A 72089-nucleotide genomic window follows, 5' to 3' on the forward strand; every position below is an offset into this window, starting at 1 on the left:
CACCATCTTGGAAGGGCCTGACTCCGCCTCCACCAACCCATAAAAGGATAAAGAGGTGGAGCGTTGGCATGACTGTGTGAGATTTCATTGATGAACTCATCCTGTCTGCTGTTAATCAGTGAAATCACCTGGTGGAGTTGGTGGTTACAAAGTGACCTGCACCGTCTTTGCCCTTTCTAGAATCAGATTGACACCTATGTCTGGATTAAGCCAATAAGATTCCTCCAACTGTTGGAGTTGAACTAACTTATCAGGCTTTGCAGTGATATTTCCATGTGTACTGTCAGTGTGGAACCTACCTGTTCTTCTGGGACTAGATGTCCGTACATGGACGGAATGGGTTGTCCCATCATGTCCTCCGTGGTCAACATGTGGTTAAACATGTGGATGTCAGAGGGGAAATGGGTGTCAATCTGCAGGTTATCAGAAAAAACATGGATCTGTAAATATGGTTTGTTTTTCTCCAAAAAGTTGCCTGGTTTCATTTGACACATAAGAAACACATTATTGTTATCAGCATTTGTTCTTTACTCTTTACAATAATGACTATCATCAGGTGACTTTGTGTCTTACGAAAGCAGCTGGACCCAACGTCGTACTATATCAACTCACCCACCACCTTCAGTAGCCCTGCATCATTCTTGGGGGCTCTGATGTGCAACATTGATCTCAACAGATCCAACTGTGAGAGCCAACCTCACTGTTGGCTCTCACAGCGGTATTGTATCACTTCCTGTTCCGGAGCACAGCGGTGTTTTTCTGTATCTGTTAGCTGTTTAATCTGCGCAGTTAGATTGATCTAGTTATCTAGATGACGATTTGTTTCCCAGTGTAATCTTTACGTGCCTTAACTAAAGCACTCCTTCTGCTGAATCACCTCTAAATTATTTACACATTATTCACTTTGCGTGTTTTTAGGAATCCGCTAGCTTAGCGTAGCTACTAGCTCTTAGCCGATTTAGCATGGCGGCTTCTCCTGTCTCTCCCGCACTTTTCTGCTCTGGGTGTGAAATGTTTAGTTATTCCTCGGCCTCCTTTAGCAGTAACGGTACTTGTAATAAGTGTAGCTTATTCGTAGCTTTGGAGGCCAGGCTGGGCGAATTGGAGACTCGGCTCCGCACCGTGGAAAATTCTACAGCTAGCCAGGCCCCTGTAGTCGGTGCGGACCAAGGTAGCTTAGCCACCGTTAGTTACCCCCTGGCAGATCCCGAGCAGCCGGGAAAGCAGGCTGACTGGGTGACTGTGAGGAGGAAGCGTAGCCCTAAACAGAAGCCCCGTGTACACCGCCAACCCGTTCACATCTCTAACCGTTTTTCCCCACTCGACGACACACCCGCCGAGGATCAAACACTGGTTATTGGCGACTCTGTTTTGCGAAATGTGAAGTTAGCGACACCAGCAACCATAGTCAATTGTCTTCCGGGGGCCAGAGCAGGCGACATTGAAGGAAATTTGAAACTGCTGGCTAAGGCTAAGCGTAAATTTGGTAAGATTGTAATTCACGTCGGCAGTAATGACACCCGGTTACGCCAATCTGAGGTCACTAAAATTAACATTAAATCGGTGTGTAACTTTGCAAAAACAATGTCGGACTCTGTAGTTTTCTCTGGGCCCCTCCCCAATCAGACCGGGAGTGACATGTTTAGCCGCATGTTCTCCTTGAATTGCTGGCTGTCTGAGTGGTGTCCAAAAAATGAGGTGGGCTTCATAGATAATTGGCAAAGCTTCTGGGGAAAGCCTGGTCTTGTTAGGAGAGACGGCATCCATCCCACTTTGGATGGAGCAGCTCTCATTTCTAGAAATCTGGCCAATTTTCTTAAATCCTCCAAACCGTGACTATCCAGGGTTGGGACCAGGAAGCAGAGTTGTAGTCTTACACACCTCTCTGCAGCTTCTCTCCCCCTGCCATCCCCTCATTACCCCATCCCCGTAGAGACGGTGCCTGCTCCCAAACCACCAATAACCAGCAAAAATCTATTTAAGCATAAAAATTCAAAAAGAAAAAATAATATAGCACCTTCAACTGCACCACAGACTAAAACAGTTAAATGTGGTCTATTAAACATTAGGTCTCTCTCTTCTAAGTCCCTGTTGGTAAATGATATAATAATTGATCAACATATTGATTTATTCTGCCTTACAGAAACCTGGTTACAGCAGGATGAATATGTTAGTTTAAATGAGTCAACACCCCCGAGTCACACTAACTGTCAGAATGCTCGTAGCACGGGCCGGGGCGGAGGATTAGCAGCAATCTTCCATTCCAGCTTATTAATTAATCAAAAACCCAGACAGAGCTTTAATTCATTTGAAAGCTTGACTCTTAGTCTTGTCCATCCAAATTGGAAGTCCCCAAAACCAGTTTTATTTGTTATTATCTATCGTCCACCTGGTCGTTACTGTGAGTTTCTCTGTGAATTTTCAGACCTTTTGTCTGACTTAGTGCTTAGCTCAGATAAGATAATTATAGTGGGCGATTTTAACATCCACACAGATGCTGAGAATGACAGCCTCAACACTGCATTTAATCTATTATTAGACTCTATTGGCTTTGCTCAAAAAGTAAATGAGTCCACCCACCACTTTAATCATATCTTAGATCTTGTTCTGACTTATGGTATGGAAATAGAAGACTTAACAGTATTCCCTGAAAACTCCCTTCTGTCTGATCATTTCTTAATAACATTTACATTTACTCTGATGGACTACCCAGCAGTGGGGAATAAGTTTCATTACACTAGAAGTCTTTCAGAAAGCGCTGTAACTAGGTTTAAGGATATGATTCCTTCTTTATGTTCTCTAATGCCATATACCAACACAGTGCAGAGTAGCTACCTAAACTCTGTAAGTGAGATAGAGTATCTCGTCAATAGTTTTACATCCTCATTGAAGACAACTTTGGATGCTGTAGCTCCTCTAAAAAAGAGAGCTTTAAATCAGAAGTGCCTGACTCCGTGGTATAACTCACAAACTCGTAGCTTAAAGCAGATAACCCGCAAGTTGGAGAGGAAATGGCGTCTCACTAATTTAGAAGATCTTCACTTAGCCTGGAAAAAGAGTCTGTTGCTCTATAAAAAAGCCCTCCGTAAAGCTAGGACATCTTTCTACTCATCACTAATTGAAGAAAATAAGAACAACCCCAGGTTTCTTTTCAGCACTGTAGCCAGGCTGACAAAGAGTCAGAGCTCTATTGAGCTGAGTATTCCATTAACTTTAACTAGTAATGACTTCATGACTTTCTTTGCTAACAAAATTTTAACTGTTAGAGAAAAAATTACTCATAACCATCCCAAAGACGTATCGTTATCTTTGGCTGCTTTCAGTGATGCCGGTATTTGGTTAGACTCTTTCTTTCCGATTGTTCTGTCTGAGTTATTTTCATTAGTTACTTCATCCAAACCATCAACATGTTTATTAGACCCCATTCCTACCAGGCTGCTCAAGGAAGCCCTACCATTATTTAATGCTTCGATCTTAAATATGATCAATCTATCTTTGTTAGTTGGCTATGTACCACAGGCTTTTAAGGTGGCAGTAATTAAACCATTACTTAAAAAGCCATCACTTGACCCAGCTATCTTAGCTAATTATAGGCCAATCTCCAACCTTCCTTTTCTCTCAAAAATTCTTGAAAGGGTAGTTGTAAAACAGCTAACTGATCATCTGCAGAGGAATGGTCTATTTGAAGAGTTTCAGTCAGGTTTTAGAATTCATCATAGTACAGAAACAGCATTAGTGAAGGTTACAAATGATCTTCTTATGGCCTCGGACAGTGGACTCATCTCTGTGCTTGTTCTGTTAGACCTCAGTGCTGCTTTTGATACTGTTGACCATAAAATTTTATTACAGAGATTAGAGCATGCCATAGGTATTAAAGGCACTGCGCTGCGGTGGTTTGAATCATATTTGTCTAATAGATTACAATTTGTTCATGTAAATGGGGAATCTTCTTCACAGACTAAAGTTAATTATGGAGTTCCACAAGGTTCTGTGCTAGGACCAATTTTATTCACTTTATACATGCTTCCCTTAGGCAGTATTATTAGACGGTATTGCTTAAATTTTCATTGTTACGCAGATGATACCCAGCTTTATCTATCCATGAAGCCAGAGGACACACACCAATTAGCTAAACTGCAGGATTGTCTTACAGACATAAAGACATGGATGACCTCTAATTTCCTGCTTTTAAACTCAGATAAAACTGAAGTTATTGTACTTGGCCCCACAAATCTTAGAAACATGGTGTCTAACCAGATCCTTACTGTGGATGGCATTACCCTGACCTCTAGTAATACTGTGAGAAATCTTGGAGTCATTTTTGATCAGGATATGTCATTCAAAGCGCATATTAAACAAATATGTAGGACTGCTTTTTTGCATTTACGCAATATCTCTAAAATCAGAAAGGTCTTGTCTCAGAGTGATGCTGAAAAACTAATTCATGCATTTATTTCCTCTAGGCTGGCCTATTGTAATTCATTATTATCAGGTTGTCCTAAAAGTTCCCTAAAAAGCCTTCAGTTAATTCAAAATGCTGCAGCTAGAGTACTGACGGGGACTAGAAGGAGAGAGCATATCTCACCCATATTGGCCTCTCTTCATTGGCTTCCTGTTAATTCTAGAATAGAATTTAAAATTCTTCTTCTTACTTATAAGGTTTTGAATAATCAGGTCCCATCTTATCTTAGGGACCTCGTAGTACCATATCACCCCAATAGAGCGCTTCGCTCTCAGACTGCAGGCTTACTTGTAGTTCCTAGGGTTTGTAAGAGTAGAATGGGAGGCAGAGCCTTCAGCTTTCAGGCTCCTCTCCTGTGGAACCAGCTCCCAATTCAGATCAGGGAGACAGACACCCTCTCTACTTTTAAGATTAGGCTTAAAACTTTCCTTTTTGCTAAAGCTTATAGTTAGGGCTGGATCAGGTGACCCTGAACCATCCCTTAGTTATGCTGCTATAGACGTAGACTGCTGGGGGGTTCCCATGATGCACTGTTTCTTTCTCTTTTTGCTCTGTATGCACCACTCTGCATTTAATCATTAGTGATCGATCTCTGCTCCCCTCCACAGCATGTCTTTTTCCTGGTTCTCTCCCTCAGCCCCAACCAGTCCCAGCAGAAGACTGCCCCTCCCTGAGCCTGGTTCTGCTGGAGGTTTCTTCCTGTTAAAAGGGAGTTTTTCCTTCCCACTGTAGCCAAGTGCTTGCTCACAGGGGGTCGTTTTGACCGTTGGGGTTTTACATAATTATTGTATGGCCTTGCCTTACAATATAAAGCGCCTTGGGGCAACTGTTTGCTGTGATTTGGCGCTATATAAAAAAAAAATTGATTGATTGATTGATTGAAAATTAATTTATATATGACATTATTTTTCATGTTTGTTTCTTTAATGTTTTATAAAAATCGGCCCAGTGTGTGTCATTACACTGCTGATGGTATTGTTTCCATACTGTGGTGCATTATCACACCGGGGATGACTGTGACGCCGGTGTACCACCCACCCCGAGTTTCAGCCAGTAAGTTTCCTCTGACTGAACTAACTTCCCAGGTTTTGCAGTGATATTTCCTTGTGTCGTGTCAGTGTGGAACCTACTTGTTGTTCTGGGACAAGATGTCCATACATGGAGGGGTATGGACGGGGGGACTGGGCCATCATGTTCTGCAGCATCAACATGCGGTCCAACATGTCCTGGAGGTCAGAGGGCAACTGGTTCATGGTGTCGATCTGCAGATCATCAGAAAAAAACATGGATGTGTAAATAATTCGTTGTGTTTCTCCAAAAAAAAAAAAAAAAAGGTTTCATTTGACACGCAAGAAACACGTTATTGCAAGAAATATATACGAGGTCTATTAGATAATAAACCGACCCTTTTATTTTTTTTTTTAACTATATGGATTTGAATGACGTGCGGTTGCACCAATCATGCTTGAACCCTCGTGCGCATGTGTGAGTTTTTTCACGCGTGTCGGTGACGTCATTTCCCTGTGGGCAGGCCTTGAGTGAGATGTGGTCCTGCCCTCTCGGCTGAATTCCTTTGTTTCACACGCTGCTCGAGACGGCGCGCGTTGCTTTATCAAAATTTTTTCTGGACCTGTGAGGAATATCTGGGTGGACACTATTCGAGAAATTAAGCTGGTTTTCGGTAAAAAGTTTAACGGCTGATGAGAGATTATGGGGTGTTTCTGTTGGTGTAAGGACTTCCCACAGAGCAGGACGTCGTGCAGCGCTTCCAGGTGCCATTGTCGGCCTGTTTCGACCTGAAAACATCCTAATTTAAGGCTTAATTCACCCAGGATGTCGTGAGAGAACAGAGAAGATTCAGAAGAGGCCGGCATGAGGACTTTATGTGGACATTCCACTGTTTAAGGACATTTTGTAATGAAAGACATGCGCGCAAATTCGCCGAGTCATCACGGCGAATCTGTGTGCGCTGCAACAGGAAAAACACCTCCGTGTTAGAAACCATTTGTAAAATTCAGGCGGCTTTTGATGGCTTTCAACAAGTGAGTAACTGAGAAATTGTTTAACAGCTTGGGCATGTTCCAACTTGCCCGTTAAGGTTTCCAACGGAGGTGTTTTTCCTGTCGCGACCCCCCGCGGTCGGGTCCGGCCTGACATGCGACTCTGCCCGCACGTTCTTTCATTACAAAATGTCCGTTAACAATGGAATGTCCGAATAAACTCCTCATGCCGACTTCTTCTGAAAGTTCTCTGTTCTCTGATGACATCCTGGGTCAACAGAGCCTGAAATGTGGAAGTTTTCAACTTGAAACGGCGAGACGCTGCCGCCTCGAAGCACAGATCGCCGTCAGGCGCCGTGGGCCGTCCTTACGGCGACACTACCAGACCAAAATCTCTCATCAGCCGTTAAAATTTTTACCGAAAACCAGCTGAATTTATCGAATGGTGTCCACTCAGTTGTGCCTTACAGTTTTGAAAAAATTTTGATCAAACAAAGCAGCAGTCTCTGAGCCATTCCTAAACAATGAAAAAATCGACGAGAGGGTGGGCGACTCCTCACTTAAAGACTGCCCACAGGCGAATGACATAACCGACAGGTGTGAAAAAACTCTTGCATGCCCACGAGGGTTCAAGCATGTCTGATGTAATCACACGTGACTCAAATCCATATGGTTTTTGAAAAAAATAATAAGGATACTTTTCTAATAGACCTCGTATATATATATATATATATATATATATATATATATATATATATATATATATACTCTTTACAAACAGGACTATCATCAGGTGACTTGGTGTCTTGTTTAAGAGTTTTAATGAAAGCACTTGGACCCAGAGGCATACAACAGCTGCAGAAACGTGCGTACGCCAGCCAGGATTTTTGTGTGACGCACCGCACATTTCCACGGTCATTTCAGTTTTGACACATCTGAATGTTGGCTTTGAGACGGACGTTTTTGTGCGTACGCCGTGTACATGAGGCCCCTGGTGTCTTTCAGTGTCAACAAAAGGTTTCCAGAGCCTCCAGAATTTGTCCAGTTTATGACTGAGTGAACCCAGATCAGGTTCCCAAACCGGTTTTAAACGGAGATTAAAATCAAACCAGGATTTTTTTTTTAACAGTTCTTATTCTTTTACAACAGAGAACAAGCTAAAAAACAAAACAAAAACCTTAGATGTTCAAACACATTAATTTATTGTAAGAAAACAGCTATATTAAAACTGTTAAACAGTTTGTCACAGAAAGTTAGCATGTTGTTCGACAATAAAATGCTTTAAAATTGTTTATTAGTTCAGCAAAGCCACAATTTGGACCAAATTAAACATTTTTTGTTTGTGTTTCCTGAATTGTAAAAACTAACTGATAAGTGATGTTAGCTTAAAAAAAATTAGCTGCAAAAATGTACTTACCAGACTGGTTTACAGAGATAAATTTGTCTATTTCTTGGAGAAAAACAATTTCAGTCTGACTTCAAGCTTCTCTTCACTTCAACTAAGGTCTCCTGCAGCTTGTTGGTCCAAATATAAGCGTTGCTGTTGCTACGATACGACGCGATGACGTTGGAGGGACGCACGTTATTTTCGGAGGGGGAGTTGTGTTTTTTTTTTTTTTTTTTTTTTTTTTTTTAGAGCGACGCAGGAAAGGGAGGGTGTGGCAGAAGGAGCAGGGCCGTGCTGTGACGTCACACTGTTCTGTACTGTTCTGTTTAAACGCCATACACAAGTGCGCACACATATGTATGCACAAATGCTGTCGTTCCGCACACGCGCATCACGTACTGCGCTAGGGCACCAAGTTCCAGGGGGCACCCAAAAAAAAAAAAAAAAAAAAAAACAAGCTCGTGAAAAAGGCTTGTCTGGAAGCATATTTGTTCAGCGCTATGATTTCCGAGGTGCGCTTGAACGCCCCATCCCGTGAACTGCGCTGCTCCGTTGTTTCTGTTCGGAGCTGATGAAAGCAAACATGGAGTCGGACAACATTTATTTACAGTTTTCTATGCATTTTATGAACACCAAGTAAGTTTAATGCTTCTGTTGCACGTTTATAGTGCTTTGTCATGAGGATAATTTGTCGGTTGATGTGTGCTAACTTGAGCTAGTGACTTGACATTGAGCCACGTGACTAATTAGTCCGATGCTGTAGATAATGTGGAGTCAGACCCTATTTCTGTTTCATATCTGTTCATAGATTCCTGTGCATCCATGCTGTGCATTTATTCTGTTCATGAGGTTCTTAACTCCACTGATTATCACACTGTTTTCCTGCTCACGCAGACACACAGCAGGTATTATGTTCAGAGTTTATGTTCTCTGCTGTTGGAATCGTGAAAATAGGCAGAGTAGTTTATGTTTATTACTTTATTTGCTTGTTGTTTATTCACTATCATACTAATTGTATTCTTCATTTCTGTCTTTCTGTTTAGATGACAGACACACACACACACACCTGCATATTGATGACCTGCTGTTTGGAATAAAGCTGATAAAAGGATTATCTCCCTTACCAAAAATAGTATATAAAAAGTAAACTAGAAGTATACTTGTAACATACTTGCATATACTACTTTTTGGTAAGGGCTGGCTGGAATCTATCTGTAGTGTTCCCATCCTAAGACGAACCACTATTCCATACTTTAGAAGGCTTCTAGTAACGATGTGTCTAAAATTTGTGTGAAGCGTGTTAACAGGTATAAACAATACAAAAGTAATATAGATCAGTTGGTTGAGAAAAAGATGAATCTCCTCTGTGTTTCTCCCCCTGGTGCCCCCCCCACCTCCCAGTGGTCTGTGCAATTACGCCTCAATCTCAAGTTTGGTGAACACCTGTGTTTGGACGTGGCCTCGAAAAGACATCAAGAGTCAGGAGCAGAAAAGAGAAAGAAGATGAGACAGTGGGATGATGCTCGTGTGTCACTTGCAGGTAAGATAATGTTTTAAATAAAACATGTTAATTTTGTGTGCATGTCTATGTCTCAGTTATGCCAGAATCCCTGAATATTTTGTATTTCTGAATGCAGGGTCAGTGCTGAGATACGTACAAGGAGGAACTCAAGGCCAAGAGGAAGATTTAGATGATCAACCATCCACCAGCAGTTCAAGCCCACAACATCAACCACTAACCAGCTGGTCTGTAGATTCTGCAACAGCACTCAGCTGACCAACAACCATTTCAGGTACAGATACAACTCGGCACACAACCACCGCTTCTGAAGGCAGAGGGAGTCCTGTCACTGAGAGGCCTTCAGCACATGACACTGTAGAGACATATGTGCCCCCTCCAACTGTTCCAGCTCTATGGCCAGCTCACATTTTAGATGCTGATTGTGTGGAAATTGTGCAGAGAGGTCCTTATAAAGTCAGCTTTAAATGGTAAATGGACTGCATTTACACACCGCTTTTCCATCTGCATCAGACGCTCAAAGCACTTTACAATAATGCCTCACATTCACCCCAATGTGAGGCTGCTGCCATACAAGGTACTCACTACACACGGGGAGAAACCAGGGGATTAAGGACCTTGCCAAAGGGCCCTTAGTGATTTTCTGCTCAGGCTGGGATTTGAACCGAAGATCCTCTGGTCTCGAGCCCAACGCTTAACCACTAGACCATCACCTCCCCTCTGAGTTCATCTCTGCATGACAGTCAATCAATCAATTCAATCAATTTTTTTTTTATATAGCGCCAAATCACAACAAACAGTTGCCCCAAGGCGCTTTATATTGTAAGGCAAGGCCATACAATAATGATGTAAAACCCCAACGGTCAAAACGACCCCCTGTGAGCAAGCACTTGGCTACAGTGGGAAGGAAAAACTCCCTTTTAACAGGAAGAAACCTCCAGCAGAACCAGGCTCAGGGAGGGGCAGTCTTCTGCTGGGACTGGTTGGGGCTGAGGGAGAGAACCAGGAAAAAGACATGCTGTGGAGGGGAGCAGAGATCGATCACTAATGATTAAATGCAGAGTGGTGCATACAGAGCAAAAGAGAAAGAAACAGTGCATCATGGGAACCCCCCAGCAGTCTACGTCTATAGCAGCATAACTAAGGGATGGTTCAGGGTCACCTGATCCAGCCCTAACTATAAGCTTTAGCAAAAAGGAAAGTTTTAAGCCTAATCTTAAAAGTAGAGAGGGTGTCTGTCTCCCTGATCTGAATTGGGAGCTGGTTCCACAGGAGAGGAGCCTGAAAGCTGAAGGCTCTGCCTCCCATTCTACTCTTACAAACCCTAGGAACTACAAGTAAGCCTGCAGTCTGAGAGCGAAGCGCTCTATTGGGGTGATATGGTACTATGAGGTCCCTAAGATAAGATGGGACCTGATTATTCAAAACCTTATAAGTAAGAAGAAGAATTTTAAATTCTATTCTAGAATTAACAGGAAGCCAATGAAGAGAGGCCAATATGGGTGAGATATGCTCTCTCCTTCTAGTCCCCGTCAGCACTCTAGCTGCAGCATTTTGAATTAACTGAAGGCTTTTTAGGGAACTTTTAGGACAACCTGATAATAATGAATTACAATAGTCCAGCCTAGAGGAAATAAATGCATGAATTAGTTTTTCAGCATCACTCTGAGACAAGACCTTTCTGATTTTAGAGATATTGCGTAAATGCAAAAAAGCAGTCCTACATATTTGTTTAATATGCGCTTTGAATGACATATCCTGATCAAAAATCAGTCAGCTTCAAGAGGTATATCCCAATCTGTGGTTTGCTCTTCATATTGCACTTAAAGCCCCTTTCACACTGGGCCCACTTCGAGTTGCATCGTGTGGCGTCATGACGACGTGGATGCAACCTAGTGCAGAGATGATGTAGCTTAACGCCAGAACACTGTGACGGACAACAAAGCACGAAGCAAATCGAACGCCAAAAATGAAACCTATATAATTTTTTCTGCGTCGAGCACAGGACGCAGAACAGAAGTGGTTTCAACACAAGTCAGGGCAAAGCAACGGTACTCAACATGTCTGGAAGCCACACCCTCACAATACAACGTTACCCAATGCCAATTTATGATTCCTACTGTGCTCCATTGTTCTTGAAGTATAAATCATGCAGGATTGTTTTTATACCATGTACACAATGCAGTAAAAACTACACGCTCAAAGAGCACAGAAAACAATGCTGCTTGCAGCCTGACTGCTGCTGCAGTTCCTTGCTCTTCCCTCAAATTCTCTCATAATTGAGTTAAATAAAGGACAAAAAAGGACATAAGTCCTGCTCACAGACTGATTGCCAGAGACGGGACATGTCCACATCAAGTATAACTCCAGACATCTCCACATTTACTCACGGACGGTTAATTCAAGGACATGCGCACAGCTCGTGGTCAAAGAAAGATAAACTATAACAGAAATCAGAGTGCAGACCTGCAGCCCTGCACAAGAACAAATATAAACTAGAAGAGAAATCAGAGTGCACAGTTTGCCTCCTCTGTGTTCTCACCTCCTCTCTGCCCCCTGCTGTGTGCACCTGACGCAGACATTCCTGCATCGTCATGACGCCACATGAAGCAACTCGAAGCAGACTATTGTACTTGGCCCCACAAATCTTAGAAACATGGTGTCTAACCAGATCCTTACTCTGGATGGCATTACCCTGACCTCTAGTAATACTGTGAGAAATCTTGGAGTCATTTTTGATCAGGATATGTCATTCAAAGCGCATATTAAACAAATATGTAGGACTGCTTTTTTGCATTTACGCAATATCTCTAAAATCAGAAAGGTCTTGTCTCAGAGTGATGCTGAAAAACTAATTCATGCATTTATTTCCTCTAGGCTGGACTATTGTAATTCATTATTATCAGGTTGTCCTAAAAGTTCCCTAAAAAGCCTTCAGTTAATTCAAAATGCTGCAGCTAGAGTACTGACAGGGACTAGAAGGAGAGAGCATATCTCACCCATATTGGCCTCTCTTCATTGGCTTCCTGTTAATTCTAGAATAGAATTTAAAATTCTTCTTCTTACTTATAAGGTTTTGAATAATCAGGTCCCATCTTATCTTAGGGACCTCGTAGTACCATATCACCCAAATAGAGCGCTTCGCTCTCAGACTGCAGGCTTACTTGTAGTTCCTAGGGTTTGTAAGAGTAGAATGGGAGGCAGAGCCTTCAGCTTTCAGGCTCCTCTCCTCTGGAACCAGCTCCCAATTCAGATCAGGGAGACAGACACCCTCTCTACTTTTAAGATTAGGCTTAAAACTTTCCTTTTTGCTAAAGCTTATAGTTAGGGCTGGATCAGGTGACCCTGAACCATCCCTTAGTTATGCTGCTATAGACGTAGACTGCTGGGGGGTTCCCATGATGCACTGTTTCTTTCTCTTTTTGCTCTGTATGCACCACTCTGCATTTAATCATTAGTGATTGATCTCTGCTCCCCTCCACAGCATGTCTTTTTCCTGGTTCTCTCCCTCAGCCCCAACCAGTCCCAGCAGAAGACTGCCCCTCCCTGAGCCTGGTTCTGCTGGAGGTTTCTTCCTGTTAAAAGGGAGTTTTTCCTTCCCACTGTAGCCAAGTGCTTGCTCACAGGGGGTCGTTTTGACCGTTGGGGTTTTACATAATTATTGTATGGCCTTGCCTTACAATATAAAGCGCCTTGGGGCAACTGTTTGTTGTGATTTGGCGCGATATAAAAAAATTGATTGATTGATTGATTGATGTGAAAGGGGCTCAAGGCCCCCTGACAATTCACGCAGAAGCACGCACGTTGTCAATCACACCCGCTGCGTTCCCAGCTGTATGCTGTTTTTTTTTTTTGTTCTACCGCCTGCCACGCACTCTGCACTAGACGCTGTGTAGATAAAATAATTATTTTGCGTCAGATTAATTATTTTCTCTGCAAATTGGCCGTTGAAAATGGCTGTAATCACTTCCTGAATCACAGGACCGCTCCAGCTTCAGCCGTTTGCACACGTGTGCGCCTGACAAGCTGCGGAAAGCATTTTGAGCCGTCTAAAAAGGTAATTATTTGTCTTGTTTATGTTATCATGGCTTGGTAAAACAGATGTGTGTCCTTTCCTTCTTGTGTGCAGCTGTTAAAATATGTTTATAACAGATTTAACTTCTTGTTATAATCGTTCAGACGAGCTGCGCTCTGATCTGATCTGCTGACGTCACCACTCGCTCTGTTCACTTCTTTACTCCACTTGACGAGCTGCACATCGTGTTGACGATTAGATCGCACCATGTAGCATGACATTTATGTGTGAAAGATGTTTTGAACATTTCAAAATTCTCTGTGCGCAATAGCACGCGCCGGCGCCTGTCTCGCGTCCTGTCTGCACCCGTTAAAGACGAGGTTACTCTCCAGCATGACACAGGTTGTGCTAGTGCATGAGTCAAAGGCATGCTCGTGTCAGGGGGCCTTTACTCTCCCTGTCACAGTTGCCTCTGCTGAGCAAAGCTTTTCAAAGCTCAAACTTATTAAAACGTACCTGCGTTCATCAGTGGGACAGGAACGTTTAAGTGGTCTGGCTGTCATCAGCATCACTGGGGACGTGCCTCAGAAACTATCATATGATGACCTAATAGCTGATTTTGCAGCTCGGAAATGCAGGAGTGTGCCTCTGTAGGTTGTCTGACAACTGGTGATTGTGAAAATATATAACATAGTTCAACACAACAGCAGAATGGTCTCTGTATAGAGACAGTAAAGTTCCTCTCGAGTTAATTCTATTGTGTAGTTATTTGGACTTAATAAGTGCAAATTTCGGCAGCACGGTGGCTTAGTGGTTAGCACTGTTGCCTCACAGCGAGAAGGTCATGGGTTCAATTCCTGCCTGTGGCCTTTCTGTGTGGAGTTTACATGTTCTCCCTGTGTTTGCGTGGGTCTCCTCCGGGTGCTCTGGTTTCTTCCCACATCCAAAGAATGGGAGTCGTTTTGAAGGATTCTCAAAGCCTCAGCCTGAACCAGGTCCAAATTACAGAGGACAGATTTGGCAGCTGAACCAAAAATCACACAAACATGATCTAAGATGGATCTTATCATGGAGTGATAGATCATTGTCAAAGTATCTCTGTCACCACCTCAGTCATTCCCAGCCAGACTACGAATAATGTTCATCACTTTTTCACAACTTTTCCTATATGACCTTTCCATGTAAGCCTTTCATCCACCCACAGACCAAAGAACTTAAATATGTTAACTCTTTCTACAAGGCAATCGTACAGCAGAATATTTAATGTAGGTATTTTCCTTTTATTCCCAAAGATCATAAATTTACTTTTGGCGGAGGAAATTCTAAAACCCCACTCATTTGCCCACTGAACAACCTGATCCAGAGCCTTTTGCATTTGACAGAAAAGAACCTGCATATTTCTCCCCCTCTTCCAGAGAGCTCCATCATCAGCAAACAGACTTCCCAAAGTGAGTAGGCACTTACAAAAATATATCATTGATCATGATGTTGAAGAGGACAGGACTAATAACTGACCCTTGAGGAGTTCCATTAATGACATCAACAGTTTCAGAGAGGTCACCCCCAATTTTAACTTGAATAGTCTTATTAATAAGAAAATCCTTAATCCAGTAGAACATTCTACCTGTAACACCTGCATCATGAAGTTTAATTAGTTGTCCCTCCTTCCACAGTGAATCGTATGCCTTTTCAATGTCCAAAAACACAGCAGTCACACCTTCTTTATTACTAACAGCTTTCTTGACATCTTGATCCAGTACTGCAGTGGAGTCCAAAGTATTCCTACCAACTCTAAAACCATTTTGATAGGCCACCAAAAATCATTAGTTTCAAGAAAATAGACGAACCTTTTAGTCACAATTCTTTCCATTACTTTGCATTAAACAGCTGTTAAAGCAAAAGGCTGATAAGATGAAGGGCAAGAGGGGCAAGAGCATGTTTCCACACCTTAGGTCATGAACCTTTCTCCCAAACACAGTTGAACAGGGCCAGAACCTCCCCCAAAGCTACGTCATCTAAATGTTTAAGCAACTCATCACTAATTCTATCTTGACCAGGAGTGGAATTTGCTCCTGATTGAATTGCCTGCTTGAGCTCCTTCAATGAGGAAAAAGGCATTATAAAAAACAGTTTCTAAAGACACATGATTTAATTTCCACCCTTGAGCTTTCAAGATTTCTTCCCTCCTCATAAGACCATAATCCCCTACATACCTGCAGTTGTGAACCTCTTGAAAGACTTTGACAGACATATTTGCTTTTTCTAGGTTGTTTACTGCTTTCCTTTGCCCATCAGACAGAACTGCATTAATGACTATCTAGAAAATACCATTTGTTTGTATAAATGTTTGAACTGGTTAATATCTGGACATTGCTTAAGTTCCTCCGGTAAATTATTCCATTTTTTTTTTGGGCCACAAATGGAGACACAGAAGCACCTCCTAGTCATCCTAGCACCCGCAATTTTAAAATAAAACAAACCCCTTAAATTATACATTTCTTCTCTGTGTAAAATATTCTTGAATTCTGAAAGATAATTATTTATTTCTTGCTTTATGCATCAACCGAACAGTCTTAAATCATATGAAATCATTTTAATATCTTTGATTTAATAAACAACGGATTGGTATGATCCCGAAATTATGAATTATTCTTTATGCTCTTTTTTGAAGGATGAATAATGATTGTAATGTGGTTTTATAGTTATTACCCCAAACTTCAGCACAGTATGTCAAATAAAGTGCAATCAATTCTTCTTTGTCTTTCGGCTGTTCCCGTTAGCGGTCGCCACAGCAGATCAATCGTTTCCATCTCACCCTGTCCTCTGTATCTTCCTCTGTCACACCAACCACCTGCATGTCCTCTCTCAGCACATCCATGAACCTCCTCTTTGGTCTCCCTCTTCTCCTCCTGCCTGGTGGCTCCATCCTCAGCATCCTTCTCACTATATACCCTGGGTCCCTCCTCTGCACATGTCCAAACCATCTCAATCTCGCCTCTCTGACTTTGTCTCCAAACCGTCCCACCTGAGCTGTCCCTCTGATATGTTCATTCCTTATCTTGTCCATTCTTGTCACTCCCAAAGAGAATCTCAACATCTTCAGCTCTGCCACCTCCAGCTCTGCCTCCTGTCTTTTTGTTAGTGCCACTGTCTCTAAACCATACAACATAGTTGGTCTCACTACTGTCTTGTAGACTTTCCCCTTCACTCTTGCTGATATTCTTCGGTCACAAATCACTCCTGCCACCTTTCTCCACCCACTCCACCCTGCCTGCACTCTCTTCTTCACCTCTCTACCACACTCTCCATTACTTTGAACAGTTGACCCCAAATATTTAAACTCATCTACTTTCACCACTTCTACTCCTTGTACCTGCACTATTCCACTGGGCTCCCTCTCATTCACGCACATGTACTCAGTCTTGCTTCTACTGACTTTCATTCCCCTTCTCTCCAAAGCATATCTCCACTTCTCCAGACTAGACTCAACTTGCTCTCTACTCTCACTACAGATCACAATGTCATCTGCAAACATCATAGTCCATGGGGACTCCTGTCTGATCTCATCTGTCAACCTGTCCATCACCACTGCAAACAAGAAAGGACTCAGAGCTGATCCTTGGTGTAATCCCACCTCCACCTTGAATGAGTCTGTCATTCCGACTGCGCATCTCACCCCTGTCACACTATTCTTGTACATGTCCTGCACTACCCTAACATACTTCTCTGCCACTCCAGGCTTCCTCATACAATGCCACAACTCTTCTCTTGGCACCCTATCATAAGCTTTTTCTAAGTCCACAAACACACAATGTAACTCTTTCTGTCCTTCTCTGTACTTTTCCAACAGTATTCTCAGAGCAAACATTGCATCTGTAGTGCTCTTTCCCGGCATGAAACCATATTGCTGCTCACAGATCTTCACCTGTTTTCTAAGCCTAGCTTCTACTACTCTTTCCCATAACTTCATGCTGTGGCTGATCAGCTTTATGCCTCTGTAGTTACTGCAGCTCTGCACATCACCCTTGTTCTTGAAAATAGGAACCAGCGCACTTCGTCTCCACTCCTCAGGCATCCTCTCACTTTCCAAGATTTTATTAAACAATCTGGTTAGAAACTCTACTGCCATCTCTCCTAGACATTTCCATGCCTCCATTGGAATGTCATCTGGACCAACTGCCTTTCCACTCTCATCCTCTCTTCATAGCAGCCCTCACTTCTTCCTTGCTAATCTCTTTTACTTCCTGATTTACTCTCACCACATCATCCAGCCTTTTCTCTTGCTCATTTTCTTTATTCATCAACTCTTCAAAATATTCCCTCCACCTTCTCAGCACACACTCCTCACTTGTCAGCACATTACCATGTGCATCTTTTACCACCCTAACCTGCTGCACATCCTTTCCAGCTCTGTCCCTTTGTCTGGCCAATCGGTACAAGTCCTTTTCTCCTTCCTTACTATTCAACTTCTTGTACAGCTCGCAATATGTCTTTTCCTTTGCTTTTGCCACTTCTCTTCTCGCCTTACGCCGCATCTCCTTGTACTCCTGTCTACTTTCTTCATCTCTCCGACTATCCCAAAACTTTTTCGCCAACCTCTTTCTCCTTATGCTTTCCTGGACCTCTTCATTCCACCACCAAGTCTCCTTGTCTTCCTTCCACTGTCCAGATGTCATACCCAGTACTGCCCTAGCTGTCTCCCTCACCACATCTGCAGTACTTTTCCAGTTGTCCAAAATTGCTTCCCCTCCAACTAGTGCTTCTCTCACCTGCTCGCTAAATTTCACACAACAGTCTTCCTCCTTCAGCTTCCACCATCTGATCCTTTGTTGAGCTCTCACTCGCTTCTTCTTCTTTACCTCTAAAGTCAACCTACAAACAACCATCCTATGCTGTCTAGTGACACTCTCTCCTGCTACCACCTTACAGTTTGTGATTTCTTTTAGCTTGCATCTCCTATAAAGAATGTAGTCCACCTGTGTTCCACTTCCTCCAATCAATGCACAATACAAAGTATGTAGTGATTTCCCATCTAGAATATACTTTGCCTTATTAAATATTGCAGTACTTTTAGAAAATTTCTTTTGAATATGAGCATTCCAGTTAATTTTATCATCAATAATCACACCAAACAACTTATTTTCCTTGACATAATCTATATTTACCCCCAGTATATTTAACTGTATTTGTACATCCAGTTTATAATTTCCAAATAACATCATTTTAGTTTTTGACCAATTTAATGACAATTTGTTCATGTCAAACCAACTCTTCAGCTTTATCATTTCAACTCTCAAATCAAACAATAATTGCTGCAAAGTCTCTCCAGAACAAAATGGGTTTGTGTCATCAACAAATAGAACTGCTTTAAACACATTGGATACTTTACATAAATCATTAATATATAAAATAAATAATTTTGGTCCCAGCACAGAGCCCTGGGGAACCCCACAAACAATGTCCAGATATGTAGAACAGCAGTCCCCGATTTTAACAAACTGCCTCCGGTTTTGCAAATAACTTTTAATCCAGTTCAGAGCCACTCCTCTAATCCCATAAAGTTCCAACTTTTTAAATAATATGTTATGATTGATTGTGTCAAAAGCCTTTTTTAAGTCAACAAATAGACCTATTACTAATTCCATTAATTTTAAAAGGATTAATGTTAAATTGAGTTGGTCTGCTGTCATTCATGAGCACTAGCCTGCAATTATCTAACAACTCTTCCACCACAGCACCATTCCCATCCCTTACCTGACTTCCCCACAGAGGATCATGGGCATTAAAGTCTCCTACCCAGATAACAGGGACAGTAATCTTATTTAGTAACTCCTCAAGTTCAGCCAGGACAGAAGTTTTACAAGGATTATAAAAATTAACTAAACTTAGTTTTCCCTGATGACTCCACACTTCAACTGCTTGACACTCGAGAGAAAGTTCAAGCTGAGAGACTTTATACTGGATCCCTAATTTAACAGAAGCTGCAGAGCCACCACCTGATTGATCAGAACTATCTACTTGCACAGACATATGTATCCTGGGACAACAAAATCCAGGTGAGGCTTTAACCATGTTTCCTGAACACATAAAAAATCAGGCTTAACTTCAAAGTCACGGATTAATTTCTTACATTCCTGTCCGTTAGCTACAAGGCTCCTGGAGATAGGAAGACACTGGAGGTGGCAAAACATCACACGGAAATTAAACATCATCAATATCATCGACGCAGCTTCTCGCACACTCTGATGACCAAAAAACACTTTACCGACAACAACGAAACCTAGCTTAAACCTCCGACTCCGTCCAGCTGCGCCACCAACTGTTAGGGAGTGGAACATTGAGTCTGTCGTATGTTTTCTAATGAGGATATCAGGGAAAGGCAGGAAAAAAGTGGAGAAAATGACACTGTGCTATATTCTGTTGAATAAACCTGTTCTCTTTGAATATGTCAGTACATCAAATCAAATCAATTTTATTTATATAGCGCCAAATCACAACAAACAGTTGCCCCAAGGCGCTTTATATTGTAAGGCAAAGCCATACAATAATTACGGAAAAACCCCAACGGTCAAAACGACCCCCTGTGAGCAAGCACTTGGCGACAGTGGGAAGGAAAAACTCCCTTTTAACAGGAAGAAACCTCCAGCAGAACCAGGCTCAGGGAGGGGCAGTCTTCTGCTGGGACTGGTTGGGGCTGAGGGAGAGAACCAGGAAAAAGACATGCTGTGGAGGGGAGCAGAGATCAATCACTAATGATTAAATGCAGAGTGGTGCATACAGAGCAAAAAGAGAAAGAAACACTCAGTGCATCATGGGAACCCCCCAGCAGTCTAAGTCTATAGCAGCATAACTAAGTGATGGTTCAGGGTCACCTGATCCAGCCCTAACTATAAGCTTTAGCAAAAAGGAACGTTTTAAGCCTAATCTTAAAAGTAGAGAGGGTGTCTGTCTCCCTGATCTGAATTGGGAGCTGGTTCCACAGGAGAGGAGCCTGAAAGCTGAAGGCTCTGCCTCCCATTCTACTCTTACAAACCCTAGGAACTACAAGTAAGCCTGCAGTCTGAGAGCGAAGCGCTCTATTGGGGTGATATGGTACTATGAGGTCCCTAAGATAAGATGGGACCTGATTATTCAAAACCTTATAAGTAAGAAGAAGAATTTGAAATTCTATTCTAGAATTAACAGGAAGCCAATGAAGAGAGGCCAATATGCTTCTGTTCTGCTGCATCTCAAACGCTGACCGCTTTCATCTTTTCCAGTGATGTTGAGTGTTTGATTTAAACCTGTGTGACCTGTATGTAGTCTTGTGATTACTTCTTCCCTGTGACTCCATCTCTCCTATCTCCTTGATGCACCCTCTCCCTGAATTTGATGTAAAAATTGACCCTCAGATTCTCTGTCCCACTGCTTTTTTCATGTGTTGTTCATTCATTCATTTCTGGACTTCAGATTTACTAAGTGGTGTGTTGATCTGTATTTCTGATTTCAGAGCTGCTTTTGCCAGTTGATCGAGTACATTCAGTTTCAGAATGAGATGAAATCCACGTGAGACATCCTGAAATATTCTGTAGTTGTAGATTAAATAAGCTTTGAAGAGTCTCATCGATCAGATCTGGCCTGCAAATATATTTTCCATTTGAAATGCTGATTACTGCTGCCATTGCTGTCTAGTTAAAATACTTGTCGTTAGTGATTAAAATTGTTAAACAAGACCAACGATTTTTTTATTTATTTTGCGCTTTAAATAACAGAGCCGCTGCTCACAGATGATAATGACTGTGCCGCTCAGTCTCACACACACACAGAGATGTGCACACACACCACAGACCTCATGAATGAAACTCGCTCAATAAAGGATAATTGTGTAAAAATGTAATATATATATATATAGTAATGGTTTTAGGAGCAGTGCTGTGCTGAACACAGCAGCAGCTGCAGGACGTCTCAACAGCACAACTGGAACAGATCAGATCCGTGTAACTTTCAACACCAATATTTGGGAATATGTGGGTGTCAGAGTCAGTTTAATACTTTCCTGACATAATTTAATGTTAATTAATTTTACTGGCTTGATATCCAGGTCAGAATGGCATTTTAACACGTATTTTGCGAGCATTTTTCTGAGTGTGTTCAGTCGTGAAACCCCATTGAAAATGCATTAACAACCGGGAACTTTGTCACTATTTTGCCCAATTAGGTGGTGTTGTGTTGCTGTCCTTGAAGGGACGTTCGTGTTTAGGAGTGTGGACTCTTCTTTGATTGGACCAAATCTGCAGCCCCCCAGCATCAGCCGGCTCACAACAACAATCCCCACTGCTTCTGTGTCTATGAACCCCTCCCCCTTGACAACACGCTCCAATACGCAACCCCCCCCAACCATTTCCGGGCTCCAGTCTGTCCTTCACATCAGTTCAGGTGAGAAATCAGCTAAAAAGGATCAAAGTGCAGAAAGCTGCGGGTCCTGATGGCATCACCTCCAGACTCCTCAGGTCCTGTGCAGACCAGCTGTGCCGGACGGTCAAACATCAGTTTCAGTTGAGTTTATTTTATTTGTACAGAGCCAAATCTCCATCAGAGCTGCCTCAAGACGCTTCCCATGATAATATCTACAATAATACAGTAGTGTTCAGAATAATAGTAGTGCTATGTGACTAAAAAGATTAATCCAGGTTTTGAGTATATTTCTTATTGTTACATGGGAAACAAGGTACCAGTAGATTCAGTAGATTCTCACAAATCCAACAAGACCAAGCATTCATGATATGCACACTCTTAAGGCTATGAAATTGAGCTGTTAGTAAAAAAAAAAGTGGAAAAGGGGGTGTTCACAATAATAGTAGGATCTGCTGTTGACACTACAAACTCAAAACTATTATGTTCAAACTGCTTTTTTAGCAATCCTGTGAATCACTAAACTAGTATTTAGTTGTATAACCACAGTTTTTCATGATTTCTTCACATCTGCGAGGCATTAATTTTGTTGGTTTGGAACTAAGATTTTGCTCGTTTACTAGTGTGATTGGGGTCATTGTCTTGTTGAAACACCCACTTCAAGGGCATGTCCTCTTCAGCATAAGGCAACATGACCTCTTCAAGTATTTTGACATATCCAAACTGATCCATGATACCTGGTATGCGATATATAGGCCCAACACCATAGTAGGAGAAACATGCCCATATCATGATGCTTGCACCACCATGCTTCACTGTCTTCACTGTGAACTGTGGCTTGAATTCAGAGTTTGGGGGTCGTCTCACAAACTGTTTGTGTCCCTTGGACCCAAAAAGAACAATTTTACTCTCATCAGTCCACAAAATATTCCTCCATTTCTCTTTAGGCCAGTTGATGTGTTCTTTGGCAAATTGTAACCTCTTCTGCACGTCTTTTATTTAACAGAGGGACTTTGCGGGGGATTCTTGCAAATAAATTAGCTTCACACAGGCGTCTTCTAACTGTCACAGCACTTACAGGTAACTCCAGACTGTCTTTGATCATCCTGGAGCTGATTGTGTGAGCCTTTGCCATTCTGGTTATTCTTCTATCCGTTTTGATGGTTGTTTTTTGTTTTCTTCCACACGTCTCTGTTTTTTTTGTCCATTTTAAAGCATTGGAGATCATTGTAGATGAACAGCCTATAATTTTTTTGCACCTGCGTATAAGTTTTCCCCTCTCCAATCAACTTTTTAATCAAACTATGCTGTTCTTCTGAACAATATCTTTAATGTTCCATTTTCCTCAGGCTTTCAAAGAGAAAACCATGTTCAACAGGTGCTGGCTTCATCCTTACATATGGGACACCTGATTCACACCTGTTTGTTCCAGAAAAAATTGACGAACTCACTGACTATATGCCACACTACTGTTACTGTGAACACCCCCTTTTCTACTTTTTTTTTACTAATAGCCCAATTTCATAGCCTTAAGAGTGTGCATATCATGAATGATTGGTCTTGTTGGATTTGTGAGAATCTATTGAATCTACTAAGTACCTTGTTTCCCATGTAACAATAAGAAATATACTCAAAACCTGGATTAATCTTTTTAGTCACATAGCACTACTATTATTCTGAACACTGCTGTATATTAAATTTGATGGGTGTCTTGTGTGACATTGTCACACAGCAACATTAAAACAGTGTAGATTAGTGTACAATGTTTTCTGTTCATAATTTATTCTATCAGGTGTCGGTGTCATTAAACATATTTAGTATTCATGTTTATTATAAATATTTGAACATGCGGTCCAAAATTCAATGACATATTTGAACATTTTTTAAAAAGTAATGCAATAGTTACTTTCCCAAGTAACTAATGACTTTTATTATGGTGTAACTCAGTTACTTTTTGGGAGAAGTAATGAGTAAGTATAACTCATTACTTTTTTAAAGTAACATGTCAAACATTGGTCAGCTGTGTCAATTTTAACCTCTGCTTTGCTAAACTTTATTTCTGTGTTAATTTCTGATCATTTCAATGAGTTTCTTTCCATCAAGTCCGCCTTTTCCTTCTCTTCAACCTCCACATGTGCTGGAACCCAAAGAGGGAGAGAGAAGAAAATTACTGGTTTTATTTAAGGAACAAGTTTTACACAGGGGAGTTTAATATACAGAGATACAGATTTTTTTTTTTTTATTGTCATTGTAACAAGTACAACAAAAGGTGAGGTGCAGCCTTTCAGTGCAAATGTAAACCGCACGCAGACTTAAAAGGTCTTGTGAAGAAAACAAATAAACATAAAATTTAACAGAATGAAAAAGGTATGTCCAAAGCACAAAAAATATATATATAAGTTCGTAGTAGCAAAAAAAGAGATTACATATAAAAAAAAAGACAAACGTATGTACAAAACTGTATATTTCAGTGGTAGTGGATATTGCACATTAAGAAATATTGCGTTCATTTCAGGTGTGTCATGTGACCTGACTATTTGCTTCCAGTGGCAACAGAGGAACAGAAACACAGAATACACAATATTTTATTAGAATATCTTTGAATTCCAGGATTGATGGAGATAATATATATATATATTTTTACCTCTACCAATGACGTTGGAAGAAGTTATGTTATTGTCCCTGTTTGTTAGTCTTGTCGAAGTAATTCAACAAGACTCTGTTGGTCTATCTGTTCGTTTGTTTGTTTATATGTTTGTTTGTCTGTCTGTTCACTTTAAATTTGGGTTATTTTTCATCTGATTGACTTGAAATTTTGTCAGAACATGTAGATTGCCTGTGTGTATAAGCCTATGATTTTTGAAGTGGTTCCAATAATATTTACCACTGATAACTGTGTCAAACTTCACAAATTTTGGGAACATTTAAATGAAAACCCCGGAATTACCGCTTTGTGTTATCAGATGGCACCGCCTGGTGGCAAAAACCAGAAGTACACGCAGATGGGCTGTGATCTAAAGCCGTTCTCTTTGCTTCGTCACACTCAGGGATCTGTGTGAAACTTCAGACAACAAGCAACAGGCTTCCCTTCAAGTAAAATACTTGTGAAGTTTGTCTGGTTTGGTGGTGAAACAGCAGGAAACAGCAAAATACTTGTAACTACAGTATTAAGAAAAAAGTGGAGAAGCTTTTTTTCAGCACTGGAAAAACTTCTAAAATAAATATGACGGCACAGAAAGGAGTGAAAAAGGAAAAGTGTCCATCACACCCTTTGTGGTGTCAGCAGCTATAGTCAGGCTGCGAGAAGGTTCGCATCCCACAGAGGGGCTCTGATCTAAAGCGATTCTCTTTGTGAAACCTAACACAATCTTCTAGAGCAAAAACAAGCAGCATTTTCTTAATTGTCACCGTTTTTATCACGAGACAATTTTCAGTGTGTTGTTTATGCAGAAAAGGACTGATGACAACACACAGCTTTGTTTCTGCCCCCTGACACCATCAGCCAATCACAGACGGGGACTCACATAGTTTAATTTACATGCAGTGTCACTGCACGCATTTACAGATCTAACAGGAGTGTAAAAAAAAATCGTGTTTCCGAACACAGTCAATCGTGTGGCCCAATTTTCACAGACACACACCCACAATTTTTTTTTTTTTTAACACATTTGTGGATCTGTTTACACACATACACACATTGTTTTACAATAATGGCCCCATATGCAAATCAATCCACTCTAAAAACCTTAATTGTGCTCTACTTAACTGTGTCTGGTGAAACATTTTTACACGTATAAATATTGAGTAAATTAAGCAGCTGTTAAATTATTTAAATATACTTGATAGTAAGACCCTTCGGCTGCTCCCTTGGTTGCACTCGAGGTCGCCACAGCAAATCCGAGGTGGATCTGCATGTTGAATTGTCACAGGTTTTACACCGTATGCCCTTCCTGACGCAACTCCACATTACATGGAGAAATGTGGCAGGGGTGGGATTTGAACCCAGAATTAACCACTTACTTGATGATGTTGTTAAATCAAAGTAAAAAATGATCAGTATAAGTAGTCCTTTCCAAATATTCTGAATGAAATTTACTAAATTTACTAAGGATATTACAAAAATATAATTTGTTAGCCAAATGCTAATTTATTTCAATGAAATAATCTTAAATAATTAATGAAAAGTTAAGGTAAAATTAAATGTTAAACTTTGAGGCATTTCATTTGTATATCCAACTCAATCAATAAACTGAATGTGTTTCAGGGATTTTGTTGAGGCAGTACAGCTGTTTCTTACTGTGACATATAAAAAGACACTGAATGACTTTTTAAAATGTGTGAAAACTGAAAGTAAAATAGCTAAAACACCAAACACACCTTTCGATAAGACTTTCCCTTCTTTTCTCTCAGCCACCGAATTTGAAATATTTGCTCCATGGTACGATGGCTGGGAAGTGCAAATCAATCAGTCGTGAAAACGGAAAGTAAAACAGCGAAAAGATGTTTCGACAAGACTGGTCAGTGTTCCACTGACTTTTCATTAGTCTTGTAATTCGACAAGACTATGTTGGTGTGTCTGTTTGTTTGTTTGTTCACGTTAAATTTGGAGCATTTTTCATCTGATTGACTTGAAATTTGGTCAGAACATGTAGACTGTGTGTATAAGCCTAAGACTTTTGGAGTGATTCCAGTAATATTTACCACTGATACAACCCCTGGCAATAATTATGGAATCACCGGCCTTGGAGGATGTTCATTCAGTTGTTTAATTTTGTAGAAAAAAAGCAGATCACAGACATGACACAAAACTAAAGTCATTTCAAATGGCAACTTTCTGGCTTTAAGAAACACTATAAGAAATCAGAAAAAAATTGTGGCAGTCAGTAACAGTTACTTTTTTTAGACCAAGCAGAGGGAAAAAATATGGAATCAGTCAATTCTGAGGAATAAATTATGGAATCACCCTGTAAATTTTCATCCCCAAAACTAACACCTGCATCAGATCTGCTCGTTAGTCTGCATCTAAAAAGGAGTCATCACACCTTGGAGAGCTGTTGCACCAAGTGGACTGACATGAATCATGGCTCCAACACGAGAGATGTAAATTGAAACAAAGGAGAGGATTATCAAACTCTTAAATGAGGGTAAATCATCACGCAATGTTGCAAAAGATGTTGGTTGTTCACAGTCAGCTGTGTCTAAACTCTAGACCAAATACAAACAACATGGGAAGGTTGTTAAAGGCAAACATACTGGTAGACCAAGGAAGACATCAAAGCATCAAGACAGAAAACTTAAAGCAGTATGTCTCAAAAATCAAAAATGCACAACAAAACAAATGAGGAACGAATGGGTGGAAACTGGAGTCAACGTCTGTGACCGAACTGTAAGAAACAGCCTAAAGGAAATGGGATTTACATACAGAAAAGCTAAACGAAAGCCATCATTAACACCTAAACAGAAAAAAACAAGGTTACAATGGGCTAAGGAAAAGCAGTCGTGGACTGTGGATGACTGGATGAAAGTCATATTCAGTGATGAATCTTGAATCTGCATTGGGCAAGGTGATGATACTGGAACTTTTGTTTGGTGCCGTTCCAATGAGATTTATAAAGATGACTGCCTGAAGAGAACATGTAAATTTCCACCGTCATTGATGATATGGGGCTGCATGTCAGGTAAAGGCACTGGGGAGATGGCTGTCATTACATCATCAATAAATGCACAAGTTTACGTTGATATTTTGGACACTTTTCTTATCCCATCAATTGAAAGGATGTTTGGGGATGATATAATTTTTCAAGATGATAATGCATCTTGCCATAGAGCAAAAACTGTGAAAACATTCCTTGCAAAAAGACACATAGGGTCAATGTCATGGCCTGCAAATAGTCTGGATCTTAATACAATTCAAAATCTTTGGTGGACGTTGAAGAAAATGGTCCATGACAAGACTCCACACTGCAAAGCTGATCTGGCAACAGCAATCAGAGAAAGTTGGAGCCAGATTGATGAAGAGTACTGTTTGTCACTCATTAAGTCCATGCCTCAGAGACTGCAAGCTGTTATAAAAGCCAGAGGTGGTGCAACAAAATACTAGTGATGTGTTGGAGCGTTCTTTTGTTTTTCATGATTACATAATTTTTTCCTCAGAATTGAGTGATTCCATATTTTTTTTCCCTCTGCTTGGTCTAAAAAAGTAACTGTTACTGACTGCCACAATTTTTTTTTTCCTGATTTCTTATAGTGTTTCTTAAAGCCAGAAAGTTGCCATTTGAAATGACTTTAGTTTTGTGTCATGTCTGTGATCTGCTTTTTTTCTACAAAATTAAACTGAATGAACATCCTCCGAGGCCGGTGATTCCATAATTTTTGCCAGGGGTTGTAATTGGGTCAAACTTCACAAATTTGGGATCATTTAAGCAAAAAGCCACCTTGTGGCAACAACCGGTATTACAGCCGTACTTTAATAATGGTCTCAAAACTACCTGCTTCATTTAATGACCGTGTCAAAGGTTTGTGTGAAAAAACTTAACGCCTGCTTTAAATAAACACCAGACATTATGTGGACTAAAAACATTACGTTTTGGAACTCTTTGCCGCTTGTGGCCACGCAATGACGTCAACGTGCGCGTGACCCTTCTAAAGTCGTCTGTCGTGTTTTGCAGCAATCTGCTGTTGTAATATTTTGCCTCCAATCCGATACGGTATGTGCTATTTCCTCCATAATGTATGGCTCATTTGAGTATTGTTCAGATTTGCAGAGTTTCCTGCCAAACGTATTTGATCTGTGATCGAAGTGTAATCAGTCTGCACACTTCAGAAACTTAGAAAATATGACGGGACGGAAAGGACTGAAAAAAGTTCAGATGTGTATCACAGCCTTTGTGGTGTAGTTGAGCAGGTGTCTGGCTGCAGGAGGGGTCGCAGCCCGTGGAGCAGCTGTGATCTAAAGCGGTTCTGTTTGGCTTCTGTTCAAAATACTTATGAAGTTTGTCTGCTTTCGTCCTTTGCTGTGTTTTTTTTCACTGTAATTGATGGCGCAGTTAAATGCGCTGTCATGTGTCAGACATGCTGTGGCGTAAAAAAAAATGCAGTTTAGATGCACAAAAACGTATCAAATACACGAGTCTGCACATCACAACATGCGTAAAACCTGCATTAATTCCCTCTGTGACTTGCACACATTGTGTTGTGCTGTTTTCCACATGAGGCATTTTAGTGTTTGATAAACTCTTTTTATCACATCATCAAATACATACAAAGTTGATACATAGATATACATTTGAAGAGATTTATTATGTGAACACTTGTTGATTTCTTTTACACAAATTGTTACAAATGCACACATTGAGACATGTGTGCTCCAACATTATGATATGAAATTTGTATCCAACAATATGATGAGCTGCTCAAACTAATGATAGTCATGGAACAACATGGATACAACTTTTAAGGATTTAAAACTGGATTGGGACATGAATCAGTTGTGGAAACTGAAAGTAAAAGAGCAAAAAGACCTTTGACAAGACTGGTCAGTGAATCACTGACTTTTCATTTATATGTTTGTCTGTTTGTTAGTTTGTTCACCTTCAATTTGGAGCATTTTTCATCTGGTTGACTTGAAATTTGGTCAGAACATGTAAACTGCCTGGGTGTATAAGCCTCTGATTTTTGGAGTGGTTCCAATAATACAGTAGACACCTCCAGGTGTATTGCTGTCAGTACTACGCTGATTTACCCAACTCTTTAGATGGAGATTTGTGCAATAAATAAAGAATACAACAGCGGCCACAACTAAATCTGTTTAAATGCTTTCACCATGTGTGATGATGTTTAAATGCTTCCACCAGGTGTGATGATGTTTCAGTGCTTCCACCATGTATGGGCAAAAGCTTCAGAGTGGACAAAAGCCCTCTTCTGTCTGGTTAACATCAACAGGACAACGATGGTGATAAATAAAATGACAAAGTGACAAAGTTTTTTTATGCGGCACACAAAATATTCAAATAGAAAAAAATGAACAATTCCACAAACACAGACAAAACTAGTGAGTCCGAAAGGGTGTGGGCTGAAGCAAAGCTTATTAGTACCCACCCCTGCTAGTACAAGTCCAACAATTCTAATCAGTCATATTTACATAAATACAAATTCACTACTACATGTCGACACACAGACATACACATCAATATACTATTCACTTATAATTATATTTATATAGTACCAGATCACAAGAAAGTCGAATCAAGGCACTTTACGCCAGTAAGGACTAACCTTACCAACCCCCAGAGCAAGCACTAGGCAACTGTGGTGAGGAAAAACTCCCTATAAGGAAGAAACCTCAAGCAGACCAGGCTCTTGGGGGTGACCCTCTGCTTGGGCTGTGCCATATATACCTATATACATACGTATATACTTTACAAACATAAATATATACATACATATACACAGTCACTTATATACATATACATATACACCTACCCATATCTATATATCTACATACGCATATACATCAATCAATCAACTTTTTTTTTATATAGCGCCAGATCACAACAGACAGTTGCCCCAAGGCGCTCTATATTGTAAGGCAAGGCCATACAATAATTATGAAAAACCCCAACGGTCAAAACGACCCCCTGTGAGCAAGCACTTGGCTACAGTGGGAAGGAAAAACCCCTTTAACAGGAAGAAACCTCCAGCAGAACCAGGCTCAGGGAGGGGCAGTCTTCTGCTGAGACTGGTTGGGGCTGAGGGAGAGAACCAGGAAAAAGACATGCTGTGGAGGGGGGCAGAGATCGATCACTAATGATTAAATGCAGAGTGATGCATACAAAGCAAAAAGAGAAAGAAACAGTGCATCATGGGAACCCCCCCACAGTCTACGTCTAAAGCAGCATAACCAAGGGATGGTTATGCTGGAACATATACATACCCACACATTCAAATATACAATAAGTCCCACTTATAAATTGAACATTCCATATAAATCAAATTATATTTGCCTCTTTATGATACTTAGACATGATGTTCTTTTTGAGTAGTTTCTTAAATCTTACTAAGGTACTACTCATTCTAACCTCTGTTGAACATTTGTTCCATTTCCTCACCCCAACCACAGACACACAAAAACCTTTTACATTTGTTCTTACTGGTGGTTTCATAAAAATTGCACAACCTCTTAAACTATATCTGGATTCCCTCAATCGGAACAGACTCTCGACATGTCTCGGTAAGGCTTGGTTTTTCGCTCGAAATAAAGTTTGAATTGTAATGTAATCGACCAAATCTATGAATTTTAATAAATTTAAAGACACAAATAGAGAATGAGTTAGTTCACAATATTGTTTATTGCAGATGATTCTTATGGCTCGTTTTTGCAAAAAGAATATTGGATTGGTATTTGATTTTGTAAGTGTTTCCCCATGACTCAACACAATATGTCATATATGGTACCATCAGAGAATGATATAAAGTAAGTAACCCTTCTTGCGGCAGTAGGTCTTTGGCTTTATACAAAATGGCTATAGTTTTTGACAATTTTGATTTCACATAATTTATATGTGGTTTCCAGCTAAGTTTATTATCAATTATAACACCTAAAAATTTATTCTCTGTTACTAACTCAATTTCCTTATTGTTTATAGTTAAAATTTTTACATTTGGGTGCCTGTTTATTTCCAAATATAATACATTTAGTTTTCCCAAGGTTGAGTAACAACTTATTAGCGTCAAACCAAACCTTAAATTTTTCCAGTTCTTTCTCCACTATGTCCAGAAGCTGTTCAAGATTTTCACCGCTACAGAACACAGTTGTATCATCCGCAAAAAGGACACATCTCAGTGAACTCGACACCCAACTTATATCATTTATATAGATTATAAACAACAAAGGACCCAGCACTGAGCCCTGCGGCATCCCACATGTGACATCCCTGAGTTCAGAATTTGTATTATTGAATTGAACATACTGAAATCTGCCTTGTAAATAACTAGCTATCCATTCATATGCCAGACCTCTGATTCCATATTTCTGCAGTTTAATTAATAGTATTCCATGGTTGTGTCAAACGCTTTCTGTAAATCAAAAAAACAAACAAACACCTATTGTGTATTGTTTGTTGTCAATTGCAGTTGCTATACTTTCCACAAAGTCCATCAAAGCATGTGATGTAGTTCGAGACCTTCTGAATCCATATTGTTCTTCACAAATGATGTTATGCTTCAGTAAATAATCATTTAATCTTTTAGCAAATATTTTTTCCAAAATTTTGGAAAATTGTGGCAGGAGTGATATAGGTCTATAATTAGAAAATGTGTGTTTGTCACCAGTTTTAAACAGAGGAATTACTTTGGCTATTTTCATTTGAGAAGGAAATTTACCAGTACTTAGTGACATATTGCAAATATACAATCAATAACTTTTTTTGATAAAGCCATATCCAAATTATTAAAATCAGTCGATTTCTTACTTTTTGAACCATGAACCAGATCAAGTATTTCCCTTTCATGAGTACCACCAATGAACATTGAAACAGATTTGTTAAACGTTGAATTATTTACCCAGAAGTTATTAGTTGATGAGTCAATTTTACTGGCAAGATTTTTACCCACATTAACGAAGTATTCATTAAAGTGTTCAGCAATAGACTCGTCGTTATCAATCGTGATGTAGTTGTTACTCTGAAAAAATGAAGGATAATCTCTAGTTACTCTATTCTTTTTTACTATTTCATTTAATATGTTCCATGTGTTTTTGATGTTATTTCTATTTTTGACAAGTAACTCATTATAATATATTTTTTTACTGAGTCTCATGATATTGATTAACTTATTCTTATATGTTTTATACTTACTTTCAGCTTCCTTAGTTCGTAGTTTTATGAAATGTTTATATAGTACGTTTTTCTTTTTACATGCCCTCTGAAGCCCCTTAGTTATCCATGGTTTGTTGCTATATTGATTTCTATATATTTTGTCAACAAATGGACAGTGTTTATTATACAAACTGGAAAAAGTGGAAATGAAAGCATCATATGACCTGTCAACATCATCAACAAAAACATCTGACCAATTCTGACTTGATAAATCCTCCCTTAAATTATCAATTTTTTCAGGTGTTACTTTTCTACTCATGAATTTGATATTGCTTCGATACATACAACAACCCTCCAATGCAAAGACTGAGAAAACTGGCAAGTGATCACTGATATCACTGACCAGTAGTCCCCCACTAAGATTACCGGATATAACGTTAGTTAAAATATTGTCAATGAGAGTTGTTGTATCCATAGTTATTCTGCTAGGATGAATGATGGTTGGAAACAGTTCTAAACAGTACAAGGTGTTTATAAATGAGGTAATTTGTGGATGATTGTGAGGGTTTAAAAAATCTATATTGAAATCTCCACAGACACATAAATGCTTATTTCTGTTGATTTTGTTGTACATTCCTAAGATAATGTCTTCAGAGGTGTCAATATTTGTCCCAGGAGCTCTGTAAATGCAACTAACAACTATGTTTTTGGAGTTTATAGATGTCATTTCTATGGTAACACATTCCATGATGTTGTCCACTGTAAATGACATGTTGTTAATGAGTTTACAGTTATAATCTGACCTTACAAACAATGCAACGCCTCCGCCCCTTCTCGTCTGCCTATTAACCAGGAACAATTCATAACCATCAAGATATACCAGATCTTTATTATCCTCATTTAACCATGTTTCTGAAATTGCAATAACTGAAAAACGTTTTTTGGATGTTTTCAAACAATCATTAATAGTGGACAGATTACGAGAAAGACTTCTGCTGTTGAAATGTATAATTGAAAAATCTTCATCATTGATTTTATCATTTTTGAATTGTTCTTCTGTAAAATATTTGCACTGTCTCACAATATTCTCACTGAAAAAGGTATCAGGATCATTTTCAGATTCGAAGGGGTGGTTAGCAGAGTTATTATAATTAAATGTATCTAGACAGAGCTCCTGGGCAGAAATAAACGGATCATTATCCTTAGTCATTATGTCTCTCTTGTCTCCGGGTGTAGATGATGTGGATGAGTGGGTTGCTCCAGTCTGCATCATGGTGCTGTGATGTGTTTGAGTCCTCATACCTATTGTTCATATTTGTCCAGCTCCTCGATGTTCCTTATTGCCATAACCTTTGCTTGTTCTGGTGATCCGTTCAGTTTGATGAATATTTTACAGTTTGAAGTCCATGTGTGCTGGATTTTTCCCTGTTTCTTTAAGAAGCGTGCTTTCCTGGCGATGTCGGCATTCCGTTTGGTGAGATGTTCATTGACGAATACGTTTGTCCCTTTCAGTTTTCTTCCTTGTTTTAACAGTGCTGTTTTGTGTTTTCTGTTGATGAATCTCATAATGACGGTTCGTTTATCACCGTCATTTCTCCGGGGCAGAGGGTAGCATGCTTCAATGTTATTTAAATCCATTTCTATACCTTTAGATAGGAGGAAATCAGCAACCTGTTTTTCCACAGAGCTGACCTCCTGTTCACTGGGCTCCCCTCCGCTCTCATCTGTTACCGCCCGTGCGTAGGACCGTGGTTTGATGTGAAGACCTGTGATGATGACGTCGTTAATTCTGGTGTACTGCTCCAATTCAGCCACTCTATTTTCCAGCTGCACCAGACGCCGGTCTTTCTCGGTGTTCTGGAGCCGTAATGCCTTCACCTCCTCCACCAGATCCATGATTGATTTCTGTTGCTGCTTCACAACAGAAATCTCCTCTGATAGAAAGTCCAGAGATTTTTTAATATCGTCACCTTCCTCCGCTGTCAGAACCTTCTTAGCCCCCATGGTCGGCTTATGGGCAGCTTGACGATCGCCGATGTTAACAGCCTGCGTTGTTTGTCACCGGGATGGATCTGCACTGCGCTGGTGCCGCGCGGCCTCGGTGTTTCCGCGCTGATGGATCTGCGGTGGCTGCACGAGGCCTCGGGGAAGCGGCACTCGTGACGCGCGGCTTTAATGACGCAGCGCGCGTCCTCGGTGAATTCACCACGTTGGTCGGGCCTTGGACGTTGTTGCTGTCCAGTCGCGGGGCTAAGTTGCCGGTTGAGGTGGTATTCCCACTGTCCGGGTTGGCAAACACCGGCGTGGCAGATGGCAACTACAAACACACCTCTGAAAACTCAGGTACAAACCTTTTGCAGCTCGCTTTGACGACACGCAGCTCTCTAGTTCTTTCTCCCTAGAAAGAACAGAGTAGGAATTTCAAAATACAATCGACGTGGTCATAACACTGCACAAACGAATCCCATTTGCAATCTCATTAAATAAATCAAATCAATTTTATTTATATAAGCTTAATCTTAAAAGTAGAGAGGGTGTCTGTCTCCCTAATCCGAATTGGGAGCTGGTTCCACAGGAGAGGAGCCTGAAAGCTGAAGGCTCTGCCTCCCATTCTACTCTTACAAACCCTAGGAACTACAAGTAAGCCTGCAGTCTGAGAGCAAAGCGCTCTATTGGGGTGATATGGTACTATGAGGTACCTAAGATAAGATGGGACCTGATTATTCAAAACCTTATAAGTAAGAAGAAGAATTTTAAATTCTATTCTGGAATTAACAGGGAGCCAATGAAGAGAAGCCAATATGGGTGAAATATGCTCTCTCCTTCTAGTCCCCGTCAGTACTCTAGCTGCAGCATTTTGAATTAACTGAAGGCTTTTCAGGGAACTTTTAGGACAACCTGATAATAATGAATTACAATAGTCCAGCCTAAAAGAAATAAATGCATGAATTAGCTTTTCAGCATCACTCTGAGACAAGACCTTTCTAATTTTAGAGATATTGTGCAAATGCAAAAAAGCAGTCCTACATATTTGTTTAATCACATATTAAGCAAATATGTAGGACTGCTTTTTTGCATTTGCGTAATTGTGCAAATTGAGTGAGTCCATATTTTTTTTCCCTCTGCTTGGTCTAAAAAAGTAACCGTTACTGACTGCCTCAATTATTTTTCCTGATTTCTTATAGTATTTCTTAACGCCAGAAAGTTGCCATTTGAAATGACTTTAGTTTTGTGTCATGTCTGTGATCTGCTTTTTTTCTACAAAATTAAACAACTGAATGAACATCCTCCGAGGCCAGTGATTCCATAATTTTTGTCAGGGGTTGTATATCATTTACTAACAGGGACTTAGAAGAGAGAGACCTAATATTTAATAAACCACATTTAACTGTTTTAGTCTGTGGTGCAGTTGAAGGTGCTATATTATTTTTTTGTTTTGAATTTTTATGCTTAAATACATTTTTACTGGTTGTTGTTGGTCTTGGAGCAGGCACCATCTCTACGGGGATGGGGTATTGGGGGGATGGCAGGGGGAGAGGAGCTGCAGAGAGGTGTGTAAGACTACAACTCTGCTTCCTGGTCCCAACCCTGGATAGTCACGATTTGGAGGGTTTAATAAAATTGGCCAGATTTCTAGAGATGAGAGCTGCTCCATCCAAAGTGGCATGAATGCCGTCTCTCCTAACAAGACCAGGTTTTCCCCAGAAGCTTTGCCAATTATCTGTGAAGCCCACCTCATTTAAAAATGAGGTGGGCTTAAATTAAATTAAATTAAATGAGCTGGGGGAGGTGTGTGTGGATCGGGAGGTCTGGGCGGCTTTGCTTGAGCTGCTGCCCCCGGGACCCGACTCCGGATAAAGCGGAAGGAAATGGATGGATGGATGGAAACTGGAAAGTGTTCAAGGAAGTCAGTCTGGACAGTTTCAGTTGGGGAGAGAGAGAGAGAGAGAGAGAGAGAGAATGTCTTCTCTCTATCAAACTCCTTAAAATAAAAGCACTCTCTCTCACGCACGCGTTCTCCCTTACTCTCTCTCTCTGTGTCACAGAGAAAGATAGAGCGCTTTTAAGAAATGACAAGTCACCTTTGCGACACAGTGAACAGTCCTCATATAAGGAGTCAAGTATGATAAAGTGAAGCAACGATCTTGCAGTTTTTATAGCTCCAGAAGAACAATGGAGCCCAGCGGGAAGTGTGAAATGGCGTACAGTACCGTGTTGCAGCGTGGGCGGGCTCACAATAGCGGACAGTAGCACGGCGCTGCGTGTACTCGCGTGAAGGCTCCATGCTGTGCTGTACACCGAAGAAAATTAAACATGTTTAATTTCTTCCGTCCTACGTGCATATAGCCCTCAACATACTGCTGTGTATTGAGAAAAAACTCCACGTAAAGTGGGCGGAGAGCTGCTCATTGCAGCGTAGACGATATGCTGTAAAGAGTAGCTCTACGAATACGCCAGTGTGACTGGGGCTTAAGACTTTCTTTCCTGCTTCAGTGAAGACGCGAGGTACACGGAAACATAACATGTCACTGAGGGCTTTTCCTCACAGAGAGATTTAATAACTTTCCAAAATTTCTGTGGCTGTTTAGGTTATTAGTGGTGACAGACAAAGATGATGGACTCAGTGATGGTGGTGTAGATGTTCACCATCATTGTTTGTGGCAGGTTGAAATTCCTCAGCTGCCGTAGAAAGTACATCCTCTGTTTTACTCTCTTGATGAGAGCTGATGTTCAGCTCCCACTTGAGGTCCTGGGTGATGGTGATCCACAGGTAGCAGAAGGACTCCACAATGTCAACTGGGGAGTCACACAGGACTGGGTTCTTTCAGAATCAACAACCATCTCCACTGTCTTGAGGGTGTTGAGCTCCAGCTTGTTTTGTTTGCACCAGGACACCTCCACATTTCAGGCTCTATTGATCCAGGATCTCGTGAGAGAACAGAGAAGTTTCAGAAGAAGTCAGTTTCAGCATTTTATCCAGATATTCCACTGTTAAAGGAGCCGCCGCGATTCGCCGCCATTGGAAAAACACCTCTGTTGGAAGCCTTAAGGACAAGTTGGAACATGCCCAGCTGTTAAACAATTTCTTCACTGAAAGCCATCAAAAGCCGCCTGGATTTTACAAATGGTTATCAACACGGAGGTGTTTTTCCAGTGATGGAGCGTCACAGCGGCTGCGAGCCGACGCTGCAATCCGTCCGCACGTCTTTCATTTAAAAAAATCTCCTTTAACAGTGGAATATCCGGATAAAATGCTGAAACCGACTTCTTCTGAAACTTCTCTGTTCTCTCACGATGTCCTGGATCAATAGAGCCTAAAATGTGGAGGTTTTCAGCTTGAAACAGGCTGACGACGGCGCCTGAGAGTGCTGCACAATGTCTCGCTCCGCGGGACGTCCTTAAAGCGACAGTATCACCTCAAAATCTCTCATCAGCCGTTAAAATTTTCACCGAAAGCCAGCTGAATTTTTCGAACTGTGTCCACTTCCATGTGCCTCACAGGTTTTGAAAAAATTTTGATCAAACAAAGCGCCAGTCTCTCAGCAACTTCTCAGACAAAGCAATTCCGACAAGGGGCTGGACGACTCCTCCCACAAGGAGTGCTCACAGGCGAATGATGTCACCGACAGGCGTGAAAAACTCACGCATGCGCACGAGGGTTCAAGCATGTCTGACGTAAAAACATATGAATGAAATCCATATAGTTTTTGAAAAAAATAAAAAGGACCTATACTTTATTGACAGACCTCGTATTACCTCAACCAATAATTTGCACCACTTTTTTTTTTTTTAACCAAAATTGGAGCAACTTTAACTTTTGACCCCTGTACTAGCTGAAATTGTCCTTTGTCACTATTTTTGCTCTTTTTACCCCATAACTCCATAATATTTAGTCCTAGATAGACCAAACTATACCCTTTTTGGAATCTTCATGATCAGACAAATAATGTGGAATAGTTTCCAACATGATCGCAAGGGAATTCCATTTGTTTCCAGAGTGAGGTTAAAAAGATATGCAAGAGGCTCTGCTAGAAAATCAGCTGCCAGCCTCCAAATGTAAGGATCAATGAAATCAGGTCCATGTGATTTCCTACGATCTAAAGCTTTAAGAGCTTGATGAACTTCCTGAACAGAGAAATATTTAATGTTGAAAGGTTGACCAGTGTACATTGTGAGGCCTTGCAAGATTTCACAGCAACAGATCTCACAGAGTCAAACAAAGAGCCAGAAGATAAAAAAAATGTTTGTTAAAACAACTCAACATCTCCATCCTATCATAGACGGGAACAGTATCCTTTAAAACATATGTGAGAGCTTTTACTCAGAGATTTAATAACTCTGGGCTGTTTTGGTTTTTAGTGATGACAGACAAATAATATTCTGATTTGACTTTCTTTATAAAAGAAGAACATTTGTTTCTTAGATTTCAAAACAGCGATCAGTGAAGTTAATACTGTTAATTTCCACTGCTCACTGGAGACCTGCCAGGTGCCAGCAGGCTTCAAGGCCTCCTCATTCATCCCCTCCCCATCTCTAAAAACAAAGAACTTCAGGACTTAATGACTACAGACCCGTCACCCTGACCTCTGTGATGATGAAAACCTTCGAGCGCCTTGTCCTCAGATACCAACACCATCTCTGACGCACACCTGGAGTTCACCTACAGAGCCAACAGGTCTGTAGATGGCGCTGTCAGCGCGGCCCTCCACTTCATCCTCCAGCATCTGGACTCCCAGGAACCCACACCAGGATTCTGTTTGTGGACTTCAGTTCTACTTTCAACACAATCATCCAGGCCCTGCTGCAGGACATGCTGTCTCAGCTTGGCGTGCCTGACTCCACCTGTACGTGGATCACTGACTTCCTGTCCAACAGAAGGCAGCATGTGGAGCTGCAGGGGGGGGGGGCACGTCTCCAACACATGGTCCATCAGCACCGGATTGTTATGTTTCGGACGCGGTCGGAGCACCGACCCAGCGTTTGAAAGGACCCATCATAAAATAAGCAGAGCACGGTTCAAAAGATAACAGAATTTAATAAACATAACAGTGTGTGCAGTGCTAAACAACTAAAAAGTCCGCGGTCTGGTGAGGTGGAAACACGGCGCGCTCTCAACAGCGCAAACGGTCCGGAGCCACAGCAGTTCGGACCCAGGGACCCCGCCGACACCCCCCAGGTGGCCGCGACAAACCAAGTCTGTGAAGAAAGAAAACATGAGGTGAGTCCAACTCCACACAGAGAGACACAACTCAAAGGTGCACGCAATCAGCAAACACTTCCTGGCTTAAATCTATACATCAGCTTCTCACCCTGCAGGCACGGAACAACTCAGTTCAAATCTCCACTGCAGCAGAAGCTGATTAGACAATTAGCATAACGTGACAGCTCACTAACACAAGGTGTGAGGGACACCAAATCCACTGTCATTACTTCATAAAAGTCACCAAAAACCGAATTACCTCAGGAAGTGTGCTGAAGAGCGTGAGACCTCACCCAATCCTCCTTCACAGACTGTGGCATCAAACCTGGAGCGGTCTCTGCGTCCGTGATGGTGAGATTGTTCTCCTGACGTCGATCTCACACGTCTGCTCACAAGGTCGAGTCTCTGGCAATCACACACTGTGCATTCAAGGTTTAAATGCAGCAATCTCTGATTAAGACAAAATACACCACAGCTGTGAGTCCTGATGACCTGCATGTGAAAACAAGCCTCAGGTGTTCAGGGTGAGGTCCTAATGCTCAGCCACTCAGTCCTGAATGCATACCACCTGGTGGGAGAAACAGAAAACAAAAACCAAGCCAGCCAAACACCCCAGCCCACAACAGTACCCCACCCTCATGGGAAGCCTCCCGGCGACCACACGGACCTGGGCCAGAAAAAACAAAGCCCCCCTCCAGGGACCATGGCTGGAATGTTGGCTGGGAACAAAAAACACCTCCTGCAGCTTCAGTTTCGGCTCCTTGTGCTGACGATCCAGCTGGGAAAGGCCCGTCTCCAGGAGCTGTACGTTACTGTGCTCTGACGACAGCTCCATCATCAGCTGCTCCACCTGCAATGTTAATTTCTTCATGCAGTCATTGATCATCTCAATGTTGAGCCTCTCCAGCTCTTCCCTCAGCTGGATAATGCACGCTTCCAGCCGCCTCTTCTCTGTCAACAGGGAACTCCGTGCCAAGACCATCACTCTCATCCTGGAGCTCATCCTTTCCCACCCTGAGCCTGTCTGCAGCAGACTACTCCGCAGCTGACACTCCAGTGCAGAGACATCCTTTGTTGACTTTAATGGTCTTGCCCTCTGTTTCATTTAGCAAACCTGTTAGAGTCTCCACCTTTGCGTTCATTCCTGTCGACTCTTGCTTTAGTTGTTCACTTTGCATAATTTTGGCCAGGAGTTCTTGAACCTGTGCACTCAGCCTTCTTCCGACTGTGTGTTAAAGTCTGCTTAGTCATAAAACAAAAAAAAGACAAACGCAAACAACCATACCAACCCCCCCTCCCCAGAGGACCGTCCCATCAAACCCCAGGAAGAGGAGAAAAGAAAAAACACAACCCAAACTTAAGCTTGCAAACAAAAACTCTTACACCCCCCCCCCCCCCCCCCCCCGGACGACATGTAGGGACCAACACCCCCAGAGGACATCCCGCCAGCTCCAGGAGTAATAACCACAGCCGAGGTCCCTCTGGGATCCAAAGTCACCCACGGGGGCTCCCAGCGCCTCCCAGAGGACCGTTCCATCAAACCCCAGGAGACGCCCCCCCCATGACTAACAGACCCAGCCCAGGCCGTCTACGGCTAGATGGACCCACAGTCCTTTCCCCCCCAGAGGACACCACAGTCACACCCTGAGGGCGGAAACTGGGGGAAAAAAAAAACATACAAACAAAACAACAACCCCAACCCCACCCCCTCAGCGCAGTGGAAACTGGAAGTACGTCCAGTGTCACCAACCACGACTATACCCCAAAAGTCAACCGGGAGGAGTGGAACAGCGGTAATGGCGTACGGCACAAGACGGCGCCACCCCTCCGACTTTTAAACCAGCCACCAGCTGCGGGTATATTCCACTGCCCCAAACCTCAGCTACGCCGATGGCGTACGGCTCAGACGCACTGAAGCCGGAGGTGGAACAGGGAATCAACAAAAAAACAACACCCCGAACCCCCCCCCCCCCTCCCGGATGCAGAGGTTATCTGGGAAACGCCCAGCACAACCAAACTGCACCACTCCAGCAACGCCGACAACGTACGGCTCACACGGCTGGAGCCAGAGGAGAAGAGAGGGAACAACAAAAACGAAAAAAGAAAAAACAACCCAATTACCCCCCCCCCCCCCCATCACCCCCCAGAGGACCGTCCCATCAAACCCTGGGAGGTGAAACCAAAAGAAATAAAAAAGAAAGACCAACAGACAAACATAAAGTCACCTGGGTCAAACTATGCTCCAGACAGCCTGCATTTTCAACTCCACCAGACCACAGACAGTGCTTTAAAACCCACAAAAAACAACAAATTAACCCCTGATAAAAACACCTCATACTAAAACAAGAAACAGATAATAGACCAATAAAAAAAAACTAACATTGGCCTACTTCGTCAAGTGCAAAGAATGGAAAAACATTGTGTTTTCCATCCTTTGAACCTGAACGGTAATGTGACTCTGTCACCAACAGAGAGAGAGCATATCTCACCTATATTGGCCTCTCTTCATTGGCTTCCTGTTAATTCTAGAATAGAATTTAAAATTCTTCTTCTTACTTATAAGGTTTTGAATAATCAGGTCCCATCTTATCTTAGGGACCTCGTAGTACCATATCACCCCAATAGAGCGCTTCGCTCTCAGACTGCAGGCTTACTTGTAGTTCCTAGGGTTTGTAAGAGTAGAATGGGAGGCAGAGCCTTCAGCTTTCAGGCTCCTCTCCTGTGGAACCAGCTCCCAATTCAGATCAGGGAGACAGACACCCTCTCTACTTTTAAGATTAGGCTTAAAACTTTCCTTTTTGCTAAAGCTTATAGTTAGGGCTGGATCAGGTGACCCTGAACCATCCCTTAGTTATGCTGCTATAGACGTAGACTGCTGGGGGTTCCCATGATGCACTGTTTCTTTCTCTTTTTGCTCTGTATGCACCACTCTGCATTTAATCATTAGTGATCGATCTCTGCTCCCCTCCACAGCATGTCTTTTTCCTGGTTCTCTCCCTCAGCCCCAACCAGTCCCAGCAGAAGACTGCCCCTCCCTGAGCCTGGTTCTGCTGGAGGTTTCTTCCTGTTAAAAGGGAGTTTTTCCTTCCCACTGTAGCCAAGTGCTTGCTCACAGGGGGTCGTTTTGACCGTTGGGGTTTTACATAATTATTGTATGGCCTTGCCTTACAATATAAAGCGCCTTGGGGCAACTGTTTGTTGTGATTTGGCGCTATATAAAAAAAATTGATTGATTGATTGAACAGAGGGAGCCAAAGTGCCAAATAAGAAAATCCCCGTGGTAACAGAGTAAAAACCCATTCACACTGCTGTAAATAACAGCAGGTTATAACAAACAGCTTAAAGTGCAAACTAAATACCACCGGGGCTGCTACAACAGGCGTCGGAGCCAGCTGCACGGGAGGAGACGGGGCTACAGCTGTAACAACGGGGTGCGACACGACCCAAGCTGTAAACTCCGCCATGCGTGCACCAACGCGCACAACCCGGGCGGAGAGCACCCGCAACTGATCCCGGATCAACTCCAACATCTGCTGCAGCCTTCCCGGCAAAAATACCGTCTCTGCTTCTGCTGGTCCATTGTTAAATGGCCAGAGACTACTGTTATGTTTCGGACGCGGTCGGAGCACCGACCCAGCGTTTGAAAGGACCCAGCATAAAATAAGCAGAGCACGGTTCAAAAGATAACAGAATTTAATAAACAGTGTGTGCAGTGCTAAACAACTAAAAAGTCCGCGGTCTGGTGAGGTGGAAACACCGCGCGCTCTCAACAGCGCAAACGGTCCGGAGCCACAGCAGTTCGGACCCAGGGACCCCGCCGACACCCCCCAGGTGGCCGCGACAAACCAAGTCTGTGAAGAAAGAAAACATGAGGTGAGTCCAACTCCACACAGAGAGACACAACTCAAAGGTGCACGCAATCAGCAAACACTTCCTGGCTTAAATCTATACATCAGCTTCTCACCCTGCAGGCACGGAACAACTCAGTTCAAATCTCCACTGCAGCAGAAGCTGATTAGACAATTAGCATAACGTGACAGCTCACTAACACAAGGTGTGAGGGACACCAAATCCACTGTCATTACTTCATAAAAGTCACCAAAAACCGAATTACCTCAGGAAGTGTGCTGAAGAGCGTGAGACCTCACCCAATCCTCCTTCACAGACTGTGGCATCAAACCTGGAGCGGTCTCTGCGTCCGTGATGGTGAGATTGTTCTCCTGACGTCGATCTCACACGTCTGCTCACAAGGTCGAGTCTCTGGCAATCACACACTGTGCATTCAAGGTTTAAATGCAGCAATCTCTGATTAAGACAAAATACACCACAGCTGTGAGTCCTGATGACCTGCATGTGAAAACAAGCCTCAGGTGTTCAGGGTGAGGTCCTAATGCTCAGCCACTCAGTCCTGAATGCATACCACCTGGTGGGAGAAACAAAAAAACAAAAACCAAGCCAGCCAAACATCCCAGTCCACAACACGGATCCCCCCATGGGTGCATTCTTTCCCCTCTACCCTTCTTCCTGTACACCAAAAGCTGCACCTCCAGTCACCAGACTGTGAAGCTCCTGAAGTTCACGGATGATACGACCCTCATCTGACTCAGAGATGAGTTAAGAGCTAAGAGCTACTAGCTCTTAGCCGGTTTAGCATGGCGGCTTCTCCTGTCTCTCCCGCACTGGGTGTGAAATGTTTAGTTGTTCCTCGGCCTCCTTTAGCAGTAATGGTACTTGTAATAAGTGTAGCTTATTCGTAGCTTTGGAGGCCAGGCTGGGCGAATTGGAGACTCGGCTCCGCACCGTGGAAAATTCTACAGCTAGCCAGGCCCCTGTAGTCGGTGTGGACCAAGGTAGCTTAGCCGCCATTAGTTCTCCTCCGGCAGATCCCGAGCAGCCGGGAAAGCAGTCCGACTGGGTGACTGTGAGGAGGAAGCGTAGTCCTAAACAGAAGCCCCGTGTACACCGCCAACCCGTTCACATCTCTAACCGTTTTTCCCCACTCTGCGACACACCCACCGAGGAACAAACTCTGGTTATTGGCGACTCTGTTTTGAGAAATGTGAAGTTAGCGACACCAGCAACCATAGTCAATTGTCTTCCGGGGGCCAGAGCAGGCGACATTGAAGGAAATTTGAAACTGCTGGCTAAGGCTAAGCGTAAATTTGGTAAGATTGTACTTCATGTCGGCAGTAATGACACCCGGTTACGCCAATCGGAGGTCACTAAAATTAACATTGAATCGGTGTGTAACTTTGCAAAAACAATGTCGGACTCTGTAGTTTTCTCTGGGCCCCTCCCCAATCGGACCGGGAGTGACATGTTTAGCTGCATGTTCTCCTTGAATTGCTGGCTGTCTGAGTGGTGTCCAAAAAATGAGGTGGGCTACATAGATAATTGGCAAAGCTTCTGGGGAAAACCTGGTCTTGTTAGGAGAGACGGCATCCATCCCACTTTGGATGGAGCAGCTCTCATTTCTAGAAATCTGGCCAGTTTTCTTAAATCTTCCAAACTGTGACTATCCAGGGTTGGGACCAGGAAGCAGAGTTGTAGTCTATAAAAAAATTGATTGATTGATTGATTACAGTGATTTTATGCCTTTTCACCAGTTTTAAGGTTATTTATGCTATTTTATTGTTGGTTGTATTTATTCTGTGGGCATCACTGTTGTAATGTTGGTACTGTTTATTGTTTGTGCAGTTGAGCCCCCTCATGCACCAAGCTAAATTTCTCCGAAAGGAGACGATTAATAAAGAACTTTGATTTTTAATGAGTGAATAAAAAAATATCAATAATAAAAAAAAATAGTGAGAAAAATCATGCAAGCTTTCTCAGGGCGGGCCAGGCCCCGGGCCAATCAAAAAAGTGGGCGGGCCTAGGACGCTCTGGCCCAAATATGCCTATGTCCCTGCAGTATCCATGTGTATTTTTCCCTAATTCCTTGTTGTTGTAGCATTTTAATTGGTATTGGTACAGACTGCCCTGGCTGTGTTAGTGTCCAAAAAACAAAAAAACAAAACAAAACATACAAAAAAAAAAACAATAGAAAAAGGTGTTTTGGACTTGGTTTGGGGGGGGTCCTCTATCTGAACTCCTGTGTTCTCTGCCCCTGGAGCCTGCTTAGTGCTGGGGCAGTGTGTATGAGCTGGAGCAGAAGGAAGGAGAGCTGAGAGCTGTGTGCAGATCAGTGAATCCACCTGCTCTCATTCGACCAGACCAGAACAATAAAGTCCACTTCATCAGAAGATTGATTATGCTTTGGTTCAGACTCTGATGACGCGCTCCGTGGTTCGATCGTCTTCATGCAGTTCCAAAAAGGAGACTTTACGTGCTGTTACAAGACATACATAATTACAAGTATTTTGACACACAAAATAAATAAAAAACTACACCACACATGAACCACACATGCTAAAACACTCCCCAAGCATGGCAAATATCACAGTGTTCAAAACTGTTTGCGTCTGCTTTTCGCTTCCCACAAAACCAAAATTTCCCTTCTCTGTGACCAAATTACATGGATTGGGGATCATTGTTTATTTGATAATATCAGGGCTGTGAAATGAAAATTGTGAAATCTGAGGAGAATTTGCAGGGGCTCTGGTGGGGCGCAGCTCCCCAGAAGCCGGGGTCTAGGGCCCTGTGGGGCCCCAGAATTAAATTTTTATCTAATGATACTTTTACAGCATCTCCTGGAAGAACAAATCTCAAAATTAGTGGATATTTAAATGATCCTATATTCAGCCTTTTATTTGAACTGTCAATGATGATGTTGAAATAACAGAATATGATGTGGAAGTAGGACCTGGAATGATTTTCCTTTTAATCGTAAACCAAATTATGCATTAACTCAGAACAATTAAACTACATGAAATTTATGAAGACTGAAAAGACTGTTACAGCATTTCAAAAACCACAGCTAAAGCTCGGAGAATATTTGGAAAATCAGGGTAAAATATCAATAACATACCTTATAGTAAAAAGTCACTTACACTCAACAAAAAATATAAACGCAACACTTTTGGTTTTGCTCCCATTTTGTATGAGATGAACTCAAAGATCTAAAACTTTTTCCACATACACAATATCACCATTTCCCTCAAATATTGTTCACAAACCAGTCTAAATCTGTGATAGTGAGCACTTCTCCTTTGCTGAGATAATCCATCCCACCTCACAGGTGTGCCATATCAAGATGCTGATTAGACACCATGATTAGTGCATAGGTGTGCCTTAGACTGCCCACAATAAAAGGCCACTCTGAAAGGTGCAGTTTTATCACACAGCACAATGCCACAGATGTCGCAAGATTTGAGGGAGCGTGCAATTGGCATGCTGACAGCAGGAATGTCAACCAGAGCTGTTGCTCGTGTATTGAATGTTCATTTCTCTACCATAAGCCGTCTCCAAAGGCGTTTCAGAGAATTTGGCAGTACATCCAACCAGCCTCACAACCGCAGACCACATGTAACCACACCAGCCCAGGACCTCCACATCCAGCATGTTCACCTCCAAGATCGTCTCAGACCAGCCACTCGGACAGCTGCTGAAACAATTGCTTTGCATAACCAAAGAATTTCTGCACAAACTGTCAGAAACCGTCTCAGGGAAGCTCATCTGCATGCTCGTCGTCCTCATCGGGGTCTCGACCTGACTCCAGTTTGTCGTCATAACCGACTTGAGTGGGCAAATGCTCACATTCGCTGGTGTTTGGCACGTTGGAGAGGTGTTCTCTTCACGGATGAATCCCGGTTCACACTGTTCAGGGCAGATGGCAGACAGCGTGTGTGGCGTCGTGTGGGTGAGCGGTTTTCTGATGTCAATGTTGCGCATCGAGTGGCCCATGGTGGCGGTGGGGTTATGGTATGGGCAGGCGTCTGTTATGGACGAAGAACACAGGTGCATTTTATTGATGGCATTTTGAATGCACAGAGATACCGTGACGAGATCCTGAGGCCCATTGTTGTGCCATACATCCAAGAACATCACCTCATGTTGCAGCATGATAATGCACGGCCCCATGTTACCCCATCTGTACACAATTGTTAGAAGCTGAAAATGTCCCAGTTCTTGCATGGCCGGCATACTCACCGGACATGTCACCCATTGAGCATGTTTGGGATCCTCTGGACCAGCGTATACGACAGCGTGTACCAGTTCCTGCCAATATCCAGCAACTTCGCACAGCCATTGAAGAGGAGTGGACCAACATTCCACAGGCCACAATTGACAACCTGATCAACTCTATGCGAAGGAGATGTGTTGCACTGCATGAGGCAAATGGTGGTCACACCAGATACTGACTGGTATCCAGGGTTCGATTTTAGCGGTTACCCGGGAACCCGTGGCACCCTACTTTGGAGGCAGGGCACACAACTCTTTAGACTTGCATTCCCGACTGGAATCCACCTATTTTATTTCATAACTGTACAGAAATTTGGACAAAATTTGCGCAGAATTTGACTTTCTGAGACCGACACATACACAAAACGTCATCAAAAAATGTTCTTCTCCTCTGTTTGTAATGCCGCGCTTTATTATATACAGATCAAATGGAGTGTTTTTGATGGAAGAGCGAACAGCAGCCAGCGGAGAGTTTTTTATATTTCTCTACGTGCGCGCGCGAGCAAATCATCCATGAAGATTATTTTATTTATTAACTACACAGATGTATAATACAAGCAAATGGTGTCTGGTTTATAAACACAATTATGACAGAGTTTTTGAGGGAAGAGCTGCCTTAGATTCTGAGGTTAATTCTGATTCTGAGGAAGAACACCTTGAAGTCAATCAATCAACTTTTTTCTTGTATAGCGCCAAATCACAACAAACAGTTGCCCCAAGGCGCTCCACATTGCAAGGCAAGGCCATACAATAATTATGAAACACAGTCTACGTCTAAAGCAACATAACCAAGGGATGGTCCAGGGTCACCCGATCCAGCCCTAACTATAAGCCTTAGCGAAAAGGAAAGTTTTAAGCCTAATCTTAAAAGTAGAGAGGGTATCTGTCTCCCTGATCTGAATTGGGAGCTGGTTCCACAGGAGAGGAGCCTGAAAGCTGAAGGCTCTGCCTCCCATTCTACTCTTACAAACCCTAGGAACCACAAGTAAGCCCGCAGTCTGAGAGCGAAGCGCTCTAATGGGGTAATATGGTACTACGAGGTCCCTAAGATAAGATGGGACCTGATTATTCAAAACCTTATAAGTAAGAAGAAGAATTTTAAATTCTATTCTAGAATTAACAGGAAGCCAATGAAGAGAGGCCAACACGGGTGAGATATGCTCTCTCCTGCTAGTCCCCGTCAGTACTCTAGCTGCAGCATTCTGAACCAACTGAAGGCTTTTTAGGGAACTTTTAGGACAACCTGATAATAATGAATTACAATAGTCCAGCCTAGAGGAAATAAATGCATGAATTAGTTTTTCAGCATCACTCTGAGACAAGACCTTTCTGATTTTAGAGATATTGCGTAAATGCAAAAAGGCAGTCCTACATATTTGTTTAATATGCGCTTTGAATGACATATCCTGATCAAAAATGACTCCAAGATTTCTCACAGTATTACTAGAGATCAGGGAAATGCCATCCAGAGTAACGATCTGGTTAGACACCATGCTTCTAAGATTTGTGGGGCCAAGTACAATAACTTCAGTTTTATCTGAGTTTAAAAGCAGGAAATTAGAGGTCATCCATGTCTTTATGTCTGTAAGACAATCCTGCAGTTTAGCTAATTGGTGTGTATCCTCTGGCTTCATGGATAGATAAAGCTGGGTATCATCTGCGTAACAATGAAAATTTAAGCAATACCGTCTAATAATACTGCCTAAGGGAAGCATGTATAAAGTGAATAAAATTGGTCCTAGCACAGACCCTTGTGGAACTCCATAATTAACTTTAGTCTGTGAAGAAGATTCCCCATTTACATGAACAAACTGTAATCTATTAGACAAATATGATTCAAACCACCGCAGCGCAGTGCCCTTAATACCTATGACATGCTCTAATCTCTGTAATAAAATTTTATGGTCAACAGTATCAAAAGCAGCATTGAGGTCCAACAGAACAAGCACAGAGATAAGTCCACTGTCCGAAGCCATAAGAAGATAATTTGTAACCTTCACTAATGCTGTTTCTGTACTATGATGAATTCTAAAACCTGACTGAAACTCTTCAAATAGACCATTCCTCTGCAGGTGATCAGTTAGCTGTTTTACAACTACCCTCTCAAGAATCTTTGAGAGAAAAGGAAGGTTGGAGATTGGCCTATAATTAGCTAAGATAGCTGGGTCAAGTGATGGCTTTTTAAGTAATGGTTTAATTACTGCCACCTTAAAGGCCTGTGGTACATAACCAACTAACAAAGATAGATTGATCATATTTAAGATTGAAGCATTAAATAATGGTAGGACTTCCTTGAGCAGCCTGGCAGGAATGGGGTCTAATAAACATGTTGATGGTTTGGATGAAGTAACTAATGAAAATAACTCAGACAGAACAATCGGAGAGAAAGAGTCTAACCAAATACCGGCATCACTGAAAGCAGCCAAAGATAACGATACATCTTTGGGATGGTTATGAGTAATTTTTTCTCTAATAGTCAAAATTTTGTTAGCAAAGAAAGTCATGAAGTCATTACTAGTTAAAGTTAATGGAATACTCAGCTCAATAGAGCTCTGACTCTTTGTCAGCCTGGCTACAGTGCTGAAAAGAAACCTGGGGTTGTTCTTATTTTCTTCAATTAGTGATGAGTAGAAAGATGTCCTAGCTTTACGGAGGGCTTTTTTATAGAGCAACAAACTCTTTTTCCAGGCTAAGTGAAGATCTTCTAAATTAGTGAGACGCCATTTCCTCTCCAACTTACGGGTTATCTGCTTTAAGCTACGAGTTTGTGAGTTATACCACGGAGTCAGACACTTCTGATTTAAAGCTCTCTTTTTCAGAGGAGCTACAGCATCCAAAGTTGTCTTCAATGAGGATGTAAAACTATTGACGAGATACTCTAACTCCCTTACAGAGTTTAGGTAGCTACTCTGCTCTGTGTTGGTATATGACATTAGAGAACATAAAGAAGGAATCATATCCTTAAACCTAGTTACAGCGCTTTCTGAAAGACTTCTAGTGTAATGAAACTTATTCCCCACTGCAGGGTAGTCCAACAGGGTAAATGTAAATGTTATTAAAAAATGATCAGACAGAAGGGAGTTTTCAGGGAATACTGTTAAGTCTTCTATTTCCATACCATAAGTCAGAACAAGATCTAAAATATGATTAAAGTGGTGGGTGGACTCATTTACTTTTTGAGCAAAGCTGATAGAGTCTAATAATAGATTAAATGCAGTGTTGAGGCTGTCATTCTCAGCATCTGTGTGGATGTTAAAATCGCCCACTATAATTATCTTATCTGAGCTAAGCACTAAGTCAGACAAAAGGTCTGAAAATTCACAGAGAAACTCACAGTAACGACCAGGTGGACGATAGATAATAACAAATAAAACTGGTTTTTGGGACTTCCAATTTGGATGGACAAGACTAAGAGACAAGCTTTCAAATGAATTAAAGCTCTGTCTGGGTTTTTGATTAATTAATAGGCTGGAATGGAAGATTGCTGCTAATCCTCCACCCCGGCCCGTGCTACGAGCATTCTGACAGTTAGTGTGACTCGGGGGTGTTGACTCATTTAAACTAACATATTCATCCTGCTGTAACCAGGTTTCTGTTAGGCAGAATAAATCAATACGTTGATCAATTATTATATCATTTACCAACAGGGACTTAGAAGAGAGAGACCTAATGTTTAATAGACCACATTTAACTGTTTTAGTCTGTGGTGCAATTGAAGGTGCTATATTATTTTTTCTTTTTGAATTTTTATGCTTAAATAGATTTTTGCTGGTTATTGGTGGTCTGGGAGCAGGCACCGTCTCTACGGGGATGGGGTAATGAGGGGATGGCAGGGGGAGAGAAGCTGCAGAGAGGTGTATAAGACCACAGCTCTGCCTCCTGGTCCCAACGCTAGACAGTCACAGTTTGGAGGATCCAAAAAAATTGGCCAGATTTCTAGAAATGAGAGCTGCTCCCTCTAAAGTGGGATGGATGCCGTCTCTCCTAACAAGACCAGGTTTTCCCCAGAAGCTTTGCCAATTATCAATGAAGCCCACCTCATTTTTTGGACACCACTCAGACAGCCAGCAATTCAAGGAGAACATGCGGCTAAACATGTCACTCCCGGTCTGATTGGGGAGGGGCCCAGAGAAAACAACAGAGTCCGACATTGTTTTTGCAAAGTTACACACCGATTTAATGTTAATTTTAGTGACCTCCGATTGGCGTAACCGAGTGTCATTACTGCCGACGTGAATTACAATCTTACCAAATTTACGCTTAGCCTTAGCCAGCAATTTCAAATGTCCTTTGATGTCGCCTGCTCTGGCCCCCGGAAGACAATTGACAATGGTTGCTGGTGTCGCTAACTTCACATTTCTCAAAACAGAGTCGCCAATAACCAGAGTTTGATCCTCGGCGAGTGTATCGTCGAGTGGGGAAAAACGGTTAGAGATGTGAACGGGTTGATGGTATACACGGGGCTTCTGTTTAGGGCTACGCTTCCTCCTCACAGTCACCCAGTCAGCCTGCTTTCCCGACTGCCCGGGATCTGCCAGGGGGGAACTAACGGCGGCTAAGCTACCTTGGTTCGCACCGACTACAGGGGCCTGGCTAGCTGTAGAATTTTCCACGGTGCGGAGCCGAGCCTCCAATTCGCCCAGCCTGGCCTCCAAAGCTACGAATAAGCTGCACTTATTACAAGTACCGTTACTGCTAAAGGAGGCCGAGGAATAACTAAACATTTCACACCCAGAGCAGAAAAGTGCGGGAGAGACAGGAGAAGCCGCCATGCTAAATCGGCTAAGAGCTAGTAGCTGCACTAAGCTAGCGGATTCCCAAAAACGCACAAAGTGAATAATGTGCAAATAATCCAGAGGTGATTCAGCAGAAGGTGTGCCCCAATCAAGGCACCAAACAGGCTATGAAGCAGCACAGGCAACTCACGACAACAGCGAACGCACGACAACGGTGCTAAAATAAAATAAAAAAAATAAAAATAAAAACGAAAGCGTTAGCAAGCTAGTTAGCTTGCCAACGCTAATGAAAGTTAGCTGATAAAAGTGCTCCGTCGCGATGTTTCGACCGTTAGAGGTCTTCCTTAGGCGTTGGAGCACAGTAAAAAAGTTAAAAAAAGTAAAAAGGTAAAAAAGTCTTGAAAAAGACTGTTAGTTCAAGTCCAAAGCAGCAGGTAGCAGTCTCTGTGTAAACAGTCCCAACAGAGAGCCAAAATTTTGCGCTCTGATCTCAAGTAGGGCTGTCACGATTAGACATTTCTTGAGACGATTAATTGTCAGACAAATAATTGCGATTGACGAATATATTGTCTATTTTTTTTCTTTTTTCCCTTCTTTATATTCTACTATTGTAGTATAATTACACAACTCTGGAAGAACGTTTGGCTTCTGTGAAACTGGGAATGGTGCAACATTTTTATTTTTATCTTCATTTTACATACAGTCCCAACTTTTTCTGATTTGTGGTTGTTTCTGTTACATTTCTGAAATTGTTTCTCCTCATCAGTCACGTTTTGTGCTTAAACACTACATTAAGCTCAAGACTGAACAAATAAATACCTTTGGAAAATAACAGCTGTTAAAGTTCAGAGTTCTCACCTGTTTTTTGTGATCTGTGCATCTGAACATTGTTTTTTTTTTTGTGGCTCAGTTCATATATTCTCATTTTTTAAATATGTTTTTAAAGATATTTGACCGTTTATTTCATCTCATGATCTCATAAATTCAGCATACGACGCGCACATGGTGTGAACAGGACGGTAACGGCAGAATCACACCTTTAGAGAAAGTTCAGAGGCAGCTTCACGTTTCCGTTTTGTTAACATTCACTGAAGGTTAAAATCCCCTCTCTGCTCGCTGCGCACTGAACGTGTCGCGCCAGCATTCAGGAATCTCCCTCACCCACCCCCTCCCCTCCCTCACAGTTTGCAGCCTGTTAACTCCGCGCGCGTGCGCACACACACCCACACCGACAGCTCCGCATTTTAGACGGCTTTTGAAGGAGACGACACTGTTTTAATCGGCCGTCAGCCTCCTTGTTATTGTCCCGCCTTAAGACGAGAGCGAGGCTGCAGCACGTTTGACATCAGATTCTGAGTCGTTTTATGCTTTGTGGATAAAATAAATAATGCACGGTAATAGTGAATATAAAAAATAATCGCGAATATGAAAAATACTCACGGCACCCCTGACGATCCCGGTTGAGAATCACTGCCTTAAGGCACACAACTATTTATTCTAAAAGGCAAACCCTGCTGGTATCCCCCCCCCCCCCCCCCCAGTAAAACAAAACTGCACCTTTCAGAGTGGCCTTTTATTGTGGGCAGTCTAAGGCACACCTGTGCACTAATCATGGTGTCTAATCAGCATCTTGATATGGCACACCTGTGAGGTGGGATGGATTATCTCAGCAAAGGAGAAGTGCTCACTATCACAGATTTAGACTGGTTTGTGAACAATATTTGAGGGAAATGGTGATATTGTGTATGTGGAAAAAGTTTTAGATCTTTGAGTTCATCTCATACAAAATGGGAGCAAAACCAAAAGTGTTGCGTTTATATTTTTGTTGAGTGTATATTCTCATGTAAATTCATGCAGCCTAAATCCATTCAAAGCCACAGTGTCTTTTTTACAATGAAAGAAAGTCTAGATTAGTGAAAAAAGTCACATAATCTTGTCTAAAATCCTGTTTGAACAGCAGAATGTTTATTTTCCAGGGAGAGAAAAATTCTTACTGTGTTTTCCTGAGAGAGCACAGTTCACTTTTCCCATTTCTTTTATCTTTCAGGTGTGTTGATGAAGCCAGTGACGACGATTCCACGGATTCTTGTCCTTATCAGACTTTTTCAAACCGTCTTTCTCACCATCTTCTCTCTGTGCGACGTTGGTCCGTGACACAGACATGCTGCACAAATTTTCTTTTAAAAACTTGAAAGCTCTACAAGTTTGGGATGTCCACATGTTAAGTTTAGCTTAAGCGTCACACAGGAGCCACACAGCGTCACCGCAGCAACCAACCAGTCCTGCTTTACAACAACTGTTGTAACAGCTACACTTTGAGTGGCATTTTTCCTTCACAAAACTCTGCGGATCCGAGGAAACTGATCTGTATCTGTAACAGACAGATCAGTGTCCGCGGACTTATAAAACTTACACGATGTTGTAAAAAAAGAGAACACTTGGCGATAAGCATTTTAAAAACTCAGTGATGTTCACGATTAAAGAATACATCACTAACACCCCCACCCCCATGATGAAATCCGTGGAATCCCGCGGATCCGCAGAGTTTTCACAGCCCTGTAATATATTTTACACCAGTGATAAAGAAAATTTTTTTTGTTTTTGTTTTTTTTTAACCTGTTTGCTGTTGCTGAGAGAAGCATGGAAGAAAAGTCCAGTTTGCAAAATGCGCACACACACACAAACACACACGTGGGGTCTGTGCAATGTCATCAAACCCACGTGGAGTTGGTGAATGTGATCAGTTAGTTGCTGATTTTTTTTTTTTCCACCAATGGTAATACCCCTCCCTCCTGCTGCAGTCGACGGAGGGGTATTTCTTCCCAACGCTCTCGCTCCTCCAGCTGAAAGGAGGAAATGAGTTGTTTTGCTGCCTCTGTCTGCAAAATGTGCAGTGAATATCATCCCCCCAAAAACGTGTAAATTATTAATCATAATTCAAGTTATACTTGGCGTATTAACAAAATATTAAAAGTGGTGTGGAGGTTGAAGTCTCCACTTTCAACACACATTCAAACAGACCCTCAGAGTGGAGCAGATTTTGTGCTGCATCCACTTAATTAGGTCATTTGACTCCAGAGGGTTAATCCAGAGCAGCGCTCATGCAACAAGGGTGTGTGTGTGTGTGTGTGTGTGTGTATATATATATATATATATATATATATATATATATATATATATAATATTTACTCTTCCTTCTTGTCGTGATTGTGACACCTGCCGTTCATTTACTCTGGAGTATATAACCCGTTTCAATTCATCCATCTGTGCCAGAAACTCAGTTCCCACTACCTGGTAACCTGGTGTTTCTATCCTTCCTGTATAGAGTTGTTTTGTGTGATCCAATGCAGTTTTTTCAGCCTTTGGGTTTTGGCATTCCTACGCCTCCATTTAAGTGTTTATACTGTCATATATACTGTATGACCTCTAGTAATACTGTGAGAAATCTTGGAGTCATTTTTGATCAGGATATGTCATTCAAAGCGCATATTAAACAAATATGTAGGACTGCTTTTTTGCATTTACGCAATATCTCTAAAATCAGAAAGGTCTTGTCTCAGAGTGATGCTGAAAAACTAATTCATGCATTTATTTCCTCTAGGCTGGACTATTGTAATTCATTATTATCAGGTTGTCCTAAAAGTTCCCTAAAAAGCCTTCAGTTAATTCAAAATGCTGCAGCTAGAGTACTGACGGGGACTAGAAGGAGAGAGCATATCTCACCCATATTGGCCTCTCTTCATTGGCTTCCTGTTAATTCTAGAATAGAATTTAAAATTCTTCTTCTTACTTATAAGGTTTTGAATAATCAGGTCCCATCTTATCTTAGGGACCTCGTAGTACCATATCACCCCAATAGAGCGCTTCGCTCTCAGACTGCAGGCTTACGTGTAGTTCCTAGGGTTTGTAAGAGTGGAATGGGAGGCAGAGCCTTCAGCTTTCAGGCTCGTCTCCTGTGGAACCAGCTCCCAATTCAGATCAGGGAGACAGACACCCTCTCTACTTTTAAGATTAGGCTTAAAACTTTCCTTTTTGCTAAAGCTTATAGTTAGGGCTGGATCAGGTGACCCTGAACCATCCCTTAGTTATGCTGCTATAGACGTAGACTGCTGGGGGGTTCCCACGATGCACTGTTTCTTTCTCTTTTTGCTCTGTATGCACCACTCTGCATTTAATCATTAGTGATCGATCTCTGCTCCCCTCCACAGCATGTCTTTTTCCTGGTTCTCTCCCTCAGCCCCAACCAGTCCCAGCTGAAGACTGCCCCTCCCTGAGCCTGGTTCTGCTGGAGGTTTCTTCCTGTTAAAAGGGAGTTTTTCCTTCCCACTGTAGCCAAGTGCTTGCTCACAGGGGGTCGTTTTGACCGTTGGGGTTTTTCTGTAATTATTGTATGGCCTTGCCTTACAATATAAAGCGCCTTGGGGCAACTGTTTGTTGTGATTTGGCGCTATATAAAAAAATTGATTGATTGATTGACTTTTTGACTGTGAGCACCTCGCCACTCCTTTTGTGCTTGCCTGCACCTGCATGCCCACTTAGCTGTTTATCTTCATCCTCAATGATTCTATTTGTCATTGGCTCCAGGCCATTCTCATCTTGGCCTGTCTCTCACTATCTGGTGTTGCAGACTGAACAGTCCCCTAAAAATTGGTCCGCCCTGCCTTCACTGTGCAAATCAGTTTTAAGCAGAAATGAGGCCGTTTTAAGCAGAAATGAGGCGATAATTGGTGAGTGCTACTGATGCTCCAAAATGACGCTGTGATCGCTCCCCCGCCTTTTATTATGAAATAATACTGAATTTATGTGGAAATGATTGTTGTACAAAAGCTTCAGATATCTGTCACTGAGATAGATGATGACTGGAGTGCAGTTTGAAGCAGAAACGAGGTGATAATTGGTGCACCGCGGCTGACACAGAAATGAAGCTGCTGTGGTCCGAAATGGTGCATGCGCTGTGAAGGCAGGGTGGACTGAGTTTTGGGGTAGGGTTGGGGGGGGGGTGCACCGGTACCTCTCACTATCACCTCGCTACAGTCAGCTCACTATCCACCCTGGGCTCTGGTTCTGGTAGATTGCAGCTTCCAACTTCCACCGCTGTGCAGGTTGTGTCTCCATGCCTCAGGCCTCCTTGCATTCTTCCAAATTCTATTGTATATTTTTTGTAATAAATCCTTCACTCATCCATTCTCTCTGTTTCCTGCATTTTGGGTCCAATTCTGTCTGGGCAAAGCTGTAACACAGACAGTTGCACCACCACTTCCCTCTGACCTTTGACCTCAGGCCTGTCAGCTAGACTTTGGTTTCACCCCCAAAAAGGGGACGCACTCTTTATCTATGTCTCTGTGAAATTTATATCAATGCTGAAGCTCAGTTCAAAAAAAAAAAAAAAAAAAAAGGTTTTAGGTGATTTTCTGAAATTTAACCTTTGACCCTGACTGAGGTCTCAGGTCTTGCTGTAAGAAAGTTGTGAGATGTGTAGTGAGATGTTTGCTTTGTTTCTTTTCTCATTTTTACCCTGACACACCAGCACCTGGAGCACAGCAGCTGTTACACACAATCACATTGAATAGTCCTCTAGGTGGCGCCACAGAGCCACAAATAACTCAGGTTTTTGCACCAATTTCCACTGAGCGGAAAATATTCAAACACTTGTTTTATTGTTGAAATAAAGAAAATGAGACAATAATTGACTGTGACAGACTGGTGTCCTGTCCAGGGTGGACCTCGCCTCACACCCAGTGACTGCTGGGATAGACTCTGCCCCCGTGATCCTTAAATGGAGTAGCAGATTTAGAAAATGGATGGATGACAGTAATTACTGTGTGATAATGACACAAACAGAACATCAGTATGACAGTGCAGGAGGAAAATTTAAAAAAGAACAACAAAACAACAAGAAGAAGCTATTTTACTCAGACATAGGCTCCACATGTATGATGGGTGCAGGTGGACGGAGCCACGAAGAAGACGTGCAAATGATTTGAGAGCAGACAGACAGGGACACAATCAACACATCAAACTGCTTTGATCAGAAAAAAGATGATCAGGAGAGACAGATTTCAAGCTGTCAATCATTAACAGACTGTCCCAGAGACAACAATAAGTGGACTGTTGTTTGTTTCTTTGAGCAAACAAACAGTCAATCATGTGAAAATCATGTTAGTTTAGTAAGTAAGTCCCTTCGGCTGCTCCCTCGTTTGCACTCGGGGTCGCCACAGCAAATCCAAGGTGGATCTCCATGTTGAATTGGCACAGGTTTTTTACACCGGATGCCCTTCATGACGCAACTCCACATTACATGGAGAAATGTGGCAGGGGTGGGATTTGAACCCAGAACCTTCTGCACTGAAACCAAGCACATTAACCACTTGGCCACCACCCCCTGCTGCGAAAATCATGTTATTAGTTTACACACTGAATTTACAACCACTGAGACTTCAAAATCAAACCAGCTGGACATTTACTGTCAAAACATTCATCTGTGTGATCAAGTGTTTGTGTCCACAGGAGGAGACTCTCTGTCCTACAGTCCACACAGAGACACTGAGGAACCAGAACCAGACAACAACCTGAACCTGAACCCAGCACACACAGGTTCAGTGAACGTGCAGCAGAAGGTGGATGTAAATCAGAGAGTCAGAGGAGACTTCATAGAAGGACAGAGTGCCAGCAGGACAGTCCACAAACACTGAGACACTGTGAGAGGATGAAGAGGAGCGAAGGACTGTTGGTTGGTTATTGTGACAGACAAAGTAACAATGATTAGAGCAGTCCAAAGTCCAGGACTGATCATTAAGTCCAAACACACAGTCATCACTGTCTCCTTTCCTTCTGATTCTTCTGTAAGTCAATACGAACGTGTCCTCTCCACTCAACCTCCCAGTAACAGCGACCAGTCAGACCAGTTGAAGACAGGACCTGAGGCCAAAGGTCAAATCTGTCTGGATGATCAGGATATGATTGATCCTCGATCACATGTTCCACCTTTGTGTTGTTTTTGGACAGTTTTGAGTTTTCTGTTCGCTGAGTTTAGATCCAGAGAGAGTTCACAGAAATCTGATGGAACAAAACACAACACAGTTATCAATCAATCAGTTCACTGATCAACACCACACAGCCTGAGTCATCAATTGATCAGTTCATCAATCAACATGACACACCTGGAGTTGTCGTCAATCTCTGGAATTGTTCATACCATTGGTCATGATTTACGCTCTCCCTGCAGCTGCATGTTGTTTTTCTTTAGGTGTTACTGCCCTCTTGTGGTTATTTTTGGTTCTTCACAGTGGTTAATATTCACGTGTGTTCCGGTCTTGATGTGTGTCACCTGCTGCTTTGTAATTTGTTTGGTATTATCAGTCTCACAAGTTCAGTTCTTGTTTGCTGGTCAGTTTTGTCAGTTTGGAATCACGCTCTCTTACAGTTGTAAGTTACGGTCTCTCTCTTGGTTTAGATGGTTGGTTGTTTTTTTTTTTTCACTTTGAGTGTTTGTTCCTCCTTGACAGTCTTTGTTTTTGAATTTTGGTCACTGTAGATTTTTGATTCTCAACTAAAGACTCTTACTGCAGTCATTGTTTTAGCTGTCACTTTGGATTTTTGTTACATTACTGATGACTCTTGTTGCTGTTTTTTTGGATTTTGTCATTGAACTGTGTTTTGGAATGTGTTTCACTTGATCTCTCATTATCACCTGGAAAAAATAAAACCCCTTTGTTGTTCTCTATTCCTCCTATGTCGGCTGCTTTGCATCCTGGGGTACAACATTACTCCACAAGTGGTTTAAATCCCAACATACAGTTTTGCTTCAGAGCGTGCAGGGATAGAAGAGGAGGGGCATCCAAATACAGGTCAGACAGACAAGAAGTGGACAGGGCCTCTTGGTGAGCTTTGCACAGCTTTGTGGCTGGATATTAACTTGTAAAAAAAAAAAGAAAAAGCAACATGTGGCATCAGTGTTGTTTTTGTTTCTGCCACAAATAAAAGTGTGAAAACACTGAATTTTCACATGTTCATTTAGACCAGTCATGCACATAACACGTGGATCAGCTGCACCTTCTTGTGGAACTCTGTTTCGTTGTCAGTGGGACTTGAATGAGTGATGACATAGAGGGTGGTTTCTATGGAAACAGATGGATCAAAGTACAAAGAGACTTACTCTTCCTCAGACCTGGTCTGAGCCATCGGACTCCACCAGGATCCACCCTGAAAGGAGGAGGGGCGGAGCAACACATGGTCTTTAATCATGGAAATATCAACATGACATTGATCTCATCCACACACTTTAGTTCTTCTCTTCTAACACACTCATCGCTCCAAATGGATCATTATCAATCACCTCTAACTGGGCCAGTCAGCAGCAAACAACAACAGTTAGGACCCCTTCACACATAACACGACTCGAGCAGACTAGTGCACGAAGGAGAAATTGCATGCCATTCATGAAAAATTGGAGCCACCTCAAACATCTCGTACCCCTGTTGCCACAACCATTCGTACACACAAGCGGCCGAAAGACAGCGAATGCCCTGCGCGTGGTCATTCGATCCCCTCTCAGCAGGTGTCGGCCACATTCCAGGTGCTACACGGGTGATTCTTTAACTACAGGCACTATTGGCCTTGTAAATGTAATTTCCACCACACCATTGCCTTACAATATAAAGCGCCTTGGGGCAACTGTTTGTTGTGATTTGGCGCTATATACATGTGCTCTGATGTCACTGTTTATCTCCATAGAAACTACCCAAACAATCTTTCATACAAACTGTTTAAAGGGACATTACATTGTTGTGGTGGAAATTACAGTAATAGTGTAGGACAACTACATTTTGTCTAAAAAAAAAAAAATCACAACAGTTGTATGACATTGAATACCCCAATTATGTTTTGATTATTTTACTGATATTTTATTCAGAGATATTTTAAAACAGAAAAAACGTTTCTTTACCATTCATTTTTATCATTGAAGATCAAAAGTCTGGGTGTGGGACAAGCACAAAACGGCAATATTTGCATATAATGATGCTGAAAAAAGGTGAAAAAGTCATCATAGACTACTAGAACAAATTTCTTAACACACTTTCATTGTAAAGATAACTATAAAAGTGTGAAATTTCCCCTTTTTTCTGTTTTTCATACAATATGATCAAAGGACATAAGTGCCCGTAGTCTAAGAATCACCCACACACGAACATCTAACACAACTTGCCGGACACTTAGAAAAGGCGTGGTTATTCGCGCTCCTGGTGTGATAGTAGACAGCAGGCGACCACATTCACCCTGTCTGTGAAAAGTGTCTAAGTGCAACAGGAGTGTGGCATCGCCACACACACACACCACACACAAATGGCGTGTGGAGTGTGTCATCATCGTCTGCCCCCCCCCCGCCAACCCAAATGGCTTGTGAAGTGTGTTGTTCCCCCCCAACACACACACACACACACCATGAATCCAACATTGTCATCTGTGGCTCGGGGTCCCGGAGTCCGAGTGCTGTCCAGCTGGTGATCATGCAGTGAACACGTGCGTGCGAGCGCTCACACCATCGTGACGACCGGCCAGCATCTGAGCGCGCGGCATGGAGTGAAGCCGGCCCTGCCAGCTGATGTCACTTCCACCACGTAAATGGTAGTTTACATGACAGGCAGAAAGAGTGGAAATTAAATAAAACAAATAAGGGTGAAGGTGTGAACTCATTCTTGTGTGATCGCTTTGCTCATACACTTTGCTGTGGACATACAGTGCATGTCAGCTGACTGCAGACTGTTAGCTGGACATGACAGTGCATACAAGGTGTTACATTGTAACACAGACATCAGACAAATACAGGACAAACACATAATATGAGCGAAGCGTCGCGAAGCTCACTCATGATACAGGGTGAGGGTGTCCTACACAGGAAGTGCCAATTTTCAAATCCACAGTAAAACAGGAAATGTTAAAATGTCAAACACTTCCTGGATTGACAGACGAGATCCCATGGAATCTCGTGGGAACTCAGTGGCAAGCTCACACTCAACAACAACAACAGGAAGTGCCGAATTCTCAGTCATAGTGAAACAGGAAATGTCAAACACTTCCTGGCATGGGTGGGGCTAGAGCAGAGGCCGGGGTTTCACTGGACTGAAATCTGATTGGACACAGATAATTGACATGTCACAGCACCACACGTCTGGTTAAAAAAGCTGCATTTTCAAATCAGTGTCACACTGACTGCTAGGTTCCTCCTGTCCAGTAGTTAGTGCTGTGGACCACAAAAAGTTCTAATCCACCATAGAAGAAGAAGAAAAAAAAATGTTTGCTCCAGAGTTGAACTGAACATGTCGTTTGAACTATGGACTTCTAATCACACCAAATGTATATTGGCAAGTAAACGACCGTATTTTATGTCAGAAATGAGGTCCAGGTTGTTAAAAGCAGCATTTCTCCTTTAATTCAGGTTGGCTTATTGTTGTTGGCTTATTAGTGCAGCAGATAACTGAAACAAACCTTCAAATGGTGATACAAGCATCAAATTCTGCACAGATACAGCTGGAGCAAAATTAATGGAGCAACTTTAACTTTTGACCCCTGTACAAACTGAAACTGACCTTTGTCACCATTCTTGCTGCTTTTACCTCATAACTCCATAGTAGACCTGGACAACTGAGAGCCTACACAGAAAGTCATAACTCCATAAGATTCAGTCGCAGATTGTCCAAACTATACCTTTTTTGGAATCTATGATCAGGCAAATAATGTGGTGTAGTTTTCTGTATGATTGGAGCATCTTTTAATTTAGACCAGGGGTGGGCAACTTGTTCCAGAAAGGGCCAAGAGGGTGCAGGTTTTCTTTGCAGCCACTGACTCCACCAGGTGATTTCACTGATTAATATCACTTTGAGCAGATGGAATCAGTTAATCAGAAAGGGCCTTTCTGGAACAAGTTGCCCACCCCTGTTTTAGACCCCTGTGTAATTCTTCAGTTGACCCCTACCTGGTTGCCTATTGAAAATTCAAGTGACCAGTCAGTTTTTTTTAGAGTTCATGTCTATTGATTATTTGTGCCATATTTGATGTCTGTATCACCATTTGCAGGATTCCACTCTAAATATTCTCTTATCTGCTGAACTATATATGAGATGTAAGATGCTGCTCCTCAGTGACTATATTTACATGCAGCCAATAACCCTTTCATAACCCTTTCATAACCGGGATATTAGCAATAACCCGGTTGCGCATGGCCATGTAAACACCTGCAAAAACCCGAATATGCTCCTATTCCGGTTTTTAAAAACCCCAATATGACCCCTGGGTTACTCCTTTTCTAACCGGAATATCGGGTCATATAAACGCGCATCGGGATATTCCCATAGAAAGGAACATTATTTTGTGTTCTGCGCATGTCCTATCCGCAAGGAATCTTGGTCTTTTGAGTACGGCAACTACTTGTATGCGGCTCGCACAGCCCACCGGACAGCACAGAAGCAGATGTAAACAGCGCATTGTGTTTTGCGCCCTTATCAGGCGGGCCGGTCGCGGCACTGGTCGGCATCACCACGATTGCTCTCACTGCCTCCGATGCGCTTACCGTGTCTGCGGGCTCGGTAAACACCGCAGCGGGCCACTCACACCGCCCCCCTCTCTGCTGTGCGAAGCTGCACCAAATCTGGCAACAGGTCCAGAGACTACGCTTGCAGTTTTGATGCGGAGGCAGCCCGCAAGAGAGAAAAGTGATAAAAATGTTAATGTCTGTTTGAGAAAAGTGTGTAGTGAGGGGTTTTACACGAAGCAGGATTTGCATGAACGCCAGACCAAATCAAGCACCGGTGGAAGACGTGCGTCGCTGTTTAGATGGGGATATTCCAAATGATACCAGTGTTTCTCAGTTGCCCTCAAAAGTATTGGAACACTTGGTATTTCACACATTTAATTTGTTTATTCCATTTCATACATTTTTTTTTCTACAATTATCTTCCTTAACTCAAAAGCAAATCTCTACAGCTTGATATAAATTAATTAAAAATATAAAATCCAGCTTCCTGATGAAGTGGCGTAGAGGAGGATTTTCTTAAAAAGAAGACCTGAAAGTTCAGCTACAATTTGACAAAGTACATTTGAGATGAAAGACTGGATTTGATGTTTTGGTGAAAGAAACTTTTGTATTTCTTCATAATTGATGTAAATAAAGTCCAAGACATTCAGTGACTTGGAAATGTTGATGTTTCCATCCCCTGACTTGTCTAAAGAAAACTGGCAATAAAACTGATTATTATTTACAGGTTTTATCAAGTTTTAGACATTTGCTTTCAGTTTGAGTTTGAGGAAGATAATGTTAGAAATTTTAATTCTTTATTTATTTATTTTTTGTATTTCTTGTATTTAAAATGTCATAAACATATTAAAATGTGTGAAATTCCAAGTGTTCCAATACTTTTGGAGAGCACAGTATCCTAACCTTATGATGAGTGCAAAATGAATGTGGTATTATTAGTTTTGTTTAACAATGTTTAATTTTCACTATTGTTGCACTTTGTGTCAAATCATAGTCATATCGTATATCATATTGATATGAAAATTCAGTAAGGTATATCTTCTGTTATACATTCCAAATCTAAAGTGGAACTCTACTAGTGTTTACTAAGGTACACCTAAACATCTTTAAAAAAAAGAGAGAGAATAGTGTAAATGCTTTAGGTGCCTGGTCTTGAGAACCAGGGGTGGTAGGTTGAAAAGCTTTTTTATCCCATGGGAACTCTCCCTACCCACCTAAGCGGCTCAAGAATATGGACAGCATGTATGTAAGTGACATTTACATGACAATTTATATGCAGTGTTGTGGAAAGTAACTTTGACAAGTTACTTTTTTAGTTACTTTTTTAGTTGCTTTATACAGGTGCTTTATGCAGTTACTTCATTAGCAGCTTTATGCAATTACTTTATTAGAATCTGCAGAAAACTTGCAACTAATAAGTAATGTAACTAATAAGGTAACGAGTAATCTAACTTGGTTACTCGTAAAATTGAGCAATCAGAAAAGTAACTAATCAGCAAAGTAACTAATAGTTACTTTTCTGAGTACTAAATCTTAAAAATAACCAAATTAGATTATGAGTAACTTTATTAATTACATTTAGCAGGTGCCGACAAGGTGCCCGCAGCTGCTAATGAAGTAAATGTAAGAAGTAACTGTAAAATATAACTGTATAGACTAACTAATGAAGTAACTTTCCAAAGTTACTTTCCCCAACACTGTTTATATGACAAGAAAGAGATACGATAATTTGGCCATATTGTATAGCCCTACTGTCAACTAGCTGAAAACTTTGAATATTAATTTACATCTACGTTTAAAAAAAATACTGAAAGTGGCAGGGGGTTAAGAGGGCTGTAATTAGGGGGGTCAGCTGAAAAGCAAAAGAAGAAAAATGCTTAAAAAGGTGGAGAGTATGGGGGGCAGAGCCCCTCCAGAAGATGAAAGGCAAAATAAGGAAAATGCTTAAAAAGGCGGGGGGGGGGGGGGGGGGGGGGGCTAAAAGGTTTTAGTCATGCTCCCAAGAACCATTTTACTGAAAAAAGTCCGAAGGACCTAAAGGACATGGTTAGATGGCGAGGAGCTTTTCCAAGTATGTGAGAGGCAAATAAAGAAAAATGCTTAAAAAGGCACCCCCCCGCCCCCCAGAAGCTAAAAGGTTTTTGTCATACTAATGCTCCCCTGAAGCATTTACTTTGGCGTACAACCCAGTACAGTTTGAAGATTTGCTGTCTGAAAACTTAGTATTTTCACCACTTATGACAAGACAGAAAAAGCTGGCAAGATACATAAAGGTTAAATTGTTGAATTCCCTAACAGCCTGGCACCAGCAGGCCTCCCACCACAAAGCTTGGTGCTCAGAGTTGGTGCCCCAGTCATGCTCCTGCGTAATCTCGACCCACCCAAGCTCTGCAATGGAACGCTATTCCACCCCACTGCCACACTTTAGTGCTGACAATAGTCCACAGATATCAAGTACTTAATCATTTTTATTACACCAATCTGCAACAAATTTCAAATCTTAAGCAAAATTGTTTAACATAAAAATAACCATTTTAATGAAGATCAATCATTTAATGAGGGAAACATCTCAAACTTTTAAAACTTTCATTTAATTGGGGTTTTAAGATCTTCACCATCATTATTAGTAATACAGATTAGATTATGCCAGACCATGATGTCACAAAGCCCCTGAGAACAATCTTGGTCTGGCAGACCAAGAAAATTGATCTGGCAGTGGCCTCAAGTGGTATTGCTGCCACTCTGCTTGATGGAGGAAGGACCGTACACTCCGCCTTTAAGCTGCCACTTGACCTGGCCAAGAGGGAAATTACAACCTGCAATATTAGTCGCAGCTCAACCAAGGCCAAATTGCTCACGGAGTGCAAACTTATTATTTGGGATGAGGCTACCATGAGCCACAAGGGAGCCTTTGAGGCCCTTGATCGCACTCTACAAGACTTAAGGCGATACACAAGTCTCATGGGCGGAGCTGCTGTCCTGCTCTCAGGAGACTTTCGCCAAACCTTGCCAGTAATTCCAAAAGACACAAGGGCAGATGAGTTCAAAGCCTGCATCAAGTCATCCTGCCTGTGGTCCAGTGTGCGCCGCTACAGCCTTAAGACTAATATGAGGGTCAAGCTCAGTGGTGACCTGGGGGGCAGATATCTTCTCTCAGCTTCTGCTGGAAGTTGGCAATGGCACCTTGATGGCTGACACTCTGGATGACCAGGTCAAGCTGCTCTTTGGTCACACTGTTCATGACATATGTGAGTTGGTGGCCAAAGTAACTAACTACCAGAACCACAACTGGCTGAGCGAGCATGCTATCCTTGCTCCAAAGAACTTGGCAGTGGATGACATCAATGCTAAGCTTCTGGCCCAGCTTACAGGCCTCCAGCTACATGTCATTTGACACAGTGCCTGATCCAGATGAGGTGGTTAACTACCCAGTTGAATTCCTTAACAGCCTGGCACCAGCAGGCCTCCCACCACACAGCTTGGTGCTCAAAGTTGGTGCCCCAGTCATGCTTCTGCGGAATCTCGACCCACCCAAGCTCTGCAATGGAACACGACTCACAATTAAGAAGTTGATGCCAAGAGTCCTGGAGGCCACAGTAATGACAGGCAGGGCCAAGGGAGAAGACGTCTTTATACCAAGGATTCCACTTATCCCATCAGACATGCCATTTGAGTTCAGGTGTCTGCAGTTCCCAGTCAAACCCAGCTTTGCAATGTCCATCAACAAGGCTCGGGGACAGTACCTTAAGGTGGTTGGACTGACTCTAGCAGAGCCTGTGTTCTCCCATGGCCAGTTGTATGTCGGCTACTCCAGGGTTGGTAAACCAGAACAGCTGTACATCCACTCACCAGGTGGCATGACACCAGGAACATTGTCTATCAAGAGGCTCTTCAAAACTAATGGTCGGAAAACACTAAGTGAATTTCATGAAGAACTATTTCTCCATTCTAATATTTTTGCTGTTTAAACCCATTCTATGTTTGTAAAATTGCAATGTAAAAACAGTGAAATACACCACCACCTCAATTTTAATTCATTGATATTTACATGTACTGTTACCTATCTTTTGTGTGTAATTTTGTTATAAATTTGATTGCAAAACAAAGTCTGCATGAAGGACTTCAAATGTGTTTGTCTTTTAACCAGTGGTGGGCATAGATAATCAAAAAATTAACTTCGATAACAGACAATCAGATAACTGAAAAGTTATCTTTGATAAAGATAAAACAATAAATTCCAGTATTGTCTCTGGTACATTTGCAACTACAAACAAGCTGAATTTGAGTTTTAACACCCACGATCGCTTCTGGTAGCATCAAAAGTGACAACAGACCCAAACAATGAGCCCACACTTCTGTCTTTGAAAACTTGCCCTCTGCTGGAAGCTCTTGTTTACTACATGGCTTCCAGCACAGAAGCAAGCTGAGAGGAGCCGCAAAGCTCAACTCTCTACTCAATCGCAATGCTTCCGTCAGGTGGAGGTCTTGGAAAATAAAGCAATGCTGTTATGGTTTGGTGAATAAATAAAATGAATACTGATAGAATAACTCCATTAATGTCAATTCTCTCATTTGTACAAAGTTAAAATATAACATATGTCTTTTAATGTTGAATAATGCACTAATTCTGAAGTTTTGTAACAAAGACAGACAGATCACAAAGGATTCTGGGTAGAATGTGCCTCCGCTAAACACTGATTGGTTGAGTCATTCATTATGTAAACCAACACGTTAATGTGATATGTGTTGGTGTTTACAGATAAATGTGCTTTTGTAAAATATTCCATTTTTTATTTGTAAAAACAGGCATTTTTACGGAGCCCTGGAAGGGTCATCACAAGAAGTTTTGCGTTTGGAGAGATTGTGCGCACATTTTATGATATTGTGCACACATTTTAAGCATCATTTGAGTAAAACAAGGGCACGATCTACTTAAACGTGGCCACAATTTGTAAAACGTGCACTCAATATTGTCTTGACACATAAATGTTGGCTATTAGCCAACAAACAAGGAGACAGTGTAATACATTTCCCCATTAGAAATTGATCTGGTCAGAGTGTATCATCATGGTTTGGGCGCACAAGGACATACAGAGAACTCCACACTGCCCAGCATGGCATCATCTGGAGTTTAAGCACATTAAAAGATGCTGAGGGCGAAGCGTCTCCCCATCATGAGGATGACAATTTAGGTCATATTATGAAGTTCATTTTGAACGAAACGAAAACGTGTGCACGTTTTATTAATTTGAGGGCTCCATTAAAGGAAAACATGCGCATTAATTATCACGGCCAGGAAAACGTGCACACGTTTTATTAATTGAGAGCACGTTTTATTAATTCGTGGGCTCAATTAAAGGAAAGGAAAACGTGCGCACAAATTATCATGGCCCGAAAAAAATATCACTTTAAGTGACCTCTCCCGGGTCCCATTGACAGTTTTTGTAAATTAATTTTGAAAAAAGCTTCTATTTACATTTTGCTTCTGGAAACACGAGTCCGACGTGTGGTTTTTGAACATACAGTGTGTGTGAGAACATAAATCGTGCGTTCTGAACTTTCACACCGTGCGGTTCTGTAGCCGAGTACAGTGATTGAAAATATATCAGCCCAGCTTCAGGGCCAATACTGCCATGAACACTACTGGCCAGTAGATGGCAGTAGAGACCTTGAAAACTTGCCAAAACAAAATTCCAGATAATCCGCGTCTGCTACATTTAAGATGTGTGGAATTTAATAAACGCAGACACAGTAACATCTATAAACCCAGAGAATATATTTATGAGAGTTTTAGGCACTTGAGTTTAATGCTTTTGTCCGTAGAACCTGATCAGAGTGTTTCAAATGCTTTTCTCATGTCATGAATGTACTGTGATTACCCTGTTACCCAAAATGCACCTGGACACAGCATATATCCACACTAAAACCTTAAAAATTAGCACATTACTTTAAAACTAAAACATATATCTGATATTTTCACTTTATATAACTTCAGACATGACGTTAATTTAAATAACTTGTCTGAAATTAGTTTGGTTAAAAGTTGAACCATAAGTTAAAAATGTATGAAATGTATGCCTCTGGATGACTTGGGTGATATTGCCTTCGTATTATGGGGTTAAAAGAAATGTTTTTTTTGGGGGGGGGGGCAGTCTCCTTTGCCTGCAGAGCATAGAGCGGTTTCTTCTTGATGTAGCTCTTCTCTGTTGTGCAAAGGGTAGAACTACACATCAGCTACGAAACATTTAACAGGTAGGTGCTCAACTGATTTTAAATTTTATAAATGTTTGTAGCTGTTCAGCTTTATTTACCATGTTATTGGTCTAAAAATTATCGGACAAAAATTTATCGCAAGATAATTAGTCCGATAATGGTTTTAAAGTTATCTAAAAAGATAATCCGATAATGAAAACATTATCTTCGTTAATTCGGTTATCGGATTATCGGAACTGTGCCCACCACCGCTTTTAACCAAGTATTTCCACTTAGTTTGGGGAGTCTACCTCTTATAGTTCTGCTGGACAAACTTTAGCCAATTAAATATTACATTTGTAAGACATCAGTATTACAAAAACAAATGTTGGGCAATTTTTTTGATTAAAATGATTGGCATTTAGCCTATGTCTAAAACAGGTTAACCCAGGCAGCGCTGGGTACCCCAGCTAGTACATACATAAAATTAAAATCACAGAACAAAGCAACAGAGTGATCCTTTTTGTTCTGGGAGCTGTCGAGGTCTGCTGACAGAGGTGGACATGTCCCCTGCGACCGCCAGCTGTTCAGATATCTGCTTGCAAGTCATAGCTGGGGAACACCTGTAGTGGCTTGTAGGATATAACCTCACATAACTGTACTGTGAGGGCACGGACGTCGGCATGCTGTCATCACGTGGAAATAAATGAAAACATATTGTTTCAGCTGACTGGCGCATCAGCGCACCGCAACTCGGGTGAACATCAGGCCATGCATGTCACTGCGGGATTTCCCCACATTGTAATAATTAAAACACATATTACATTTGCAGCAGATCACTGCACGATGGACACGTCATGTCGGTTGATGTGTTCACGATGCTAGAGCCCGGCTCTTCATAAGACAGGAACCGGCTCTTCATGAGAGGAGCTCATCAGGTAATTCATGTAAAACATAAAAAGGAGAACAGAGACCCACGTCTTTTAATTACTTCCTGGTGTATGTTTAGGCAGAGGCTGAATCCCCTCTTTATAACAGGAATTAAGTATTATAAATTGAGGTGCTTTATTAATTTTATGCTGCGCTGCTGTGTGCGTAACTTCCCATGTGCTCACACTGTGTTTGTGTGGGTGAACACGAGCATGCACAAAACTGTCGCTGCGGGATCATGCAAGTCTGTCTGACTGTGCGTCCCTCCCAACAGCAGGTGGAATGTTTTGTGATTCCCCATTTCATTTTTGGTTTGTGGATTTTCTTCTGGTTTCTGCGTCTTTTGTGTGTGACAGGGCCCTTGGCTTTTTCAGATTTGAAGATTCTGATGAAAATATGTTGAAGTGGATTTAATTCTTTAAATTAGGATTCACCAGCCCTGATCCTGGCGGTCACGTGACACTCCAGGCTCTGCCCACTGCTCAGTCAGTCAGGTGTGCTCAGCCAATCAGCTGAATGCATTACATGTCCCCTCACATTGTAATAGATTCTCCAGAACTGAAACTACATGTTTAACAGATTATCAAGAACTAAATTTAAGTTTTATGTTTGCAAATTAAATTTCCTGCAGTTTTTATATACAACCCCAATTGTGTAAAATATAAATAAAAACAGAATACAATGATTTGCAAATCCTCTTCAACCTATATTTAATTGAATACACCACAAAGACAAGATATTTAATGTTCAAACTGATAAAATTTATTGTTTTTGTGCACATATTTGCTAAT

At 41.8% G+C, this 72089-nt stretch overlaps 2 long non-coding RNA genes across 4 annotated transcripts; one reads left to right on the plus strand and one right to left on the minus strand.

The window, feature by feature from the left end:
• Positions 1 to 8373: 8373 nt before the first annotated feature.
• On the plus strand, positions 8374 to 59281 carry LOC117516708. 3 transcript variants are annotated; one of them, XR_004562524.1, is made up of 7 exons: positions 8374 to 8485; positions 8658 to 8754; positions 8893 to 9156; positions 9251 to 9389; positions 9487 to 9642; positions 21581 to 21798; positions 59154 to 59281. It is a non-coding gene; the product is annotated as an uncharacterized LOC117516708 (long non-coding RNA). The 3 variants fall into 3 exon arrangements; XR_004562526.1 differs by lacking the exon at positions 8658 to 8754 and having other exon boundaries at positions 8391 to 8485; XR_004562525.1 differs by lacking the exons at positions 8658 to 8754; positions 8893 to 9156.
• Positions 44381 to 58807, minus strand: LOC117516709. The gene is made up of 3 exons (XR_004562527.1): positions 58599 to 58807; positions 52494 to 52499; positions 44381 to 44391 (listed from the first exon to the last, which is right to left on the minus strand). It is a non-coding gene; the product is annotated as an uncharacterized LOC117516709 (long non-coding RNA).
• Positions 59282 to 72089: the final 12808 nt, after the last annotated feature.

Source organism: Thalassophryne amazonica, chromosome 9, assembly GCF_902500255.1.
Source record: "Thalassophryne amazonica chromosome 9, fThaAma1.1, whole genome shotgun sequence".
Lineage (NCBI taxonomy): Eukaryota > Metazoa > Chordata > Actinopteri > Batrachoidiformes > Batrachoididae > Thalassophryne > Thalassophryne amazonica.